This window comes from Anomaloglossus baeobatrachus, chromosome 5 (assembly GCF_048569485.1).
Source record: "Anomaloglossus baeobatrachus isolate aAnoBae1 chromosome 5, aAnoBae1.hap1, whole genome shotgun sequence".
In the NCBI taxonomy this organism is placed as follows: Eukaryota; Metazoa; Chordata; class Amphibia; order Anura; family Aromobatidae; genus Anomaloglossus; species Anomaloglossus baeobatrachus.
The window spans coordinates 396668281-396740369 of record NC_134357.1 but is presented as its reverse complement, the minus strand read 5'-3'; the positions used below and the strand labels follow the sequence as shown (position 1 = coordinate 396740369).

The window sequence follows — 72089 nt, the reverse complement described above, 5'->3', positions numbered from 1 at the left end:
ACTTCTCTGACTATTATCATGTAATTTTATAAATAAATTGCTTAATATATATTTTAGAGATAAAATTATTGTCTTTTTTTTCTAGCTAACCAAACCTATCCGAATTGTGCTAATTATTAATATATATGATAGATTGTATGCACCAAGATAGATGCAAACAGTGAATATATGAAATTTAAATTACATTATTATAAGAATAGACTGGAAAATTGAGGTATTTAGTGCTTACCAAACTCAACAAGGAGCTATACAGTATGTGTGCATGAATCTTGGTGCACACAGTGTCTTACATCTTTGCATAATGTGTAGTATATATACATATGACTCGCCCACCCCAGGGCTATGGGACACCCGGTGCCGGGCCGGACTAGTCCGGTGGTAGTCAGTGGTGGCTGGGCCCGGCTCCGTGGCCCTGGTGGGTGTCAGTTGAATATGTGGCTGATGAGTTAGAGTTAATGTTCGTGACGCCACCTGTGGTATGCGGCTATTAAGCCGCCGCTGTTATGGGAGAACTCCGGGGTGATGTTATGACAGCTATGATGGTACTGCTCCCCACAGGTGGAGCGATGCCCCGGGATACCGTTGGTGCCCGTGAAAGTCTATGGTGTTGTGTGGCTAACACGGTGCAGGGCCGACAGGCGAGGAAAGAACCAGGCACAAACAACAGTCTCTTTACCTTTTCCTCTTTTACTCTGGGAACAGTCCAGTCCTGGGAGACCGTTACAGGCGGTGATGGGGATCCGGTCGGCCTGGAAGTACTTGGGATGATCTTTCTGGCCAGCTGAGTATGAGGCCTACTCCTGTACTTTGCTTTGTGATGATAGGACCCTGCTTCTCTGAATCCAGCAATGGCCCTCTTTGCTGCTGGGACCGATGGCACGTCCCTTCTTTCTGTAGGTGGCTGCGCAGACCCTCTCTCTGGTGCTTCTCCGCTGGAGTCCACACCGGGCCCTGATGCTGCAGCTGTACCTTGGATCTTTCTGGGCCAGGGGCTTGCAGCTCTCCTGCCCTTCGGACTCGGCTACCAGGGACGGATTTTATACCCTGGCAACCACAGACTCCGATGTCTGAGTCTCTCTGCTGCCTCTCAGCTATTCCTGCTTCTCTGGGCCAAGCTGCTCCAGCTCTAGGCCCCAGATTCACAGGACAGCTCACTCTGCGTCTGTTCACTTTCACTACTCCCTTCAGACTGACTCCACTTCCTCCCTCTGGTCAGGTAGAGGAAGGCTCCCTGGAATTCCAGGTTCAGAGCTCCCCCTGCTGGCCGGAGGGAGAACTGTGTTGGGTGTTAAACCTGCTGGCCAATGGATCTCCCAATTACCTCCAGGCTCAGCATTAACCCTTTGGGAGGGCAATGCTGTTGTGGCGACCAGGTCCTAGGGCGCCACACTCCCCCTTAGTTAAATTCAGTACTCCCGGACTGTGGAAACAAAACATAACATGTCATACATTTCATCCCAATATGGGAGGCACATTCTCTTTAACGTTACAACTTCAGACAGTACTATAAGAGTCCAGTGTGGCTCCCTGCCGGGTGTCCATTACACTGCTCCATGGGGGACCCGCCGCGATCAAACCCCCAACGTAGGCTCTGGGCGTGCGTCAGAGCATTGATGACCCCACTCTATGCACGCCGGACGGGTTTTTCTTCAGGGGTGTTGAGCACACTGGTGCTAACTATAAACAATTTAGGTGTTGGCCACCCATAGTCCAGTGGCCCAATTGTCCAATTTCGCAATCACAAAAAAAAACATTTTGTACACGACATTACAGACTTTTCACATAACTATTTACATTCTAATAAATACTCTTTCTTTATATAGTTGATTCCCTATACCTTAGAGGGGGTTGTCCCCGAGTGCTGCGTTGAGACCTGCGTAGCTCTGGTGTTTGTCCCTGACTACTTAGTGTGTCTCCTATCTCAGCACTACCGGTAGGCCTAACCCCGATAGGTATGCATGATGATTGCCTATGTGGTCTAGGAGTCGCCAAGGGTATGACAGGTTCACCACTGACAGGGGGTTGATCCTCCTGTTCCACTGCTGGCGTGTCACCGCGTGTCGGGGCGGACGGTTCTTTGGGTGGATCCGGAACCTGTTCTGTTTCTGGCTCGACCAACTGTGGGAACGTCAGGACCGGTACCACTACGGCACCATTTATGCGGGTCCAAGTCTTGGGGAATTTGCCGAGGATCGTTTGTATCATCTCTTCCCCTTCTTCTCGAACTTCCTCCACTTCCCTTTGAACTTTGCACCGCTCAGGGCACGTCTTCAGGCGGTCTCTGGATATTGCTTGACAAGTCTTGCCTTCGTCCTTGCTTATGAGGCACACCTTACTGTTGTCAAAGTTGGAGGGGATAATGGTGTAGGGCTCGTTCTCCCACTGATCATCCAATTTATGCGTCCTCCGCTTCTTCTTGAGGACTTGTTCTCCAGGTGCTAAGGGAGTTGCTGGGGCCGTTTGATTGTACTGCTGCTCTTGTCTTGTTCTGGCTTGAGACAGGCTCCTCTCTACGCATTCCTGGACCTTACGGTACTGCTGCTGCCGTTCTGTATCCCAATCCTCTATTTCTTGAACCGCCTCAGGCGACACAGTCCCCATCTCAAAGTCTACAGGCAACCTGCCAGGTCTGGCTCGCATCAGGTAAGCGGGGCTGCAGTTGGTCGAATTTACTGGGATATGGTTGTACAGGTCGACCAGATCTGGCAGCTTCTCTGGCCATTGGTTCCTTTCTTCCAGAGGTAGAGTCTTCAGCATATCAATAACCACATGGTTCATTTTCTCGCACAGTCCATTGGTTTGGGGGTGGTACGGTGTTGTTCTGATTTTCTTACAACCGTACATGTTACAAAACTCTTGGAACACCTCCGCCTCGAACGCAGGGCCTTGATCGGTCAGTACCCTTTCCGGATAACCGTGAGGCCGGCAAAAGGATGCCTGGAACGCTTTAGCTGCTGTTCTGGCTGTCTGGTCCTTCACAGGCACTACTACCAGGAAACGAGAGTAATGGTCCACAATTGTGAGGGCGTACACATAGCCTGACCGGCTTGGTGTTAACTTCACGTGGTCCAGGGCCACCAACTCCAGGGGCTGCTTCGTAACAATTGGCTGTAGGGGAGACCTTTGGCTGGCATCATCCTTCCGCCTCAGGTTACACGGGCCACAGTCTCGGCACCACTTCTCGATCACCTTTCTCATGTGCACCCAATAGAACCGATCACGGAGTAGGGCCTCCAACTTCTTCCACCCAAAGTGGCCTGCGTTATCGTGATAAGCTGCTAGGACCATTGGAGCATCCCTCTGCGGAACCACGATCTGCCAGACAAGTTCATTTGTTCGCCAGTTGACGTGTCTCTTGCAGAGCTTGCCTTGGTAGGTGAACAGTCGTCCCCTCTCTTTCCACAACTGCTGGGCTTCTTCTGGAGCATCTGGACCAAGATGAGTCTCAGCTTGTGCTAGCTTTTCTTTGACCAGTCGCACCGCCGGGTCACCGTTCTGTGTCTCTTCCCAATTATGGTGGAGTAATGGGTTAACCGGGACCTCGTGTTGGCTCGAGCGCTTCACTCCCACAGCATGCTCACACTGGGAAACGCCCTGATGATGGAAAGCCGGTAACTCTATCTCTTCGAGTTCATCCAGGTCTTCTCCAGATTCGGGTAAGTGAGGCATTCTGGACAGCGCATCAGCATTGTTATTCTTCTTGCCAGCCCGGTACTTGATGGTAAAGTCAAAGTTAGACAGCCGGGCCATCCATCGCTGTTCCAACGCCCCTAACTTGGCTGTTGCCAGGTGTGTCAACGGATTGTTGTCCGTGAAGATGGTGAACTTGGCCGACGCCAGATAGTGTTTGAAGCGTTCAGTCACTGCCCAAACAATAGCGAGGAACTCCAGCTTGAAGGAACTGTAATTTTCTGGATTCCTTTCTGTGGGCCGAAGCTTCCTACTGGCGTACGCTATCACCTTCTCCCTGCCTCCCTGCACCTGGGACAAAACGGCTCCCAGGCCCACGTTGCTGGCGTCTGTATACAGTACAAACGGCTGGCTGTAGTCAGGGTAGGCCAGAATTTCTTCTCCCGTGAGAGCCCCTTTCAGCTGGACAAAGGAGGTTTCTAGTTGGCTGCTCCATTCAAATGGAGGGCTCTGCTTCTTAGCCTGCTTTGGTTGGCCCACCAGGAGATCTTGAAGGGGCGCTGCTATCTTGGTGAACCCATCAATGAACCTTCGGTAGTAGCCCACCAGCCCAAGGAACTGCCGCACCTCCTTTACCGTGGTGGGTCTTGGCCAGTCCTTGATTACGGTGACTTTCTCCGGATCAGGTGCCACACCTTCTGCGCTGACCACATGACCCAGGTACTGTACCTTTGGCTTCAAGAGGTGACATTTGGACGGCTTGATCTTCAGGCCATATTTTGACAAAGACTCGAACACTTCTGCTAAGTGCTTCAGGTGGTCTTCATAAGTCTTGGAGTAGACTATGACGTCATCCAGGTACAACAGCACGGTTTCGAAGTTGTGGTGGCCCAAGCAGCACTCCATCAACCGTTGGAATGTCCCTGGGGCGTTGCAGAGCCCGAATGGCATGCAGTTGAACTCGCAGAGGCCCATCGGCGTCGTGAATGCAGTCTTCTCCTTGTCCGCCTCTGCCACGGGAACCTGCCAATACCCACTGGTGAGATCCAAGGTGGAGAAATAGTTAGCTGACTTTAAGGCTGTTAGTGACTCCTCTATTCTGGGTAGGGGATAAGCATCTTTATGTGTAATGCGGTTAATTTGCCTGTAATCTACACACATTCTCATTGTACCATCCTTTTTCTTTACGAGCACTAGTGGAGCTGCCCAGGGGCTACAACTATCTCTGATAACCCCAGCCTCCTTCATTTCCCGTAACATTTCTTTGGCACGCTGATACTGTGCGGGGGGTACAGGGCGGTATCTCTCTTTAACGGGGGGATGATCACCCGTGGGGATTTGATGTTTAACCCCTTTCACCTGCCCAAAATCTAGGGGGTGTTTGCTGAAGACCCGCTCGTACTCCTGTACCACCCGGTAAACCCCATTCTTTTGGTGTGAGGGGGTGGAGTCGGTGCCCACATGTAAGTTTTGGCACCAGTCTTCCAGCTGCCCCTTGGAGCCCTTGTCTTCCGCCTGGTCGGACGGGATCAAGGGTTCCACTGCTTTGATGGTGTTGTTGCTGACAGTGTACAGTTTTGCTACAGTGGCGTACCGGGGCAATTTGGCTTCCTCCTCCCCACAATTCAGGACACGGATGGGCACTCTCCCCTTGCGGACGTCTGCTACCCCTCTGGCTATCAGGACTCCAGGCCTACTGTCTGAATACACCGGTTCTACCAAGGCATGGTAATCCTGACCCTTGAGGCCTATTGCTGCCCGACACCATATCAACATTTCACTTCTTGGGGGTATTGCAATGGGTAGGGGGTCACTTACCCTCACACTGCCAATTTCTCCTCCGGCCAGCTCCACCTGCTGCCTCCTCATCAGGGCTCTGATCTCCCTCTGTAGGGCACGCTGCTGCCCGGAGCTGGCAGTTTCAGACGCCTGCTGCAACAAAATTATCACTTCGGCAATACAATTTTCTATCACATTTGTACCAATGGTTACCAGCGGGTCAGATTCTTTGCGATCAATATCTACAATTATCATCCCCTGACATGGCAATTCCACCCGCCCCACTTTAATGGTTACTTCTTTATACCCAATTTGAGGTAAGGGCTGACCATTACTGGCCACAATTGTTAAATCATCATCTGGGCCATGGTCAATGTCTGAATCAGCCCAATATCTTTTGTACAGTTTATAGGGGATGGTCGTTACCTGGGACCCAGTATCCAGGAGGGCATTCAAAGGGATCCCATCCAGCACAATAGGAAGGACCGGTCGTCCTCCCACATACTTGCTGCGGCTGGGGGTTGAGCCGGGCTTCCTTACACCTGGGGGTCGGCTCCTGGCCCCAGGCTCGGCCCATTTAAAGGACAGTATCGTGCAATGTGGCCCGCCTGGCTGCAGCGGCGGCAGATCGGTTGTCCCGTTGAATCATACCGGTCTGTGTCTCTGCCTCGGGTCGGCGGAACCCTCCTCTGTCGCATCCATGGGACGTCATCTGGGCTGGAGGCCAACTCGATTTTTGCAGGCGATGGGGTCACTTGTAGGGACTGCACGATCTTGGCAAGGGCAGCTACAGTCTTGGTCAGCTCCTGGAACTGCTGTCTGAGCTCTGCAGTGGGATCCTTATCCAGGGACTGCGCCTCAGCCCCTGCAGTGGCTCGTGTTGCAGGCACCACCCCGGGGTACGTGATAGCAAGAGGCCGGAGGGGCACTGGGTCATTCGGTGTAGATTCTCTCAGTACCCGGATGGCCTGGTCCTTAAACTTTGCAAAGTCCAGAGCAGGGTTCTGCAGGACCATGATACGCAGCTGGGTCCTGTGGGCATCTGACAGGAGCCCCTCTATGAACTGCTCAGTTAGGAGTTTGTGTTCTTCACGTACACTCTCTGGGTCCACTTGTTTAACCGCTTTCAGGGCCTCCTGCAGGTTTAAGGCATAGTCCCTTATGCTGTCTGTGGGCCGCTGCTTGCACCCAAAGAATCTCATCTTTATCTCTGCTGCGGTGCGGGTGTCAAAAGTACTCTTTAGCTTGGCCAGTATCTGGGTTGCTGTCCCTTTATCTGTATCAGGCCAAGACTTCACTTCACGCTGGGCTGCGTCGGCTAGCTGTCCCATTAATATGCCCACCTTCTGGCTCTCAGTCAGCGGATACACCCGGAATAAGCTGTGCAGGCTTTCTCTGAAGTCGCTCAAGGTATGGGACTCCCCGGAATACTGCGGCAGCCATTCTGCGCCCGGTATGTACGGCATGGTGATCGGCATTACCGGCGCTACAGCGGGGGATGGGGCGACGGCGACAGGGATCGCTTCGGCGGGCGCTGCGGCGTCTCGGGCTATGGCAGCCACCTGCCCTCCCTCTGCGTCGGACATCTTCCTCCCCCTTAGTGAACCTTACCAGGCTCCGTTCACTTTTCAAATTTCCTTCCGGGTCGCGCGGGGTTAACAGCGCTCTGCTCCGATGGCGCGCTCCCTTCGCGCTCTTTGTCAGGCACGCCCCCCTTCTTCCTGCGCTCAGTGAGGATAATGGCGGCGGCAGTTTTCAAACAGTGAAACACGCAGTAATACAGTCTTTAAAGCGCAATTATTCAGGCGCACAGTACCCGGTGGAACCGGGCACGAAATCCTGTTCGTGACGCCAAAAGTTGACTCGCCCACCCCAGGGCTATGGGACACCCGGTGCCGGGCCGGACTAGTCCGGTGGTAGTCAGTGGTGGCTGGGCCCGGCTCCGTGGCCCTGGTGGGTGTCAGTTGAATATGTGGCTGATGAGTTAGAGTTAATGTTCGTGACGCCACCTGTGGTATGCGGCTATTAAGCCGCCGCTGTTATGGGAGAACTCCGGGGTGATGTTATGACAGCTATGATGGTACTGCTCCCCACAGGTGGAGCGATGCCCCGGGATACCGTTGGTGCCCGTGAAAGTCTATGGTGTTGTGTGGCTAACACGGTGCAGGGCCGACAGGCGAGGAAAGAACCAGGCACAAACAACAGTCTCTTTACCTTTTCCTCTTTTACTCTGGGAACAGTCCAGTCCTGGGAGACCGTTACAGGCGGTGATGGGGATCCGGTCGGCCTGGAAGTACTTGGGATGATCTTTCTGGCCAGCTGAGTATGAGGCCTACTCCTGTACTTTGCTTTGTGATGATAGGACCCTGCTTCTCTGAATCCAGCAATGGCCCTCTTTGCTGCTGGGACCGATGGCACGTCCCTTCTTTCTGTAGGTGGCTGCGCAGACCCTCTCTCTGGTGCTTCTCCGCTGGAGTCCACACCGGGCCCTGATGCTGCAGCTGTACCTTGGATCTTTCTGGGCCAGGGGCTTGCAGCTCTCCTGCCCTTCGGACTCGGCTACCAGGGACGGATTTTATACCCTGGCAACCACAGACTCCGATGTCTGAGTCTCTCTGCTGCCTCTCAGCTATTCCTGCTTCTCTGGGCCAAGCTGCTCCAGCTCTAGGCCCCAGATTCACAGGACAGCTCACTCTGCGTCTGTTCACTTTCACTACTCCCTTCAGACTGACTCCACTTCCTCCCTCTGGTCAGGTAGAGGAAGGCTCCCTGGAATTCCAGGTTCAGAGCTCCCCCTGCTGGCCGGAGGGAGAACTGTGTTGGGTGTTAAACCTGCTGGCCAATGGATCTCCCAATTACCTCCAGGCTCAGCATTAACCCTTTGGGAGGGCAATGCTGTTGTGGCGACCAGGTCCTAGGGCGCCACACATACAGTATATATATATATATATATATATATATATATATACATACAGTATATATATATATATGTATATAGACATATATGTGTGTGTGTATATATATATATATATATATATATATATATATATATATATATATATATATTGTACTAGTGCAAGTGCTCAGACAATAATGAGATTGTTACCTATACAATGTAGAAGAGGTAGAGTGTTTTATTTTTCAAAGCACTTTAAGACCCCCTTCACATGTCCGTGCAAAAAAACACATGGACAACATGAACTTGCATACTTGTCTCCGGTGATGTACTTGTATACCAGTCTCCACTGCTGCTGTCATACTTGCTTCTGGGTCCACAGTAAGAACAGTGAATATTCATGAGCATAATGAGCGGACCTGGAAACAACAGTAGCAGCGGAGACAGCAGTGCCGGAGACAGGTAAGTATAAGAATACATTTATTTCTCAGTGACGTGTTTTCTCCGGTACGTGTCACACTGATGTCACTCGGATCACATCAGTGTGCGGTCCGTGTAACATACAGTTAGGTCCAGAAATATTTGGACAGTGACACAATTTTCGCAAGTTGGGCTCTGCATGCCACCACATTGGATTTGAAATGAAACCTCTACAACAGAATTCAAGTGCAGATTGTAACGTTTAATTTGAAGGTTTGAACAAAAATATCTGATAGAAATTGTAGGAATTGTGCACATTTCTTTACAAACACTCCACATTTTAGGAGGTCAAAAGTAATTGGACAAATAAACCAAACCCAAACAAAATATTTTTATTTTCAATATTTTGTTGCGAATCCTTTGGAGGCAATCACTGCCTTAAGTCTGGAACCCATGGACATCACCAAACGCTGGGTTTCCTCCTTCTTAATGCTTTGCCAGGCCTTTACAGCCGCAGCCTTCAGGTCTTGCTTGTTTGTGGGTCTTTCCGTCTTAAGTCTGGATTTGAGCAAGTGAAATGCATGCTCAATTGGGTTAAGATCTGGTGATTGACTTGGCCATTGCAGAATGTTCCACTTTTTTGCACTCATGAACTCCTGGGTAGCTTTGGCTGTATGCTTGGGGTCATTGTCCATTTGTACTATGAAGCGCCGTCCGATCAACTTTGCGGCATTTGGCTGAATCTGGGCTGAAAGTATATCCCGGTACACTTCAGAATTCATCCGGCTACTCTTGTCTGCTGTTATGTCATCAATAAACACAAGTGACCCAGTGCCATTGAAAGCCATGCATGCCCATGCCATCACCATGTTTTACAGAGGATGTGGTGTGCCTTGGATCATGTGCCGTTCCCTTTCTTCTCCAAACTTTTTTTTTTTCCCATCATTCTGGTACAGGTTGATCTTTGTCTCATCTGTCCATAGAATACTTTTCCAGAACTGAGCTGGCTTCATGAGGTGTTTTTCAGCAAATTTAACTCTGGCCTGTCTATTTTTGGAATTGATGAATGGTTTGCATCTAGATGTGAACCCTTTGTATTTACTTTCATGGAGTCTTCTCTTTACTGTTGACGTAGAGACAGATACACCTACTTCACTGAGAGTGTTCTGGACTTCAGTTGATGTTGTGAACGGGTTCTTCTTCACCAAAGAAAGTATGCGGCGATCATCCACCACTGTTATCATCCGTGGACGCCCAGGCCTTTTTGAGTTCCCAAGCTCACCAGTCAATTCCTTTTTTCTCAGAATGTACCCGACTGTTGATTTTGCTACTCCAAGCATGTCTGCTATCTCTCTGATGGATTTTTTTTTTTTTTCAGCCTCAGGATGTTCTGCTTCACCTCAATTGAGAGTTCCTTAGACCGCATGTTGTCTGGTCACAGCAACAGCTTCCAAATGCAAAACCACACACCTGTAATCAACCCCAGACCTTTTAACTACTTCATTGATTACAGGTTAACGAGGGAGACGCCTTCAGAGTTAATTGCAGCCCTTAGAGTCCCTTGTCCAATTACTTTTGGTCCCTTAAAAAGAGGAGGCTATGCATTACAGAGCTATGATTCCTAAACCCTTTCTCCGATTTGGATGTGAAAACTCTCATATTGCAGCTGAGAGTGTGCACTTTCAGCCCATATTATATATATAATTGTATTTCTGAACATGTTTTTGTAAACAGCTAAAATAACAAAACTTGTGTCACTGTCCAAATATTTCTGGACCTAACTGTAAGTGCTGCTGCCAGAAAACAGACGTCGCCTTGTGGAACACACGGACACACGTGTACGCCACACGGACACATGGTTCGTATCAAAACACAGACATGTGCACAAGCCCATTGATTTTAATTGGTCTACATGTGTCCATGTCTCCGGTACGTGTCAAAACGGACGTCACATGTACCGGAGACACGGATGTGTGAAGGGGGCCTAAAGGGGTTTTCTGATCACACAATATTGATGCACTGTCCACAGGATAGGTCATCACTATGAGAATAGTGTGGGTCTGACCCCCCCATGATCAGCCGTTATCTGCTTCAGACATGGCCATTACACATTGACTTGAGCTGTCCTCTGATGGTGACACCAATCTTATATTAATGAATAGTGCATCAATATGGTTTGACCGAATAACCACTTTAACATCACGGAGAAACTGAATAAATATACAATAAATTACTCTTTACAATAAAGTGCATTAAATGGGACATATTTATTACACATGTAAATCCCGAGGATAGAGGACAGATGGACCGATGAGAAGCTGAACAGCACATATTCATTTAACGTCAGAGGGTTTATAGTTTCCTGAGGCTCATGGTAATAATTGACACTAAAGGAATGAGTCTCCGATATCTTACAAAGGATTACATGTCAAGAAAAGATAACCTAAGCATAGGCTGGTATCGTGGCAACTGAGCCCTGCATCACACAGAAAAAGCCATATATGTGCACTGTGCTATTCTAGAGAGCGGCAGCCATATTGACAAAATTTTAAAACAAGAAACAAAATGGATTTTTTGGTTGAGAACAGTTAAACCACAAGGCCTCAACGAATTCTTTCCTTTGCACCCTTTTTAGAGTAACAACATAGGAGTTTGAAGAGGGCTAGTCGCCGTCCGAGTGGGGACACCACTCACCGTTCTGTCCTTAGGGTGCCAACCTCCACAGCTAGGTAGTTTCCAGTTTATCAGTGTCAAGGGTCCTAGTTGCTAGGAAAGGGATTTTTTTTCTATTTCTTTTCCTCTTTCCCTTTACGTTTAATTCGGCCATGTGTAATTTTTCTCCTTCCTCATAATCTCCTATGGCCATGGGATGCCCCTGCGTCTCCTGGTCCATTGCTATCTGTACTATATTTCTATGGGTTATTATGCCCCCTGGTGGATTCCCTGGGGAATCTCTCCTTTTCGCCACTCTATAGTCTATTCAATTCAGTTTCTATACGGCGGTATATTTACATGTTTGTTCCTGTCTGTTTTTACTCTTGGTTACATTTTGTGACCTTTTTATCTATTTTGCATTTATTAAAAGGTAAATTTTAGGCGTTATTATTATTTAATTCACCTTGCTAGAATAGAATTAGAATAAGTATTATACGAACGATTCACTTTGTCTGTTGCAGGACCTGTGTGAGGTCATACCCATGTTACCCGAAGGGACGGGGCCTCAGCCAACAGGTCCTGCAACAAAGTGAATCGTTTGTATAATACTTATGCTAATTCTGACAGAGAGAGGCGATAACTATGAATATATGATCTGCTCCATTGCAACTGCCACTCAAGCAACTTTTTAAACTTTACTTTTACTTGGATTCGAAAGCCTAAACATCCGAGCTTATATACGAAAATCCTGGTGATTGTTTCCCTTTAAAAGACAAAAAGATTTAAAAAAAAATGAACTGCTAGCAATGCAATTTTGGGGGTCCCCACCTCCCTCCCATATGTACAAATTTGAGAATTATTTTTAAACAATATAATATAAAAAAAAGACAAAGTTTGGTATTGCCATAATCATACTGACCTGTAGAATCAAATTGACAGATAATTTTTGCCATACAATGAATGCCTTACAACACAATCCCCCAAAAATGTTTGAATTATGTTTTTTTTTCACCATTTATCCCATTTTTTTCAGTATAATATATTGTAAAATGAACAGTGTCATTCAAAACTAAAACGTGTCCCAATTCAAACAAACTTCACACGTCTAAGGTGTTCTTTGTCTTCACTCTGTGGTTCAACTCAACCTGAAGCATCTCAATTGTGCTGAACTCAGGTGATCGTGGAAGACATGTCATCAGACGCAACACTCCATCCCTCGCCATCTTGGTCACATAGCCCCTACATAGCCTCCGTTTTGAGTAATTGTCTTGTTGCAACAAATAATGGTCACATTAAGAGCAAACCAGATGGGATAGCAAATCATGCAGAATGCTGTGGTATACAGAGTATACATGCAGTGTAACTGTACCTTGAATTTAGAATAGATCACCAACAGTGTCACCAGCAAAGCACCGCCACACCATCACACCTCCCTCTCTATGCTTCACGGTGGGCACCACAAATGTAGAAACCATCCACTCGCTTTTTCTGTGTCTCTCAAAGACATAGAAGTTAGTATAAAAACATCTAAAATTTTGAATAATCAAACCACAGTACAGATTTTCACTGATGTATTGTACAGTTCTTGCGTTGCTTGGCCCAAAAAAGTCTAATCTTGTTTGTGGTCCTTAGGGGTACTTTGCACGTTGCGACATCGCAGGTGCGATGTCGGTGAGGGTCAAAACGAAAGTGACGCACATCCGGCGTCGCTGTCGACACCGCAGTATGTGAATCCTTTTACATACGATTAACAAGCGCAAAGCGTCGTTATCGTGTAATCAGTGTAGGGTCCGACATTTCCATAATTTCGCAGCAGCAACGGTACGATGTTGTTCCTCGTTCCAGCAGGCAGCACACATCGCTGTGTATGAAGCAGCAGGAGCGAGGAACATCACCTTACCTGCATCCCGGCTGCAATGAGGAAGGAAGGAGATGGGTGGGATATTTAGCTAATGTTCGCTACGGCAGCAATCACAAGATATCGCAGCTGCGACGGGGGCATGGACTATCGCGCTCGACATCGCAGCATCGGCTTGCAATGTTGCAGCGTGCAAAGTACCCCTTAGTAGTTGCTTCTTTGCAGCAATTGGACCATGAGGGCCTGCTTTTCATAGTCTTCTCTTAAACCTGATATGTGTACTACCTGATGATTGTGCATTGCTTATGAAGGCTGTTATCTGAGATGCTTTCAGTTTGCAATGTCTGAGGCTAGCAACTCTGAGAAACCTATCCTCTGCAGCAGAGGTATTTCTTGGTCTTCATTTCCAAGGGTGGTCCTCTTGAGACTCATGTCTCACTGTTTTATCATAGTAATTTGTGCCGCCCCCATGGCAGCAGCCGAGCTGCTCGGATCAGGCTTCTCAGTTGCTCAAGGGTCACTGGACCCGGCGGGGGGGTGTTCCTTCAGCCACTCAAATGAAGGGGGCATTTACAAGGGCTTATAGAGTTCGTGACGCCACCCGTGATGTGTGGTAATTAAGAGTACCACGGCTGCAGTTGGGAGCACCCGGCGATGATGGAACAGGGCAGCAAGGTGTTAGAACCCTCCACGGGTGGGGGGAATGCCCAGGGACTCGGTGTGGGGATAAGCCGTGGGATGCAGGGACAACTCTTGTACTCACTCAGTCCATTAAGCAAACACAGAAAACTGGGTAAACCAAGTCTCTGGACACCGCTGCCGCTGAGGGGAGCTAGTTCGGATTCCGTCCCCAATGGTGCTGCCTGGTGATCCGTGACCTGCCTCCTGGTACTAAGTTTACTTCTCTGGTGGTCCCGGTAGTGTGAAACTTGCCGGGTCCCGCTCCCCACTGTAGCAAAGTATGGGAGCTTGCTCTCAGGGCTCACGCTTGGGATTTTCTGGACCGTTTTGAATGGAAAGTCCTATCCCCCTCGATGCGCTAGTGCCCCGATTTTGGAGCAGTTTGGAACTAATCTTGAAGTCTCCGTTCTCCACGGGTAAATTATCGGGTTGCATGCAGCTACTCCCCGACCTAGGGTCCACATACCCCGTCGTGCCTTGGTCCCAGCCCGGTGATGGTGCAAGGCCGCCGGCTGTCCTGCTTGACAGATCCGAACCCCTTGCCACGATCCCCTGCGACCGGGGGTCCAACTCCTCTAGGCCCAGACCACCGTCTGCCACCTAGACAGTTTCTCTATGGTAGTCCCCGCTCCCGACCTCCTCAGAGCTCCTCACAGCTCGTGAGCTACTCTCTCACCACCACTCACTAACTCACTCTCCGACTTACTGACTACACTCCTCACCTCCCCGCCCTGACCCCCCAGGTGGGCGACTCTATTCCACTCAAGCCGTCCACTGGTGTGTCTGGTGGGTGTGGTGCAGAGTGTATCTAGGATTTGATTAGCTGATGTAGGCAACATCATTTGGTTAGGGACCCATAACCAAGAGGGAGGTGGATACTGCACGGAACGGTAGATTGTGACGCCCCTGGACTATGAGGTCATCACAGGGTATTGCACAAATTAATGGCTTTCATGACTGCCCTTGAGGATACGTTTAGGGTTCTGGCATTTTTTCTGATTAACTGACCTTCATGTCTTAATATAAGGATTGACAGTCATTCCTCTTTCTTTATTTCAGTAGTTGTAGCCATATCCTGTTTTAGAACAGTTGAAGGATAAGGAAGATAAGACATATGCGTTCATTGGAAGCCATTTCAGTTGACTACCTAATGAAGCTGCCTGACAGAATGCCAAGGAGGTGTAAAGATGTCCTTACAGTTAAAAGCGAATACTTTGGTTTTACCATGAACAAAGTTAATTTTAAACTTCATTTAAATCAATGTAATGCTCTTGGGTGCAAGCGAGAGTGGACCCACTGGGCCACAGTATCAGTTCACCTGACAGGGCATGACATAGGCACATAACTGGTTTTCACCAGAGCCTCTTATGGTGAGAATGGACTGGGTTGCCAATAGCAACCAAGCGCCACTCAGAGAGACATGGTATTGCGACAGCTGGCCCCAGGGCTTAGGGTAGGGTTACGGACAGTCTCTGATGGTCAGGTGCAGCCGGAACAGCAGATGCAGACTGGATGGCAGGAACCTGCAGGTATGGAAGATTCGGCTGATTCAGCAGGTGTAGCCGGGACAGCAGATAATGACAGGTGCAGCAGGTACAGCTGGTACAGCATGTGAGGAAACAGCAAGTGCAGCAGGTATGGCAGAATGACTGGTACACCAGACACGGCTAGTATGGATCAGTGCAGTGGCAGGTACTGGAATACTGACTGATGTTAGCAATACAGCAGTAGCACATTGGTAGGGAACCGGACAATACACGTGTCTCTAGGGTTAGACCATGTTGACCAGGCACCTTCCATAAGGGGAGGATGCCTTAAATGCCTAGACATTGCCTGAGAGGCACTTCCGGGTTAGAGCGCTAGTCCTTTAAGAATAGGTGTGCGAGAGCGCCCTAAAGGGGGCTTTACACGCTGCAACATCGCTAATGCGGAGTCGTTGGGGTCACGGAATTTGTGACGCACATCCGGCCGCATTAGCGATGTTGCTGCGTGTGACACCGATGAGCGATTTTGCATCGTTGCAAAAACATGCAAAATCGCTCATCGGTGACATGGGGGTCCATTCTCGATTATCGTTACTGCAGCAGTAACGATGTAGTTCGTCGCTCCTGCGGCAGCACACATCGCTATGTGTGACACCGCAGGAACGAGGAACCTCTCCTTACCTGCCCCCCAGCCGTTATGAGGAAGGAAGGAGGTGGGCGGAATGTTCAGGCAACTCATCTCCGCCCCTCCGCTTCTATTGGGCGGCCGCTCAGTGACGTCGCTGTGACGCCGCACGGACCGCCCCCTTAGAAAAGAGGCGGTTCGCCAGTCACAGCGACGTCGCCGGGCAGGTATGTGTGACGGCTCTGCGCGATGTTGTGCGGCACGGGCAGCGATTTGCCCGTGTCGCACAACAGATGGGACCGATATCACAGCGTGTAAAGTAGCCTTAAGTGTACTCGCAGGATACTTGTGCTGCATGCGCAGGCCCTGGAAGCTGGCAGCAGGAACCGAGGACATAGAAACTACCGCTGAGCGGCCAGGAGGGTGAGTGTGGCGGTATTCCTGCTGAGAGAGGGGGGCAGGACAGTGCGGGGACATCGGTAACAGGGTTACAAGCAATAGATCTTGGAATAATAAGTTCCACAATTGAATGTGTTTAAAAAATTGTTCCTGTGCTGAGATAATGTTATAAATGTGTCCCTAGTATATAATGGCCATATCTGTACAGGGACATAGTCTGATCATACCACAGCTCCTGGGCAAGGGAGGACGCAAAAAGGAGAAAGACATTACAACAGTGGATCATAGCTGATTATTTTTGTGAGGTAAAACATTTTCATGTCTGTTTTTAAAAATGTTTTACCTCAAAGAAGTAATTATTTGCAATCCCATGCTGTAAAGTCTTTATACTTTCTTACTTCCTTCCTGGCCCAGGAGATGTGGTATGATCAAACCATGCCCCTGTATGGTCAGAAACAGCCATTACACAGCACATAGCAGGGGCACATATATAAGATTATCTCAACACAGCAATATGTCTTTTAAACACATCCAATTGTGGTACTTATTATTAGTCCAAGATCTATTGGAATTAATATTGGTTTAACACATATTTTTGTTGATTAACATGTGCTTCTTTACTCCTTGTTTTCGTTTGTGTTTCTGTATGGCTTTGCTGCCTCAAGTCTGAATCAAAAAATGTGCACATTTCAAAAAGAGCGAGGAAAACCATTGCATGAACAGGTGCATACAAATTTTTGAAAGGTAATTTATACAGACAGATATAAATCCAGAAAAAGAGCAGAACTGCCTAAATAGGTTCATAACTCCCACAAGGAAACTGGAAAAGCTTCCTATCAAATACATAAAATCCAAAAAGGGGGAAGCACATTCAAAACAGTGAAAAGGTAAGTATCCTTTATTCATCAACACCAGTTAAGTTTCAGCTTTCACTTAGAGCCAAAAATGATGCACAGTGACTCCATCTGCATAATTATAATCAATAGCCCAGTAGGCATATAAACCTGAATCCCATTCTGCGAGGAGGAAGGGTGGGGAGTTCGGATGTACGCCCCGACGGGACCACTGAACAGAGGAAAACCGCTACGTGCAAGGGGTCTAAGATACACTGCTCATAACTATATGTGCAATTGTAACGCCCCTGTAAACGGGTCGTTACAGAGTATTAAATGTTACCCCATTTTTCCCGGGCAGGAGGAAGAAGAGTCCCCACAACACACACTCACATCACACTGGCAGGAAGGAGTTAATAGCTTTTGCAGCATGAAGTTTTGAGTCCATGACTCATCCTGTCTCGTTAATGAGCAGGTGGCTGGACACAGGCAGGTCCCCATGACAACCAAGGGGAGGGGGGCCTGAATAGGAGTGAGTTTAGTGCAGAACACACAGAAAGTTTGTCAGAACGTCAGAGGCTGCAGCAGAGTGCAGACTTACACAGGACAGCTCCCTGCTGAGGAGATGCCACGAGACCAAGGCTGATAACACCTAGAGGAAGGGAATGGAGCTGAGGACTGGGGATCCCTGGAGAAAGTTGTACCCGGTGGCGGTTGGTGTGTGTCCGCTACTGGAAGAGAGACAGACAGAATGGCGGCGGGTCCCCAAGATGCTCCATGCCACGGGGATAGCATTATCGCACCGAAAGAGAGAGGGACCCCCAGATCACTCCACCGGCCCCTTCCTCCTACCTGCCCGGGACCGACCAAAGGCTACAGGCGGCGAGGACCAGCACCCGGGTGCGATGTGGAATCGACTTTAAATAAAGAACAACTGGAACCGCACTCTGTGACTGCTGTGAGTTTTGCCGCCACCCTGTGCCCCCGGTGTCCCTGAGGACTGTTGCCCTGGGTCTCATAAACCTCCCGGGGCCACCCCGCTCCACCCGTGGGGAGCGATTCCATCCGGCAAGCCCGTAACACCTGCCTTGGAGAGAGACTGTGCAGCGGCGGCTGAACACCTGGCCGCAAACCACGGGTGGCGCTGCAAGCATCCCCGTCCCTGTCCCGTACCGTTTCCTGGGGGAGAGTGATGGCAAGCTCTCCAGGAACCCCGTTACCCTCCTTCCATCCCCCTTGCAACACCGGACTGACTGTCGGACTTTCCTTTTATTGAAACCCGCCGGGGGTCACGGAAGCCGGGTCGGGCCACTCACAGCCTGACCCCGAATACCACCGGCCCAGTGACCGTGCGAGCCCTGCAAGCCCCGGCGTGGGTGTTTCAACTTGGCGCTGCGAGCAGGGTCCGGACAAGACCCGGTAACGCGGGGTGACGCGTGCCTTGTGTTTACCATCTGCAAAATTGGATTGTCTAACATTTATTTTGGTGCCCGCGGCTGCGGGTATGCGACAAATGCACTTGGACTGTACAATGGCGTCCATTGAGAATGGGATGGGCGCCATGCATACCAACAAGGACTTGACTTGCCCGCCCTTTGTGGGTGGGGCTGCAGCGGGGCGCGAAAATCCGTGCCCGCCCCTTTGTTGAACACTTGCTAGGAACCAGGAACCCTGCCTCCCCAGGCCCAGGAGAAGATGAGGAGATGATATGGACTGCCCGGGTGCGAGCTTTGGCGAGTGGTGGCCGGTGGGGTGAGCCCAGCACCGCAGCCCATACCAGGATTTGGACTACCGAGTTTACTCCCTAAACCTGGGTACCTGGAGGGCCCTGGAGCGTCGTAAGGAGGCCTGTTCCCGAAAGTTTAAATGTTTTGACATATGCAAATGTTTCTTTTTCCATGCTTTTCTTATCTTTCTTCTTCTTTTTCCTCCTTCCTCTTCCTATCCTTTATTGGGTCCCGGTAAAAGGGACGTGTTAATTTGTTTATCTATGAAAAGTTTTTTTTGCGGTGTTGTTTGTTGTCGCAACCCCGGAGTGTTGCATTTTTGGTCTGGAGAAGTGTAACGCCCCTGTAAACAGGTCGTTACAGGGTATTAAATGTTACCCCATTTTTCCCGGGCAGGAGGAAGAAGAGTCCCCACAACACAAACTCACATCACACTGGCAGGAAGGAGTTAATAGCTTTGCAGCATGAAGTTTTGAGTCCATGACTCATCCTGTCTCATTAATGAGCAGGTGCCTGGACACAGGCAGGTCCCCATGACAACCAAGGGGAGGGGGGCCTGAATAGGAGTGAGTTTAGTGCAGAACACACAGAAAGTTTGTCAGAACGTCAGAGGCTGCAGCAGTATGCAGACTTACACAGGACAGCTCCCTGCTGAGGAGATGCCACGAGACCAGGGCTGATAACTCCTAGAGGAAGGGAATGGAGCTGAGGACTGGGGATCCCTGGAGAAAGTTGTACCCGGTGGCGGTTGGTGTGTGTCCGCTACTGGAAGAGAGACAGACAGAATGGCGGCGGATCCCCAAGATGCTCCATGCCACGGGGATAGCATTATCGCACCAAAAGACAGGGGGACCCCCAGATCACTCCACCGGCCCCTTCCTCCTACCTGCCCGGGACCGACCAAAGGCTACAGGCGGCGAGGACCAGCACCCGGGTGCGATGTGGAACGGACTTTAAATAAAGAACAACTGGAACCGCACTCCATGACTGCTGTGAGTAATGCCGCCACCCTGTGCCCCCGGTGTCCCTCAGGACTGTTGCCCTGGGTCTCATAAACCTCCCGGGGCCACCCCGCTCCACCCGTGGGGAGCGATTCCATCCAGCTGCCCATAACACCTGCCCCGGAGAGAGACTGTGCAGCGGCGGCTGAACACCTGGCCGCAAACCACGGGAGGCGCTGCAAGCATCCCCCGTCCCCGTCCCGTACCGTTTCCTGGGGGAGAGTGATGGCAAGCTCTCCAGGAACCCTGTTACCTTCCTTCCACCCCCCTTGTAACACCGGACTGACTGTCGGACTTTCCTTTTATTGAAACCCGCCGGGGGTCACGGAAGCCGGGTCGGGCCACTCACAGCCTGACCCCGAATACCACCGGCCCGGTGACCGTGCGAGCCCTGCAAGCCCCTGCGTGGGCGTTTCACAATTGTGAACTGGTAAGAATAATTTGGGTAGTGGGGTGAGTGGCAATTTACATTTTTTCTCAGCTCACTTTAAATGCAATTTAAACTGAAATGGTAATCTAATATATAAAGCTGAGTGTATAGGGTACTTTACATGCTGCGATATCGGTACCGATATCGCTAGCGAGCGTACCTGCCCCCGTCGGTTGTGCGTCACGGGCAAATCGCTGCCTGTGGCGCATAACATTGCTTACACCCGTCACACGGACTTACCTTCCCTGCGACGTCGCTGTGGCCGGCGATCCGCCTCCTTTCTAAGGGGGCGGTTCGTGCGGCGTCACAGTGACGTCACACGGCAGCCGTCCAATAGAAGCGGAGGGGCGGAGATGAGCGGGACGTAACATCCCGCCCACCTCCTTCCTTCCGCATTGCCGGAGGACGCAGGTAAGGAGATGTTCGTCGTTCCTGCAGTGTCACACATAGCGATGTGTGCTGCCGCAGGAACAACGAACAACATTGTACCTGCAGCAGCAACGATATTAAGGAAATGAACGACGTGTCAACGAGCAACGATTTTTCACGTTTTTGCGCTCGTTGATCATCGCTCATTGGTGTCACACACTGCGATGTTGCTAACGGCACCGGATGTGCATCACTAATGACGTGACCCCCGACGATATATCGTTAGCGATGTCGCAGCGTGTAAAGCACCCTTTAGTATGTGCGTATGTCCGCTGAAGAAATCCGCACCATCGCATTTACCAAAAGTTTGCAGAGACACTTCACTTGACTCAAGGAACGTCAGACTATGTTTAGAGGGGAAAATTTAACCCCGCGCTTTACAGTTATTCGTCAAAAATTCCTGCTTATATTAAAGTCAATGGAGCTGGGAGCTACAGGTAATTAATAGGAGCTCTGATTGGTTGCTATAGGCAACAAAGGAAGTTCTTAGTATAAGAACTAGTATAAGAATATGTGTAAGGTAATATGATTTTGGTGGAGAGAAGGATAGAGAGAGAGACAAACAGAGACAGAGAGACAGACAAATGGCTAGACAGACAGAGCGACAGAGAGAGAGGCAGACAGAGGTAGACAGGGAGATGGATAGAGAGAGAGAGAGAGAGACTAAGGCGGGCTTTACACGCAACGACATCGCTATCGAGATGTCGTTGGGGTCACGGAATTCGTGACGCACATCCGGCCTCGTTACCGACGTTGTTGCATGTGAAACGCAGGAATGACCGTTAACGATCAAAAATACTCACCATATCGTTGATCGTTGAAACGTCGTTCTAAACCCAATTATTGTTGCTGTTGCAGGACGCATGTTGTTTGTCGTTCCTGCGGCAGCACACATTGCTATGTACTAAACTGCAGGAACGAGGAACATCACCGTCCCTGCGGCCACCCGCAATGAGGAAGGAAGGAGGTGGGCAGGATGTTCGGCCCGCTCATCTCTGCCCCTCCGCTTCTATTGGGCGGCCTCTTAGTGACGTCGCTGTGACGCCGAACAAACCGCCCCCTTAGAAAGGAGGCGGTTCGCCGGCCATAGCGACGTCGCTAGGCAGGTAAGTCCGTGTGATGGGTGTTAGCGATGTTATGCTCCACGGGCAGCGATTTGCCCGCGACACACAACCGATGGGGGCGAGTGCTTTCACCAGCGACATCGCTAGTGCTGTGTGTAAAGTGCCCTAAAGAGAGAAACAGAGAGAGGCATACAGAGAGAAAAAGACTGGGTGACAGACAGAGAAAGAGAGACAGAGAAAGAAACAGCGAGAGAGAGATTTACACTGGGTGCAGACTTATTAGGCAAGTTGCATTTTAGCGGGGTTTTTTTATTATTGATCAACAACCATGTTCTCAATCAAGCCAAAAGACTCATAAATATCAAAGCTTAATATTTTTGGAAGTTGGAGTGGTTTTTTTTTAGATTTGGCTATCTTATGAGGATATCTGTTTATGCAGGTAACTTTTACTGTGCAGAATTATTATGCAACTTAATAAAAAACAAATATATTCCCATCTCACTTGTTTATTTTCACCAGGTAAACAAATATAACTGCACATAATCTAGAAATAAACATTTCTGACATGCAAAAACAAAACCCCAAAAATTTAGTGACCAATATAGCCACCTTTCTTTATGATGACACTCAACAGCCTACCATCCATAGATTCTGTCAGTTGCTTGCTCTGATTACGATCAACATTGCGTGCAGCAGCCACCACAGCCTCCCAGACATTGTTCCGAGAGGTGTACTGTTTTCCCTCCCTGTAGATCTCACATTTTATGAGGGACCACAGGTTCTCTATGGGGTTCAGATCAGGTGAACAATGGGGCCATGTCATTATTTTTTCATCTTTTAGACCTTTACTGGCCAGCCACGCTGTGGAGTAGTTGGATGCATGTGATGGAGCATTGTCCTGCATGAAAATCATGTTTTTTTGAACGATACTGACATTTTCCTGCACCACTGCTTGAAGAAGTTGTCTTCCAGAAACTGGCAGTAGGTCTGGGAGTTGAGCTTCATTCCATCCTCAACCCGAAAAGGTCCCACAAGTTCATCTTTGATGATACCAGCCCATACCAGTACCCCACCTCCACCTTCCTGGCGTCTGAGTTGGAGTGGAGCTTTCTGCCTTTTACTGATGAGCCTCTGGCCCATCCATCTGGCCCATCAAGAGTCACTCTCATTTCATCAGTCCATAAAACCTTTGAAAAATCATTCTTAAAATATTTCTTGGCCCAGTCTTGACATTTTATCTTATGTTTCTTGCTCAAAGGTGGTCGTTTTTCAGCCTTCCTTACCTTGGCCATGTGCCTGAGTATGGCACACCTTGTGCTTTTTGATATTCCAATAACGTTGCAGCTCTGAAATATGGCCAAACTGGTGGCAAATGGCATCTTGGCAGTTTCACGCTTGATTTTCCTCAATTCATGGGCATTTATTTTGCGCTTTTTTTGCCCAACACGCTTCTTGTGATCCTGTTGGCTATTTGCCATGAAACGCTTGATTGTTCGGTGATCACGCTTCAAACGTTTGGCAATTTCAAGACTGCTGCATCCCTCTACAAGACATCTCAATTTTGAACTTTTCAAAGCCCGTCAAATCTCTCTTCTGACCCATTTTGCCAAAGGAAAGGAAGTTGCCTAATAATTAAGCACACCTTATATAGGGTGTTGATGTCATTACACCACACCCCTCCTCATTACAGAGATGCACACCACCTGATTTACTTAATTGGTAGTTGGCTCTCAAGCCTATACAGTTTGGAGTAGGACAACATGTATAAAAATTATCATGTGATCAAAATACTCATTTGCCTAATAAGTCTGCACACAGTGTAGAGGCAGACAGAGAGAGACAGACAGAAAGACAGAAACAGGGACAGAGAGAGACGGACTGATAGAGAGACAGAGAGCGAAAGAGAGACAGACAGAAAGATGCAGACAGAGAGTGGGAGACAGACAGATAGGGACAAAGGGAGAGTGAGAGAGTGGGAGAGAGGGAGCGAGACAGAGAGACACTTACTTTCCCGGGCAACGCCGGGTACTCCAGCTAGTATACTATAAAGAAGCAAAGAAAATGAGTTTGTTTTTACTTTCTTTTGCATGATATCAGCAGCAGTTTAAGTGATGGTGCCATCTGCAGGATGATTTCTCTGTATTTACAGTTTAGAATAAAGTTGTATGTGTACGAACACAGATTATTCGAGACGTCACTTCCTTCGCCGTGCAGAACAGTCACTGTCATAACAGGTTGCAGTGAAATCTTCCAACACAGCACAGAATGACAGAAGCAGGAAATCCCTTCACTGTGCATGCAATGTGGGAAATACAGTACATTACATATACAGCTTGTTTAGTAGACATCATTCCCTTGCTAGTCTTGTCTGAATCTACTTAGCATATGGCTCAGTATTTACATAGACTGCTATGCTGTTTATCTCCCACTGTGCTGCATACTTGGCTCTGCTACTTATCTGTTACTGAACACTGACTTGTCTGACTATTCTACAGATCTGCTGGCTACTGTATGTATACTTGGCTCTGCAGAATGAGGCCGTCACTACAATAAGACAGCTTGGGATCCCTGTGCAATAAGTGTTTATGGGCCCCCCCTCCTTTTATAGCGACAAAGCTACAGATTATATGTCCTGCATGTCTCACTGGAAGCAACTTCCATTTCTAAAAATTAATTTAGATAAATGCTTGGTGCCTACAGTCAAACATGGTGGTGGCACTGTCCTTATGTGGGCAGCATGAGTCCTGCTCGTGTTGGAGAGAAACATTTAATTGATGGTATCATGAATTCACAGATGTGGTGCTCTATATTCAAAGAGAAGATGCTCCCATCAGTCCGTGACCTTGGTAGACGTGAACGTTTCCAACTTGACAATGATCCAAAACACATATCTGTTTTATTTCTGAAGAACAGGGTAAAAGTGGCTCAGTGGCCAAGTATATCTCCTGATCTGATCCCAACTGAACATGTTTGGGGAATTCTGAAGAGACAAACTGAGCATCAACTTCCATCCTACATCCAGGCTCCAAAATAGGTTGTCCTTAAAAATCACGGCGGGCATACAAAATACTAATATAATACTATGTAGTATACTGTATTAGTATACAAATACTATGTAGTAGTTTTTGATATGAGGTGTATTCATTTTTGCATGAACTAATTTGAGTAAAACTGAAAACTTTGTAATATTACTAACTTTACTTTCATGTTATGGTTTTAAGTAACATTCATGTATTGTACACTACCTGTCAGTCTCACGCACTGAACATACATTAGACATGTGCCACATACACGCCAGTCAAAAACTAGATAAAGGCAGAATAATCTCTACACATTAGAAACACGACACAAACAACAACTCATGACAGACATCACCCATTACAGGCATCGTGAACATCTAACACATATCCCTTGCATTCTTATTCTCAAGAGGTATCTCTAACGTCAAAGATCAACTTCTTGCCTAGAGCCCCAGATATCTGGCGACTGCCATGTTGATATGTGTCAGCGCCAACATGACACCAATACAGTACAGTCCTGTGATAGAGCAGGGAGCAACAAGCCACAATGAGATGACCCTATATAATTGTGACGCCCCTGAGCTCATCCAGAGGTGTGGTATCCCATCCCAGGATAAGGAAGGGGTCTTCTCACAGAAAATGATAAGTTGGAGAAACCAAACAGAAAATAAATCACAGAAAAAGAAATTTACTCCTAAAATACAAAATTTATTGAGGTACAAAGTTAAAAGGTAAGGAATAAAAATGAAAACCAAAAAACTCCCAATAACACTTATGCCGGCGTCATACGGTACGATATATCGGACGATATGTCATTGGGGTCACGTCGTTAGTGACGCACATCCGGCATCGTCAGACATATCGTACCGTGTGACACCTCGGCACGACTGTGAACGAGCAAAAATACTCACCTTATCGTTGCTCGTTGACACGTCGTTCATTTTCAAAAAGTCGGTCCTCCTTCTGTGCTCCGGTTGTTCATTGTTCCCGTGACAGCACACGTCGCTCCGTGTGACATCACGGGAACGACGAACACAGCTTACCTGCGTCCCCCGGCAATGCGGAAGGAAGGAGGTGGGCGGGATGTTACGTCCCGCTCATCTCCGCCCCTCCGCTTCTATTAGCCGGCCGCAGTGTGACGTCGCTGTGACACCGAACGTCTCTCCCCATTCAGGAAGAGGATGTTCGCCGCCCACAGCGAGGTCGTCTGGGAGGCAAGTACGTGTGACAGGGGGTTACCGACTTTGTGCACCACGGGCAACTATTTGCCCGTGACGCACAAACGATGGGGGCGGGTACGATCGCACGATAGATCGTCCCGTTTGATGCCGGCATAAGTGTGGAGAGAACGCCCACTATCCAAAAAAGGAAGGGGGTATGATGAAGAAAACCAGCTGGTTGAAACTGAACCACTGGGTGATCTATCCGAATAAGGATACCACAACACTGATTAACTTATGCTAATATCTTTATGACTTAATTAAACAAAAGTTACCACTATCAGACAATCACCCACAAAACATTAAACCCAGTTGATTGTCTGTGTCCGACTTGTGTCCGACTTATGCACAATCTTGTCACAAGTCAGTCAGTCAGTCAGATCAGTCTGTAAGGTGTAGTCATCAATTACATAGAGTCAGCTATCAAAATTTGAGCATCCCCAAAAGAACTGTGGGGCAAAATAACATCAAGAAAAAACCAACGCGTTTCACCTCTCAGAAGAGGTTCATCAGGGGTATATACATGTATAGAAATATTCATAGATAGATGTATTCGTTCTCTCAAAAATAGAGATTATATAATATGGGACCACCATAAAAAGATTGTCTGAGGACAGTGGGCTAGGTGCTCCTGATGTATCAGCACCCAAAGGGCTTCTTTATAACATAGCTGCTGGATTAGGAAGCCTCTTTTCCAGGAAAGTCCTTTATCAACTCATCTCCAGTAAGCCGAGTTCAAAAAAATCATCATAGATTCACTGTAGCAGCCAACCGGTGGTATTTTTATTTCCTACAAGGCTTGTAACATATAAATGTGTTCAAAGGAGGCTGACAGCACAGCTAACAATATGTGTACATCATAAGTCCTCACTATCTGCCGTGTATCAGATCAAGCACCAGAGGAACACACAGGTAACAGATGTCCTACATGTCCAGTTAGACTTTGCATAGACCGAGTTACTGTTGGGGATTTATTCAAAATGGAAGGCATACTGAACCAGCATGGCTACCACAGCATCTTGCAACGGCATGCTATACCATCCGGTTTGCGTTTAGTTGGACCATCATTTATTTTTCAACAGGACAATGACCCCAAACAAACCTCCAGGCTGTGTAAGGGCTATTTGAATAAGAAGGAGAGTGATGGGGTGCTACGCCAGATGACCTGGCCTCCACAGTCACCAGACCTGAACCCAATCGAGATGGTTTGTGGTGAGCTGGATGGCATAGTGAAGGCAAAAGAGCGAACAAGTGCTAAGCATCTCTGGGAACTCCTTCAAAACTGTTGGAAGGCCATTTCCAGTGACTGCCTCTTGAAGCTCATCAAGAGAATGCCAAGAGTGTGTAAAGCAGTAATCAAAGCAAAAGGTGGCTACTTTGAAGAACCTAGAATATAAGACATTTTCATATATATATATATATATATATGTTACGAGGGGGACCCGGGGAAGCGTGCCAAGATGGGAAATGGACAGCTTCTGCCGGTCAAGGTCCACTGTGCGGTGTAAGGGACCGCTGCTATGGTCAGGAAAGAGTAAACGGGTTGCTACTAGTGATCGTCTGGAATGTCACAGACGATCTATGTACACCGGTCCGCCCTAACCCGTGAGGGTTGTATGGCTCGGGGCTTCTCGATCGGTGTACCTGTTGCACGGGGACGCACAGAGGTGCCTACGCACGTGTGCCAGCGGGAGTCACAGGAATATGGCACGAGGGTAGCACAGAGGTGCCCACGCACGTGTGCTTTCAAGAACCAGGTGAGTCCGGTGGAAACTCGAGAAGCTCACCTGGAACAGGAACACGGCCTGTTGAATGAGATACTGCCGTAGCAGCAAGGCAGGGGCAAGACCTGCAAACCAGGTGCTGCCTGAGCAGCAAGGGCAAAGCCCACAAAAGACAATGACGTCTGTACAGTGGCATGGCAGCACGCTGCCAGACATCCAAACATAGAAGGACAGTCACGCACCACCATGAAGGCAGGGGGAGCTTTTAAGGAGGCGTAGCTCCACCCAAGGGCGGGCGCGAGATGGACGTGACGCAATCAGGATTCGTGACGTCCTGGCCCGGCCAGTCAGGATTCAGCACATCACCAGCCTCGTCATCGGGCTGTGTGATATCAGTCAGCGAATCAGAAGACGTCACGTGGGGCACATGCTCATCTTCCTGCCTCTGAGTCATAAAGGCGGGAACCTCGGTTTCACAATGTGCAGAGATAAGGGAAGTCCTGCTGCTACCCTGAGCATCCATCCTTTGCATACTGCGCAACCTCTCAGACCCTCTGTGATGCTGAGCAGGAGGGCACGTGGCAGGCAAATGATGGGAGACCGCTTCATTCCTTGCAAAGGGAGAACCACTAGGTGTCACCCTTCTGCTGTGTCTGTGAGCAGGCATCTCCTGCAAACCATGCAGTCTCCCAGACCTTCAGTGCTGCTGAACAGAAGGGCTTGTGGCAGACAAGGAATGGAAGACCCCCTCGTTCCCTGCAACCAGAGAGCCACGAGGTGTAACATATATATATCACTCTATCCATTAAGGTCTGATCTTTCAAACTACAATTGCTTATCCCTTATGGAAATGTCTAAAGGAAAAAAAAAATCAAAACACAGGAATTTCATTTCCTCAGTCATCCAAGATTTAAAGGGAATCTGTCAGTAGGATCAACCCTCCAACACATCTATTTAGGTAAGATGTGTCACATATAACAGTATCAGAATCACTGGGATCCATTGAAATGTTCCAGAGTTATGAACTCATAAAGTGATTCTGGTCAGGATTGTAAGATTTAGTTTGGTCAGGAAGGTGTAAACAGGCTGCGTGGTGAAGAGGCTAAACATTCATAGCATAGGATCTTTACTTCTATTAAAACATTAGGTTATATTATGTATTATATGAGGTACAGCCTTTTTAGTATTGTATCAGTGCAGTATTATCATCTGCTGTGACCTTACTCAGTGATGTCACTTCCGGGTTTCTCTCATTACTGACGATGTAACTACTGGTTGTAGTGAAAAGTTCCAACACGGCACAGAATGACAGAGCAAGCAGGAAATTCCTCAAGAGCGTTAATAATTGCTAGGTAACAAGGGTTTGGCCAGCAGTGTATATATAGGAGAGCTTTCAGGAGCCATGCACAGCTACCTACTCAAGACTCGAGATCCTTACAGAAAGCCACAGAGAGGAACATTTGCAGCAGATATGGGTGGTCTCCTGAGCAGCCTCTACCAAACCCTACTCAAGTTCTCTGGAACCAAAGCCCGGATTCTGCTATTGGGTCTTGATGCTGCTGGAAAGACAACTCTGCTATATAAACTGAAGCTGAATGAGACTGTCTGTACAATCCCCACCATCGGATTCAATGTCGAAACTGTGGAACCCATCCGTAACGTCACCTTCACCGTGTGGGACGTGGGAGGTCAGGACAGGATCAGAGCCCTGTGGAAGCACTACTTTATGAACACAGACGGGCTGGTTTTTGTGGTGGACAGTGCCGATCCTGAAAGGTTTATGGAAGCCAAGGCAGAGCTCATCGCCATCCTGGAGAATGATGAAATGAGAGGTGTCCCCTTCGTTGTGATGGCCAATAAGCAAGATCTACCTGGTGCCCAGAATCCCATGGAGCTAGCAGAGAAATTGGGACTGATAAAGATGAAAGGACACCAGTGGCACGTTCAGGGCTGTTGTGCTGCCAATGGAGAAGGACTTGTGGAGGGGCTGGAGGTCCTCACCAATTTGGTAAAACAGTTTCAAAAGAACAAACAGTTCTGATTGAGACATTCTCTCTAATAACAAGACCTGGCACCATGTTTGGACAAATGTTCTGAGGGACAACACTGATTCCTTTGTCCACTGTAAAGCCACGTATCAAGAACGGTTCATATTCTGTATCTACTACAGCATGATGAAAGTAGGCTTTTCTCTGGCCCCTAGTTCGGGGTGGCCCCATAACAAAGCTGGATTTGTAATCAATTAATAAGTGAATGCATGGATCACAATGTGAAGGTTTCTTATATCTTTGTATTTTGAGATATTAACTACCGAATTACATTGCCTCATTTTTATCAGAAAATCTCACTGAGTCCTTTACATTGTTTATACTAAGTATAAGTTTGTCATTATATTGTACACATTTATGTTTTGGACATTGTGTATTTATGATGCTTGGAATTTATTTTTGTTAATAAATGTTAATTCTGAGATGAATAAATCGTTTGATGCATTATTAAGGGTTAATTCTTATCATATACACATAAAGTGGGATGATTTAGCTCAAAGTGATGTTTGTGTGTGGAATGGGAAGTGCTTCAGATGATCGCAAGAGATCAACACATTGACAGTGTCCTTGCAAATAAGAAATATCTTTCCTTTCACATGTTTATTAATTTGTCTTACCTTTACACAGTTACTGATATAATCCTTGCTGCCTGTAACCACCACTAGTGGAGCTCACTGCATATGGATTTTAGCAGCTACTCATAAATTCAATGGTAGCTGATGAAACTCTGTGCAATGAGGTCCCTCTAGTGGTGGATCCAGGAAAGTACTGATTGTCAGAAAGGGAAATTGCGGCTCACCCGTCTGTCTGCCTGCGCCGGAATGAACGTCTATAACGGCGACAAGGGGAGAAAGGGCAGGCAGGCAGACAGGGCCGGGAATAGTCAGCAAGACCTGACCAACATATTCCCTTCCTGTTGCACCTGTCAATCAAATAGTAGTGCATTGCTGGAACTTTACTTGCACATATTTCTGAAATAAAACATCCAATCTCAGAACAAAAGGTATGCTTACATTTAGCATCCTAGCGCCAGTATAGCACTGGCTTTACTTTATATATGAAAATCCTGATGGCTGGTTCTCTTTAAGTAAATGAGTCTAGTGTCAGGTGCTCAATAGTTTGCTCACGCTCTCATGATAGTTCTCTCTGTTAGGCTATGTGCGCACTAGGCGTTTTTGCCGCGTTTTTAGCGGCGTTTTTACCGCGTTTTTGTGCTGAAAACGCAGTGACATTGCTTCCCCAGCAATGTCAATGGGTTTTCAGAAGTGCTGTCCTCACACAGCGTTTTTTTTTAGCTGCGTTTTTGTGGTGACCACAAAAACGCAGCATGTCAATTATTTCTGCGTTTTCCACTGCGTTTTTCACTCATTGAATTCAATGAGATGTTAAAAACGCAATGAATAACGCATATAGCTGCGTTTCTATGACTAAAAACGCAGCTATAAACGCAAGGGGTGGGCACTACAGTGACGTGTACAGGAAGAGGATTCCTTCTGTTGGTAAACACAGAAGCATGAATCCTCCCGGTACCGTCACCGCTGCGTCCACCTCCCGTCCGGTGCCATGTCAGCTCCGTGCGGCGCCATGTCTGGGCGGGAGGTGGAGGCAGCGGCGAAAACCAAAGTGAACAGTAGAAAAAAAAAAAAATGTCATATATACTCACCTGTCCGCAGGGTCCCGGTGCCATGCCCGCTCCCAGCTCCTCCCGGTCCCGCCGCTCTGGCTGTGTGCAGTCTCCCCGGGGCAGGACCTTGCTTGCAGGACCTGGAGGTGGATCACCTGATGCAGTCACCTGACGCATCAGCTGATCGCGGTGTCGCCGGCTTTTTCGCGCCCGGCCGGCTATCAGCTGATCCTGCCGTCAGGGGACTTCATCAGCTGATTACCGGCAGCTCCGGCAGCGATCGTATAGGATCAGACTCCTGTCCAATCGATCGCTCCAGGAGCTGCCGGTAATCACCACAGCACATAAGTGAGTATTATTTTTTTTTTTTTTCTACTGATGCATCAGCTGATTGTATAATCGGCTTTTATACAATCAGCTGATGTGTGATGTGATTCAGGCACTTGATCCTGACACATCATCTGATCGCTTTGCCTTCCAGCAAACCGATCAGATGATATTGGATCCTGATTGGATGGCGCGGGACCCTGACCCAGGATTACTGCGGAGGGGGGTTTATTTCAATAAAGATGGAGTCACTAATTGTGTTGTGTTTTATTTCTAATAAAAATATTTTTCTGTGTGTTGTGGTTTTTTTTTATCTGTACTAGAAATTCATGGTGGCCATGTCTAATATTGGCGTGACACCATGAATTTCGGGCTTAGGGCCAGCTGATAATATACAGCTAGCCCTAACTCCATTATTACCTGGCTAGCCACCCGGCTTCAGGGCAGCTGGAAGAGTTGGATACAGCGCCAGAAGATGGCGCTTCTATGAAAGTGCCATTTTCTGGGGTGGCTGCGGACTGCAATTCGCAGTGGGGGTGCCCAGAAAGCATGGGCACCCTGCACTGTGGATTCCAATCCCCAGCTGCCTAGTTGTACCCGGCTGGACTCAAAAATTAGGCGAAGCCCACGTCATTTTTTTTTTTTTAATTATTTCATGAAATAATTAAAAAAAAGGGCTTCTCTATATTTTTGGTTCCCAGCCGGGTACAAATAGGCAGCTGGGGGTTGGGGGCAGCCCGTACCTGCCTGCTGTACCCGGCTAGCATACAAAAATATGGCGAAGCCCATGTCATTTTTTTTTTCTTTTTGGGCAAAAAACTGCATACAGTCCTGGAAGGAGGATGCTGAGCCTTGTAGTTCTGCAGCTTCTGTCTGCTCTCCTGCATACACTAGTGAATGGAGGATGCTGAGACTTGTAGTTCTGCAGCTGCTGTCTGCTCTCCTGCATACACTAGTGAATGGAGGATGCTGAGACTTGTAGTTCTGCAGCTGTTGTCTGCTCTCCTGCATACACTAGTGAATGGAGGATGCTGAGACTTGTAGTTCTGCAGCTGCTGTCTGCTCTCCTGCATACACTAGTGAATGGAGGATGCTGAGACTTGTAGTTCTGCAGCTGCTGTCTGCTCTCCTGCATACACTAGTGAATGGAGGATGCTGAGACTTGTAGTTCTGCAGCTGCTGTCTGCTCTCCTGCATACACTAGTGAATGGAGGATGCTGAGACTTGTAGTGCTGCAGCTGCTGTCTGCTCTCCTGCATACACTAGTTCTGCAGCTGTCTGCTCTCCTGCATACAATGAACATTTTGAAGAAGGAAATGACATCAGACCTTTTTTTTTTTTTTTTTTCATCAACAATCTTTAATGGCATTGTGCACTGATTAAAAACGCAGTGAGTAAAAACGCAGCAAAAAACGCACCAAATCGCGGCAAAAACGCATGCGTTTTTGCCGCGTTTTTTTTAGCCGCGGGTGCGTTTTTTAGACAAAAACGCACATAAAAACGCAGCGTGAAAAAAACGCCTAGTGCGCACATAGCCTAACACTGACATGGACACGGCTATCATCACACTCGCAGAGACTAACCCACTTTGTAATTGCTCACTTGTGGTGACATCAGGACAATTCAGAGAAGCAGTTGGATAAGCAATGCATAAAAAATATCAGAACATTCCATTACATAACCATTTTAAGTGACTTTGGAGGCTAAAGTAAGCTGTTTTTTTTTCCACTAGTCAGCATACAGTATACACAAGCCTCTCTCCAGGCTGAAAACATTTAGAGCTATACACTATTATTACACATCAACAGCAGAGCATTGTGAAGATGTCATACTAATGCTAACATCGGCAAAGTGTGGCCCATGGGCTACATCCTGCTCTTTGACTGTTCCTGTACGGCCAACACCAGGAAAAACAAAGGGCTACAAATAGTTGCATACAGCACAATGCAGAAGCCCATTTCAAGTCATGACAGTATCTGCAGTCTCACGATACAGATACCAGCAAGTACAACAGTGGAACAAGAAGCCTTTGGCTCCCTCTTCTCCCATTCAATCTGTGCGTCTGAGTCTCAGTGCAGCAGGAGCAATGACATCACAACATCACGCCTGCTGTGTCAGTCCTCACACTGCACAGAACAAAGCAGCGCTGCAGGAGTACAAGAGGAGGGGAGTAGTTTTATTTATTTTTTTTGTCAATCAGTATTGACTTAAAATGTGGGGATATCCTACTGTGTGGGGGTCAGGATCATTGTACATTGTGTATGGAGATATGAGGGCCATCATACAGTGTGTGGAGTAGGCTCTAGGAGCATAATACTGTGTAAAAACTCATGGGGTCCATTATACTTTGTATGGGATCATACTTTGTGGTGCCATTATATTTGTGGTGGGGCGCTGTGGGGGCATCAATATTGTGTATAGAGGAGATTTTTACCTCTACTGAAATCCTCTACCCCTCTGCAAGTTGTAGTGGGGCGTCTGTGAGTGCGGCAGCACATCCATTGGATTGTTTCCATCTCCTACCAGACCTATGTGGCGCCCCTGACCTGGTCAGGCACCACTGAGTACTGCACCCATGCTGGGGGCAGTACAATACAGGTAATCCAGAAGGCTGACCGAGGTGTGATTACACAGGCGCATAGTAATCAGGTCTCCCACATCTACCTTTGATAGGGACCCCTGGGGAATCCAGGAGGGGTCGTGGCCTCCATGTCCACTCAAGGGCTGTGGTAGAGAGCCTGATTGCTAAGTTGTGTAGGCAGGCACAGTGGGGAGGGAGTAGTGAGACAGTTAGTGAGTGCAGCTCAGGGAGAGCAGACGCAGGAAGCAGACCCTGGAGCCTGGCACAATCTGACAACGCACGTGCAGTAGCTACCGACAGGGGAGATCGGTCACCTGGTAGTGCCACCCGAAATCCACCCAAGGCTAGACAGAGCAAAGGGGTGGCTGAGTACGGGGACTGCCAGGGAGGTACCAGGCCCGTAGGGGTTACAGGTCCCAGTGCAGAGATTCATTCAGTTTTCCCTGCCAAACCTGCCGGAGGGGGCATTTCAGACCCTCACCATAACACCAGAGTCCGCAGCCACTTAGCAAAGAGAGGGCCCACAGCTCACAGGAGGCAAGCAGCCGGAGTGACCTGGTTCAGGCTACAAGCAAACAGGCCGAAACGAGGGGAGAATAGGCAGCAGCAACTTACCTGGGCGACCCCAGCAGGACTACAAGTCGGGGTCACCCCAAATCGCCAGGGCTTGGAGGGCGAGTCGGTAGTCACCCTCAAAAGTCAGCCTGACTGAGTGCCTGGTTTCCTCTGGTTCATCCCAGTTACGCCCGGGTACTCACCCTGCCATCAATTGTGAGTAAAAACCCGGAAAGACTGTCTGGACTGTGCCTGAGTTGTTCTGCTACTTGTGGTTCCACACACACTTCAACCGGACCCTGGGGCCTGCCTTACTCTCGGGAGGCCACGACACCCAGCTGCACACAACACCAGCCCCAGGCGTCCCCTAACCTGCAGTGGCGGTCCCCTGACCGCAATACCGAGAATGGCGTCACGAAAATCCAAAGAAGATAACTTACCTGTGACCAGACCATCCCACGTGGAGTCCCGGAAGGCAATGCTACACAACACCTGTGGGGCTTCACACCTGAATCACATGCCGGTTGAGTGTTCATGCTGGTTGATCGTCACGAGTAAAGGGCCATTTAAACGCTGCGACATCGCTAACGATATATCGTCGGGGTCACGGTGTTTGTGACGCACATCCGGCGTCGTTAGCGACGTCGCAGCGTGTAACACGTATGAGCGACCTTAAACGATTGCAAAAGAGGCAAAGATCGTTGGTATGTGTGACGTCATTCACTTACCAAAAATCGTTGCCTATTCAGTAGCGAGGTTGTTTGTCGTACCTGCGGCACCACACATCGCTATGTGTGACACCACAGGAACAAGCAACAACCTCGTACCTGCGGCCAGCCGCAATGAGGCAGGAAGGAGGTGGGCGGGATGTTCGTCCCACTCATCTCCGCCCCTCCGCTTCTATTTGATGGCTGCCGTGTTAAGTCGCTGTGACGCCGCACGTCCCGCCCCCTCAGAAAGGAGGCGGTTCGCCGGCCACAGCGACGTCGCAGGGAAGGTAAGTCCATGTGACAGGTGTAAGCGATGTTGTGCGCCACGGGCAGCGATTTGCCCGTGACGCACAACCAACGGGGGTGGGTACGCTCGCTAGTGATATCGATAGCGATATCGCAGCGTGTAAAGTACCCTTTAGACTCTGCTGTCCTTTAGGCTGGTTTCAGACGTCTGTGTTTAATCAGGTACCAGTCACACGCATGGTTATGGTCACACGTATGCTATACGTGTGTTACACATGTGTCACGCATGTGTCACACGAGTGACATCCGTGTTTGCATACGTGTGACACATACCGGGTAAAACACGTGTATCTGCAATGAAAAGATGTTCTATATTTACCTGTATCCAGCGATGCTGTCTTCTGCTCTGCTGCCTCCCACTCGTGACCCCCGCTCATTATTTTCATTGATTAGGCTGCTTTCACACATCAGTTTTTTGCAATCAGGCACAATACGGCGCTTTGCAGAAAAAACGCATCCATTTCTTTTTGCCACCGGATGCGTTTTTTCCTCATAGACTTCCATTAGCGCCGTATTGTGCCGCATGGCCTTGCGTTGCGTCCGATTTTTGCCAGATGCGGCATATTTAGCAGATGCGGCGGCCGCATGGAACGTTGCTTACAGCGTTTTTTGTCTGCGGCGATAAACCGCATCGTGCCGGATCCTGCGCGATGTGGCGCGATTTACAATGCAAGCCTATGGACGCCGGATGCGGCGTCCTGCGGCAAAAACCGCATCCGACAGCCCGATGCAGTTTTTTGAGCTGCGCATGCTCAGTATCATAACGGATCCGTCAAAAAACGGACGGGCAACATGGACATACTTATACAACGGATCCATTTTTTTCGCTGCATCCATTGCATAGGTTTTTGAGCCGTATTGTGCCTGATGCAAAAAAACTGATGTGTTAAAGCATCCTTATTCACTGCCCGAGGATTTGGAAGCCGGAGCATCGCGGGGACAGGCTGGGTACAGCACCGCCGAGGACAGCACCGCTGGGGACATCGCCGGTGACAGGTGAGTATACAGCAGTTTGTGCAGTGACAGCCAGAGGGTCATCGGAGTTCCCAATGAACTCTCATGAACCCCTGGAAGTCACCATCGTGACACTCGCTGTAGCGCAGTTGTCGCAGAGGTGTTATCAGGAGGTCATCAGAGTTCATTGGGAAATCCGACGACCTCCTGGACATCCCTGCACACACCTGTCACGAGCAATGTCCCCAGCGATGCTGTCCTCAGCGCTGTCACAGCCATGCCCCTGCTCCCAGCTGTTCACTGCAGTGAATAATCAATGAAAATACTGAGTGGGGTCAGGAGCGGGAGGCAGCAGAGCCGGAGACAGCATCGCTGGATACAGGTAAATATAGAAAATCATTTTAATTAAAAACCCGTGTTTTCTCCAGTCCGTGTCACACTGATGTCACACGGATCACATCAGTGTGCGGTCCGTGTGACACCCGTGCTGGCAGAGAAAAACGGACATGTCTTCATGGGAAATAGCGGGGCCACACAGTCCGTGTGAAAACACGACCGTGTGAGTACACAATAGGGTATCATGGGTACGTGTGACATCCGTGTTAAAAACGGATGTCACACGTACCTAAAACACGGACGTCTGAAACCAGCCTTAGGCCTCTTTCACACGTCCGTGCCTCCGGTTCGTGTATGGTCAGTTTCCTCACGTACCGGAGACACGGGCACACGTAGACCCATTAAAATCAACGGGTCTGCGTTCACGTGCGTATTCTGCCATGGACCGTGTGTACATGTGGAGCATACGTGTGCCCGTGTGCTCCACACGTAGACATGTCCATGTTTTCTCCGGCATCACGGGTGTCACACGGAACTCAAATGGGTCACACGTAACACAAGCGGACCACACAGATGTGTGATAGCCATCTTGTCCTCAGCACCCAGATTTCCAATGCCCTGTTATACAACTTTCCCTCAGCACCCAGCTTTCCCTTGATATCAGAGTATGGAAAAGCTGGGTGCTGAAGGAAAGATGTATAGCAAAACATGGGAAAGTTGAGTGCTAAGAAAAAGATGTATAGCAGAGCATGGGTGGGTGACCCAGCACCCAGCATCAGCTGAGAGCTGAGGACAAGATGTATATCAGAACATATGAAATCTGGGTTCTGAGGGATATCAGAGCATGGGAAAGTGTCGCGGGCGGAGGAGGGGATGCTGCGCTCTCCCACTGCTCGGGTCTGGCCGCTGCTGCTGCGGCTGCTGCTGCTTGGTGGTGGCTCGAGCGGTGGTCCGGATCCCAGGGACTCGAGCGGCGCTCCTCGCCCGTGAATGAAAAAAGGGTGGGGATTGGATGGTGGGGATTTGGTTATTGTCCGTGACGCCACCCACGGTTGTGGTGATAATGGTGACACCACCGCTGCTCTGGACGGGGATCACGGGAGCGATGACAGGGAGCAGCCTGGATGTTAGTTCTCCCCTCCGTGGGTAGGGGGTTGGTTGTCCCGGGGCCTGGTGATGGGGTAGGGATGGATGGCAGGCGGGTTACGGGGCCTGGCGAGGTGCAGAGTCGCGGGGGCAGCGCTGTGCCGCACGGCACGGTGGTACTCACTCAGCCAATGATGAGGACACAGTTCTCGGTAAAACACATGGCTGGATGGACGGGTCCCACAGACGGCTGCGGTGTTTCTCCTCCCGGCAGGTTGATGGTGGCTGCCTTTCCCTGCACCTATGTAGTGTAACGGTTCCAATGGGTTCCCACCGGTAACCCGCTCCCCAGCTTGAAGGTTGCTGAAGGAGCCCCTTTTGCCCGCAGGCTCTGGCCCTGGGAACTTTAGCCTTGGCGGTGACTGTGTTTCCCTCTCTCGGTTGGACTGTTGCCTTCTGTCGGGACTTGGCTGCTGGGAAACCCAGGAGGTTCACTTCACTAACGGATTTGGCAAATTCACGGCGACTCCTAGCCTTGCCGGGGTCCGTAAGCCCCTGCCGGATGGTGCTGGCTTCTCTTTGCGTACCGGTCCGGTACCGCCGGGCCACCGCCCGTCCACGGTCCACAGTCCTTACGGTTAGCTCCAATAGGCCACTCCTGCAGACGGTCACCACCGTCTGCCAACCTTGCTGATCCGTCCGGGCCACACACCCGGACCAACTTCAGGCTACTTAACTGCCACTTCACTCCTCTCTCACCTCTACTCAAAACTCATCTGCCTGCTTTTCCCGCCTCCAGGACTGTGAACTCCTCGGTGGGCGGGACCAACCGCCGGGCCCACCCCCTGGTGTGGACATCAGCCCCTGGAGGAAGGCAACAAGGATTTTGTGTTTGGCTTCGGTGTGCCTGACCGGGAGTGTGGGGTGTGTAGGTGTTGTGCTTGTGACGTCCTGACTTGTCCAGGGCGCCACAAAAGCTTTTCTATTTAGCTTGTATATTTGTCCCCCATCCTGGTATATAGCCCTATCCATCTTTTTTTTTTTTCTTTTAGCTGTACACTAAATTTGTGCTACAAATAACAATATTATAAATTTATTCATGTTGCATGTAAAATTGGCAGTTGTTTTTTTTAATGGTACACGGGTTTTGGTATTTTTAAGAGGGTTTTTTGGCCCTTTTAGTATTAATTCTGCTTTTTAGTATCTGAATTTTAAAAATGTAACACCTGTACACATTCACATAAATGCAGACATATACACTAGATTTTTATATACTGTATATCTGAGCATTTTGCACACACTGTATATACAAAGAAATAAGAAAGTTGGATGTCTGACAGCAAACCATGAAGATGAGGAGCCCTGGCCACCATCACAGGACAGCAGTGAGGGATATCATCAGTTACAGGGCTGTGGGGGAGGGGGCAGGAAAGTGAAGCTGTGGGAGAGGGAGCAGGAGAGTGCAGTTGTGGGGGAGGGGGGGAGGAGAGTGCAGCTGTGGGGGAGGGTGGCAGGAGAATGCAGCTGTGAGACATTAATAGGAGGACAGAAAAGAGAAATGGGGAAGTGGGGGAGGGGGGCATGAGAGTGCAGCTGTGAGGGCAAATAGGAGGATATAAAACGGCAGGGGAGCTAGAGTCATCATTCAGGGAGCTCCAGTACTCACTTCAGGCTGCATTGTGTTTCTCTGGAGCCTCCCCTCCAACTACTGCTGACTACAGAACAATGGCAGGGCAGGGGAGAAGGATACCATCTCCTCAGAAGTCTCTCATTTCTGCAGTACTCCCTGCACAGGCCTGAGACTCCACAGCAGCTCCATGCCGATGGGCAGGGCTTAGTGTTGGTGGGCGGGGCTTACACCCGTGAAGTTCCAAAGCAGTAAGTGCAGGGGATGGCTGAGCTGCAGAGGAGGAAATGCTCAGCATTTCTCCTCTCTTCTGAAGGATGGAATATGCAGCATGAGCATATGTGGTGTATGTTGGAGGAGAGACTGTCAGTTAGGGGCCCCGTGGGGAATCCACCGATTTCTAGGTGGGCTCCACCATGGCTCAGCAGATGCAAAAAGCCAGCAGCCGGTCATCACTGTACCCATAAGCCCGCCCACCTCTCAGAAGCGGCTTCAGTGGAACGAGGTGGGTGAAATTATGGGCGTGGAGAGCAGTGAATATACAATTGCTTAAGTAGCCGGGACATGTGTTAGCTCCAGAGCCGGTTGCTGCCTCCTGTGATGCAGCAATGTGCAGGGACCAGGTCAGTGCTGCAATATATTTCAGCTAGATCTACGTACTTGGACGCACATCCAGCTGATGCAAGTTCTGAGTTAAGCGGGCTTTACACACTGCGATATCGGTCCCGATATCGCTAGTGTGGGTACCCGCCCCCATCTGTTGCGCGTCACGGGCAAATCGCTGCCCGTGCCGCACAACATCGCCCAGACCCGTCACACATACTTACCTGCCCGGCGACGTCGCTATGACCGGCGAACCGCCTCCTTTCTAAGGGGGCGGTCCGTGCAGCGTCACAGCGACGTCACTGAGCGGCCGCCCAATAGCAGCGGAGGGGCGGAGCTGAGCGGGACGTAACATCCCGCCCACCTCCTTCCTTCCGCATAGCGGCCGGGAGGCAGGTAAGGAGAGCTTCCTCGTTCCTGCGGTGTCACACGGAGCGATGTGTGCTGCCGCAGGAACGAGGAACAACCTCGTTACTGCTGCAGTAACGATTTTTGAGAATGGACCCCCATGTCACCGATGAGCGATTTTGCACGTTTTTGCAACGATGCAAAATCGCTCATCGGTGTCACACGCAACGGCATCGCTAATGCGGCCGGATGTGCGTCACCAATTCCGTGACCCCAACGAGTTCGCATTAGACATGTCGTAGCGTGTAAAGCCCCCTATACTCGGGCCCCCTGTACTCCTGGCCCGGTCTCAGTGGCGACCACGATTGTTTCACTCCTTGCTGCAGATATTTGTCCAAGTGCAACTCGGGAAGACTGATGTTGCATCGGCGGGCCACAGGGGTATGGGAGAGACAATTTCTGGTATTGGGTTGGGCCGCAGCAGGTGTAGAAATTCCATCTGAGATGAATGGATGGGCGGATGGCTGGATGGACGGTAGCAACTTGTGACGATACTTTAAGGTAGCAGCTATCATGATAGGCGGCCGGTCTGGAGGCTTGTAGCAGCAGCAGGTAGGGATACGGCAGCAGCACACTGTAATGCAAAGAGATATCAGCAACTGAACTAAGCGGCAGCAGTACTGTGCTAGAGACCCTGACTACAGTAATGAGTCTAAAGGGGGCTTTACACACTACGATATCGTTAATGTTTTATCGTCGGGGTCACGTTGTTAGTGACGCACATCCGGCATCATTAACGATATCGCAGCGTGTGATACTTACCAGCAACCTTAAGCGACCTCAAAAATGGTGAAAATCGTTCACCATGGAGAGGTCGTCCCAAAACCAAAAATCGGTAATGGTTGATAATCGATGTGGTTCGTCGCTCCTGCGGCAGCACATCGCTGTGTGTGACACCGCAGGAGCGAGGGACGTCTCCTTACCTGCCGCCGGCCGCAATGCGGAAGGAAGGAGGTGGGCGGGATGTTACGTCCCGCTCATCTCCGCCCCTCTGCTTTGATTGGCCGGCCGCTTAGTGACGTCGCGGTGACGTCACTGTGATGCCGAATGTCCCTCCCCCTTGCGGTAGGGATTGTTCGGCAGTCACAGCGACGACACCGACCAGGTAAGTGCATGTGATGCTGCCGTAGCGATAATGTTTGCTGCGGCAGCGATCACACGATATCGCATCCACGACGGGGGCGGGTGCTAATGTGGCGCCCCTGACCCGGTCAGGCACCACTGAGTACTGCACCCATGCTGGGGACAGTACAATACAGGTAATCCAGAAGGCTGACAGGGGTGTGGAACACAGGCGCATAGTGATCAGGTCTCACACATGTACCTTTGAGAGGACCCCTGGGGATCCCAGGAGGGGGCAAAGCCTAGACCTTCACTGGAATAGTGGAGGGGGCCAAAAGCCTCCATCTCCTCTCAAGGGGTGTGGTGGAGAGTCTGGTTGCTAGGTGGCGTAGGCAAGAACAGGAGAGGAGGAGCAGTGAGTCAGTTAGAGGAGAACTCCAGAGGGCTCAGTGAGGAGCAGACCTGTGGGGTTGATGCTGTCTAACAGCGCCCGCGCAGTGGCTACTGACGGGGGAGAACGGTCAACTAGGAGTGCTACCTGAAAGCCAGCTTCAGCTAGAGAGAAAGCACGGAGTGGGAAGTAAGGAGACTGCTAGAGAGCACCAGGCCCAACCGGGCGGCAGATCCCGAAGCGAAGATAGATCCAGCTTTCTTCTGCTAAACCTGCCGGTGTGGGGCTCTCAAAGCCCACACCACAACACCACAAAAGCCGCAGCCACGTAACCGCAGTGAGGGCCCATAGGTCACAGGAGGCAAGCAGCTGGAGTGGCCTGGTCCGGGGAACAAGCAAACGGCAACCAAAAGGGGGAGAGAGGCTGCAGCATCTTCCCTGGGTGACCCCCATAGGGACTCAAAGTCGGGGTCACCCCAAACCACCAAGGGCTAAGGAAGGCGAGTCAGTAGTCACCCTCATAAAGTCAGCCTGAAGGATACCTGGTTCCCATCTGGTTCATCCCAGCTACGCCCGGGCTACTCACCCTGCCATCAAATGTGAGTAAAGCCCTTGAAAGACAGTTCTGCCTGTGTGAGTCATTCTGCGACTTGTGGTACTACAAACTTACACAGGGCCCTGGGGCTTGCCTCACTCTCAGGAGGCTACTACATCCGACTGCACCCACCATCAGCCCCAGGCGTCCCCTAACCTGCAGTGGCGGTCCCTACTGGCCGCAATACTGAGAGTGGCGTCACGACAAGAAGAAGATCTCCTACCTGTGACCAGATCCAGCTACGTGGAGTCCCTGAAGGTAATGCACCGACACTACACCTGTGGGGCTTCACATCTGGCGTCACGAACAGGATAAGGACTAGACCTGTTCAGACAGGTGACCATGTGCCTGGGCGGTCCGCTTGAAAAATTGGAAGCGCCGCCATATTGCCACCATGAAAAGCGCGCTGAAAAACAACAGCAGCCCGCGCTGGAAGAAGTTACCGCCCACGAAGAGGTGTGGCTACCCAGAGATCCCCTGCAGAGTTCTGACCTTGCCAGCTATGAGAGTGGAAGCGTCCAGAGACGGCGGGAAGGAAAGAGAGCCACAAGCCTGCTGCTGGGAGAGGAGCTGCTGAAAGAGGCAGAGCAGAAACTGAACAGCTTGCTATCTGAGGCAATGGCGAGTCCACAGCTGGAGAGTCGTGCAGAAGAGGGCGCAGAAGAAATGGCGTCTGACCGCAGAAATCCAGAACCGGGCTCCGCTGCCTGGTGGTATCGGGAGCTGGCCCAGTTCTGCGACCGACTGGAGAACCGGGTCGTGGAGCAGATTAGAGAAGAACGAATGGAACTGCTGGAGATGGCTGCCGCGGTTCGGGCCTATGAAAGGAGAGCCGCGCGCCGAGTGCCAGACAGGACGGCGATGACGCAGACCCCGATGCTGCCACCGGTGGGTGAGTCGAGTGATGCCCCGGCCAGCGCAAGTGCCCCGACCCCTGCTGCCACGCCCGCGGTCCCCGAAGAGGCGTCCGGTGCGGCGACACTGAAGCAGGCCGCAGCCACGCCAGGTGCGGCCTTCCAAGCCCCAGCGGCCGCAGCGATGCCCTGCTCGGCCCACCAAGACCCGGTCCCTGCAGCAACGCCCAGTCCGGCCCGCAAAGAACTGGCTGCCACCGCGACCCTCATCCGCGTCGCAGGCGTAACGCTGACCCAGGCCGCCGCCCTGCTAGGCCCGGCCCGCCGAGACCCCACCGCCGCAGCAACGCTCGTCCGCGCCGCAAGTGAGGTGCTGAACCAGGCCGCAGCCACGCCAGGCGCGGCCCGCCAAGCCCAGACTGCTGCAGCGACGTCCAGCCCAGCCTGCACAGAGCCCCCTGCAACAGCGACACTGATCCAGGCCGCCGCCATGCCAGGCCCGGCCCGCCAAGACCAGGCCGCCGCCATCCAGGGCGCGGCCCGCCAAGACCAGGCCGCCGCCATCCAGGGCGCGGCCCGCCAAGACCAGGCCGCCGCCATCCAGGGCGCGGCCCGCCAAGACCAGGCCGCCGCCATCCAGGGTGCGGCCCGCCAAGACCAGGCCGCCGCCATGCCAGGCGCGGTCCGCCAAGAAGAGATTACCTCATCATTTACCCCGGCCTGCAAGGCCAGAGCAGACACCGCTCCCCAGTCCAAAGAGGTCCCTGCTAGGAAGACCCTGATAGGAGAGGACCCCGAATACTGGAAGCTGAAGGCTGACCTAGAGGCCCAGTTCCCACAAGAGATGGTGGATCGGTATCTGCTCCCTCCGCATACCCCCAAGGAGATTCAGGCAACCCCTGCAGCCGCGTCAAAGAGTCCCCCGCCTGGGCCTGCTGAAGAAAGCCCATCCCCAGCACTGCCACAACCAGAGTGCAGCGAAGAACTAAGGGGGAGAGGAGGCCAGGAAGCTGAGGAGCTGACTCCGGAGCCACCAGCAGTGGATCTATACCCAGAGCCGGAGATGTTACCCTATTCCCGTTGGGATGAGGAAGACCTGACACCGTCCGCTGACGAAGATCTGCCTAAAAGTCTCACCTGGGAGTTTGCAAGCTGTACCACGCAGAGTTCAGGCCGCAAGACAAGGCGTCGCAATAGAACAACGCTGTCCCCTGCACCACAATCTCCAGAGCAGAGGGAAGTTGCAGCCAGAGACCTACAGGAGAAAAGGTTACTGAGAAGGTCCAGAGCCCAGGCCAGAGGACCCCTTTGCAGAGGAGTAGTGGAAGATTTCAACTTGAAAAGCGGATACGGCTTTATTGTAGCCCCTGGTATCAAAGAAGGGATATTTGTCAACAGAAGAGATGTGAGCGCTCATCTGCCTAGAGGACACCCTGGCAGAAACCTAAAGATGGGGGATTCAGTACAATTCACTATGCATGAAGGCGAAAGAGGACTGTACGCGCTTGACGTAGCACTATGCACCAGCAAACCTTACAGCCACCCCATGCTACAAGAAAGAAAAGACAGAGATAAAGACACAGATGAAGATCAAGAGAGAAAAGACAAGGAACCTACAGATGAAACGACCACAGACGACGACAAAGAGCAAGAAAGCAACAGGTGCCGCAGCCCTATAGGCCAAAGCCCTGGTAAAGAGGAGTAAAGTAAAGGAAAGTAAGAAGTTACTGTTTCGACCAGTTTTGAAAAGTTTTGTTTTGCAACGTTCTCAAGTTCAAGCATGTGCCCACAAAAACTATTGTGAGAAATAAACCTTAAGGCTATGAACTGGCTATAGCCACAAACTCTCGCAGTGTAAATAGTTACACCAGAGGGCACCACCACCACCAGAGTCAGCCTGTTTAGGGGCTTGGCTCGTCTGCAACCAGGAGGAGCCCGTCCGTGTATAGGGCCTTGGCTCACCTGCAACCAGAGAGCACGCCTGTTTATGGGGCCTTGGCTCACCACCACAAAGAGGGTACCTGGTCAGCACCAACTGTGGAGGCCGCCTCTGCATCCTGCCAGAAGAGGCTGAAGGCGCGGATCCACCAGGCCAGGTATACCCTGAAGACCACCAGCCCATGTAAGCCGCCTCTACATCCTGCCAGAAGTGGCTGAAGTCGCGGCCAACGTGAAAGGGTTTTGGGTGGGTTAACGGACTTGTGGGTGGAGGGTGGTGATGTATGGTACCTGGTGCTTTTAAAAATGTTTTACATGTTTTAATGTTTTATGCATTTTAAAATGTTGTCTCGCAGCCCGAGGACGTGCTGGTGATAACTAAGGGGGAATGTGGCGCCCCTGACCCGGTCAGGCACCACTGAGTACTGCACCCATGCTGGGGACAGTACAATACAGGTAATCCAGAAGGCTGACAGGGGTGTGGAACACAGGCGCATAGTGATCAGGTCTCACACATGTACCTTTGAGAGGACCCCTGGGGATCCCAGGAGGGGGCAAAGCCTAGACCTTCACTGGAATAGTGGAGGGGGCCAAAAGCCTCCATCTCCTCTCAAGGGGTGTGGTGGAGAGTCTGGTTGCTAGGTGGCGTAGGCAAGAACAGGAGAGGAGGAGCAGTGAGTCAGTTAGAGGAGAACTCCAGAGGGCTCAGTGAGGAGCAGACCTGTGGGGTTGATGCTGTCTAACAGCGCCCGCGCAGTGGCTACTGACGGGGGAGAACGGTCAACTAGGAGTGCTACCTGAAAGCCAGCTTCAGCTAGAGAGAAAGCACGGAGTGGGAAGTAAGGAGACTGCTAGAGAGCACCAGGCCCAACCGGGCGGCAGATCCCGAAGCGAAGATAGATCCAGCTTTCTTCTGCTAAACCTGCCGGTGTGGGGCTCTCAAAGCCCACACCACAACACCACAAAAGCCGCAGCCACGTAACCGCAGTGAGGGCCCATAGGTCACAGGAGGCAAGCAGCTGGAGTGGCCTGGTCCGGGGAACAAGCAAACGGCAACCAAAAGGGGGAGAGAGGCTGCAGCATCTTCCCTGGGTGACCCCCATAGGGACTCAAAGTCGGGGTCACCCCAAACCACCAAGGGCTAAGGAAGGCGAGTCAGTAGTCACCCTCATAAAGTCAGCCTGAAGGATACCTGGTTCCCATCTGGTTCATCCCAGCTACGCCCGGGCTACTCACCCTGCCATCAAATGTGAGTAAAGCCCTTGAAAGACAGTTCTGCCTGTGTGAGTCATTCTGCGACTTGTGGTACTACAAACTTACACAGGGCCCTGGGGCTTGCCTCACTCTCAGGAGGCTACTACATCCGACTGCACCCACCATCAGCCCCAGGCGTCCCCTAACCTGCAGTGGCGGTCCCTACTGGCCGCAATACTGAGAGTGGCGTCACGACAAGAAGAAGATCTCCTACCTGTGACCAGATCCAGCTACGTGGAGTCCCTGAAGGTAATGCACCGACACTACACCTGTGGGGCTTCACACTTACACACTCGATATCGCTAGCAATTGCTAGCGATGTCGTAGCGTGTAAAGCCCGCTTTAGTCTAAGGGGTACTTTACACGTTGCGACATCGTAGCATCAGTTAGCGATGCCGAGCGCGATAGTGTGACGCCCTGGACTAGCCAGGTAGTCACTGACATAACAACAAAGAGGAGAAAATCCAGCTCACCTGCCATCAAATTCCATGCTTTCCTCCAGAGTGCACGAGTCCTGCCGGTCAGTCCATACCGGTATGTGTGGCAAAGAGTGAATAGAAAAAAGTGGGCTCAGAACTGATATAAAAATATATATATATATATATATATATATAAAAAAAAAACCTTTTTATTGGAATCCGATTAAAACATAGTCTTGGAACACATTGTACACAATGAAGAGCAGGAAAAACTTTACGCGTTTCGGACAGGCTAATAATTTAAAGCCAAAAAGTGTCCTTAGTCATAAGCTACCTGCAGAGCGGCCAGAAAGAGAATATATCCATGCTGCAGGAGAGGGGTGTTCCCTATCCAGCTGTAACGGAATGCAATCAAGGTTCAAATCCAAAAGCAGGGATAATAGACATAAAGGTAACAATTCTAATATAGGTTCCTAAAAAAAACGCATGGAAAAAAAAAAAAAAAATTCTATTCACTCTGAGTCACAGACATAACACTTCACACACCCCTTCCCTGGACAGTAACACCAGTCAAACAAAAACCCTTGTTGCCTCCCTCCAGGGTCTGATGTCCACACCAGGTGGGGCGGAGCCAGGTGGTTGGCCCCACCCACCGAGGAGTTCACAGGTCTGGAGGCGGGAAAAGAGACAGAGATTTGTGTAGACAGTGAAAGTGAGAGGTCAGAAACTGTCGGTGTCTGGGTAGGGGCCCACACACAAACAGCAAGGTTGGCAGACGGTGGTGGCCGTCTGCAGGAGTTAGTGGATCTTTGCAGAACCGTAGGACCGGGGTCGGGCAGTGGAGTGAAGCTAAGCACACAGGCAGGACCATCGACTAGGCTTGGAGCCGCCGACAACGGTCAAATCCGAGTGTGACAGGAACCCCAGGGGTTTCCCAACAACCAAGACCCGACAGAAGGCAACAGTCCACATCGTGAGGATATACAGCCACCGCCATAGGCTAGAGATCAAAAGGCCAGCGCCTGCGGGCAAAACGGGCTCCTTCGGTACCTATACGCCGGGGAGCGGACAACCGGTGGGCAACCACAGGAGTCAGAACATTCTAACCAGGTGCAGGGAAAGACAGTCACCATCAGCCGTCCGGGGAGAGCACAAACACTGCAGCCAGCTGCGGGACCCGTCCATCCAGCCGTTTGGTTTACCAGAGACTCTGTTATTGACTGCCTGAGTGAGTACACCAGTGCCATCCGGCACCGCGCCGCGCGACCCCTGCAACCCTGCATCCCAGCCATCCAGCCTCCCCGTTACACCACCGGGCCCCGGGATCACCAACCCCTACCCACGGAGGGGACAACATCCTAGCTGCTCCCTACCATCGCTCCCGGGATCCCCGTCACCAGCAGCGGTGGTGCCCTTTATCACCACGACCCGTGGGTGGCGTCACGAACTATCTCCCAAAACAAACCACCCCCTTTTCACTTGTGGACGAGGAGCGCTGCTCGAGTACCCAGGTCTGGCCCACCGCTCGAGCCACCGAGCAGCAGCAGAAGCCCCGGACCCGAGCGTGGCGAGCGCGTCCCCTCCGCCCGCGACAATAGTACCCGCCCCGTCGTACATGCGATATGTGGTCATTGCTACCGTAGCAAACATTATCGCTACGGCAGCTTCACACGCAACGTCACTAATCGGCTGGCCAATAGAAGCGGAGGGGCGGAGATGAGCGGGACATAACATCCCGCCCACCTTCTCCCTTCCGCATTGCTGTCGGGACGCAGGTAAGGTGATGTTTGTCGCTCCTGCGGGTTTACACACAGCGATGTGTGGAGCTGCAGGAACGACAAACAACATCGTACCTGCGGTCGACACGACATTATGAAAATGAACGACGCTACACAGATCATCGATTTTCGACACTTTTTCGATTGTTTATCATCGCACCTAGGATTTACACGTTGCGATGTCGCTACCGGTGTCGGATGTGCGTCACTAATGACGTGACCCCGACATTATTTCGGAAGCGATATCGCAACGTGTAAAGCCCCCCTAACTCATTGCCCAGGCAGCTCTCAAAGGGCAGAGTTGCCTTAAATGCCTGCAGCCTCCCAGCTGACCTGGGAGGCACATTCGGGTAGGAAAACAAAGGCACCTTAAGAGAGGGGGCGTGGCCATGGGCGCGCCCTACAGGCAGAGGCCTGGAGCCTGTCAGGAGTACAAATGTTCCGTGAGGCTGCAGCTTGTGACAGAGAGGGGACCACCACTGCAGGATGCCTTGACAGGTGAGGGAAACAACATCCTCACTGGGGTAAAGAAGCAGGAGCGTGCGAGGACGCCAGTATGAGCGTTACACCAGCGCACAATACATAAAATGCAAAATATAGAATTATGTAACCTGAGGTAGAAATAGACTGTATAGCTAGTTAGATCCTAAAATAAGGTGCAACAAATGCAGAAAATGGAAACAGATAGAGATAAGAATGTCATAAGATCAATTGGATCCAGAAGGAGATAACCCTAGATGGAAAATATCAAACAGTCTGACAGTAATGGGAATATATCGCCAATATATAAAAGTATAAATACAGTAGAGAAGACACCTTGATAAAAATAACATCATTTTCTAAAAAACTCGCAGTAGCTGTAAGTACAAGTGCAATCTGACAATAAGAAATATACAGAGGATGCCTCATAAAAGGTTACCAGGCCTGAAGTGCGTAAACAAATGAAATGGGCAAAAGTCACTGCAAGAATAGAAGGGAAGCACCTTCTCAGAGTCTTCTTAGCCTGATAATACCAGCCACCAGCTGTCTGCTTTACCATGGTTGGTTATCAAAAATAGGGGAAACCCACACCATTTTTTTTTTTAATTATTTCTATATTTATGAATAAAAAAAAAATTTTAGAAAACAGAGTGGGATCCCCTCTATTTTTGATAACCAGCCAAGGTAAAGCAGACAGCTGAGGGCTGCAGCCTGCAGCTGTCTGCTTTACCAGGAATGGGTATCAAAAATATAGAAACTCAACTTCATTTTTTTCTTTATTCTGTTCCCAGCAGTGTCCAGGCATCTTCCCCTTGCCAAAAGTGTGTTGATTTGCTGTGCTCCGGCCTTTTCAACAAGCTTTATTCAGCATCCAAACAGCATCTGAACTCCAAAATTAACCATGAACTTCTGTGAGACTTCAAGCCACGGACACTAGGTGTCTGGTACAAACCCTGAAATTTACCGTTCAGGTTCGCTAATCCCTATAGATAATTTAATTTATGGACATCTATTTTGTTGGTTTCTTTGCCTGTGTGGATTGGATGGGTTGTTACAGATATCTGGTGAGAAATACATGGCAATAGCACCTTTAGATTTATATTTACTGATAAAATTGGTGGCATGTTCCATACTTATTTCACTTACTGTATGTGATCAGACACCAGGTATTAGTGAGTGAACACGGTAGAGCGGGGCCTGCTGAAAATCCCTGTTGTAGGAGATTGTAAACTGTGAATGCACTCCAATGCTAAACGTTTGCTGTGCATTGTACAAAAAATAACAGGTTGCCCCTCTAGTGGACTAGAAAATGTGTGAAAAAATGTATTCAAAGTTCAAATCAAACTTTTTTTTCCATTCCAAAACTAAAGAAATTAAAAAAAACTATAAAAAACAACTTATGTGACATATCACCGTGTCTATCAAAGTCTGATCTTACAAAAAATAAAATTGTTTAAAGGGAACCTGTCACCAGTTTTTTGAGTTATTATAAACGAAAACTAGCACCTTAAGCATAAATACTTTTATGAAATCTCCCTCCATGTATGCTAATCCTTTGGTCTGGTGATGGGTGTCCTATTTTGCAGCTGCTGTCCCTCCTTTCAGCACTGATCGCCGTGCTCCTTTGATTATTGATGTGGATGACGCCTCCTGCGCCATCCACATAGCCAGGCAAAATCTTGCCCCTGTGCAGTGACATTGCCGGCTCGCGTATGCACACTTCGCTCTACCGCATTGCGAGCAGACACGAAAACAGAAAACTCTGAGTTCTCTGTGCAGGTGCGAGAGTTTGCCCAGCGTTGTGGATGATGTCACCTGCGTTAACTACATAACCGGGCAAAAAGTCGCTCCTGCGCAGAGACATTGCTAGCTGGCCCAGACACACTTCACTCTGTGCTACTGTGGGCAGAGCCAAAACACAAATGTGAACGTGCTGGCCATGGGTTTCCTGCTTCCCACTACCAGAAGTGATATTTTGCCCTGCTACGTGGATGACGCAGTTGACGTCATCCACATCGATGGCCAAAATCTCGCACCTGTGCAGAGAACTCGCCGGCTCGCGCAGGTACATTAATGTTTTAATTTCTGCCTGCAATAAAGCAGAGCTAAGTGCGCCTGCGTGAGCTGGCAATGTCTCTGCGCATGCATGAGATTTTGCCAGGCTAAGTGAATGGCGCCAGAGGTATCATCCACATCAATCATCAAAGGAGGATGGCACTGACAGGAGACGCAAAATAGGACTCCCATTGGATCGAACCCAAGGATTAGCATATGTGGCGGGAGATTTTATAAAGGTATTTGTGGGGTGTACAGGGCGAGTCATGGGGTAACATGCACCTTTATAGAATGCAGCCCAGGCGCTGCTAGTTCTTGTTTAGATTGTAAAAATCTGGTGACAGGATCCCTTTAACCCACACGGGAAAGTCATTAAGACAAAACAAAAGACAAGATTTGCACTTTTTCCATCATCTAATCATTTAAAAAATACCCCAAAATGGTATCAATAAAATCTACAGCTCACCACATACAAAAACAAGCACCCTTGTAGCTCCATTGACAGAAAAAAACAAATGGATAATGTGGCGATACAAACCAATTTTTTTTTTTTTTTTTTAACAAATGTGTACACTTTTCAAAAGCAGTAAAATATAAGTTAGTAACAACTTTGGTATTGTTGTAATCAATCATACTGACTGGGGAATGCTGTAAATGAACACTATAAACACAAAATTCAAAAACAATGGCAGAATTGCAATTTTTTTATCCATTTCACCTACTTCGAACATTTTTCTCATTGCTAAATAAATGAAAGTGAATGGGGTCAATGAAAATTACAACTTATCCCGCAAAAAACAACAAAAAAGCAAAACACAAGTCCCATACGGCAATTCTGAAAAAAGAAAAAAATAAGTTATTATAGCTCATGGAAGAAGAGCAAATACAAAAAAGAAAAATTGACCCCGTCACAAAATAATCAGACCATCAGCAGTTAGGCACTTGTTAACCTCCTAGTTGTGATTATTGACAATCCCCTTTAAATCTCTAATGATCTGTTTCAGGTTAGTAATTCACGGCATCAATCATTTGCAGCACATTTTCCGTGTGCACATGCCCTCAAAGGGTTAAGATATTTGCATTCAAAACATTCATAGCATAAGATCTTTACTTCTACTAGATCACCAGGGTATGTATTATATGAGGTACAGCCTTTTTCAGGGGCATGTCAGTGTTTTACTGAATGCACCCTGACTGCTGTGCCCGGGTAGTAAGGGGTTAAGTTCCCCTCTCATGTCCGATTTTCCCTCCTCCCCTTCCAAAGGTTTTGTCCAATGGGAATGTTCCCATAATCCCTTTCTTTCCCCTATAAATATTCCCTCTTTTCCGGGATCCGGTCTCTCCTCACCTTGTGAGATCCGGACGGTGCTGTCCCACCCTCCCTCCCTAGTTTTTGATTATTCTTTTAAAGTCACAGCGGTTTCAAGGAACACAGTTCAATTACGAAGGCTAAAGTGCGCCGAAAGTCCGGCCTGGCACAAAGTTTCGTTTTGAAAGTGGTTATTTATAATGGTTAATTGTGCTGTTACCGACCTCCATCCACAACAAAAGATGAGAGATGTTTACCAATTTTATAAAGCTCTCCTAATAAAGTTTGTATTTTGGTTAATTTGTCTCAGAGTGGTTGATCGGACATGGGAGGGTTTTTGGTTGAGGGTAATCTGGTCTCAGCAGTCTTAGTATTGTATGAGTGCAGTATTATTAACTGCTTACTCAGATGTCACTTCCGGGTTTCTCTCATTACTGACGATGTAACTACTGGTTGTAGTGAAAAGTTCCAACACGGCACAGAATGACAGATCAAGTAGGAAATTCCTCAAGAGCGTTAATAATTGCTAGGTAACAAGGGTTTGGCCAGCAGTGTATATATAGGAGAGCTTTCAGGAGCCATGCACAGCTACCTACTCAAGACTCAAGAGATCCTTACAGAGAGCCACAGAGAGGAATATTTGCAGCAGATATGGGTGGTCTCCTGAGCAGCCTCTACCAAACTCTTCTCAACTTCTCTGGAACCAAAGCCCGGATTCTGCTATTGGGTCTTGATGCTGCTGGAAAGACAACTCTGCTATTTAAACTGAAGCTAAATGAGACTGTCTGTACAATCCCCACCATCGGATTCAATGTTGAAACTGTGGAACCCATCCGTAATGTCACCTTCACCGTGTGGGACGTGGGTGGTCAGGGCAGGATCAGAGCCCTGTGGAAACATTACTTCAAGAACACAGACGGACTGATTTTTGTGGTGGACAGTGCCGATCCTGAGAGATTTGTGGAAGCCAAGGCAGAGCTCATCGCCATCCTGGAAAATGATGAAATGAGAGGTGTCCCCTTCGTTGTGATGGCCAATAAGCAAGATCTACCTGGTGCCCAGAATCCCATGGAGCTAGCAGAGAATTTGGGACTGATAAAGATGAAAGGACACCAGTGGCACATTCAGGGGTGTTCTGCTACCTATGGGACAGGACTTGTGGAGGGGCTGGAGGTCCTCACCAATTTGGTAAAACAGTTTCAAAAGAACAAACAGATCTGATTGGGACATTCTCTCTAGTAACAAGACCTGGCACCACGTGTGTTTGGACAAATGTTCTGAGCATGATGAAAGCATGCTCTCTGGCCCCTAGCTCAGTGTGGTTCCATAACACGTTGGATTTGCAGTCACCAGTGGACATTATAAACTAAATATATGGATCACAATGGAAAGGTTTCTAAATCTTTATACGTACACATAATAACTCCTAATTGCATTGTCTCACCCTTATCAGAAAGTCTTACTTTGTCCTATACATTATTTATACTAAGTATAAGATTGTCATTATATTGTACACATTTATGTTTCGAACATTGTGTATTTATGATACTTGGATTTTCTTTTTGTTAATAAATATTAATTCTAAGATTAATAATTCCTTTGATGTGTTGTTAAGGGTTAAGTCTTATCATATACACACAAAGTGGGATCATTTGTCTCATTGTCGCATTCCCCCCGGTTAGCATGGGTTCCGGCGGCAAACCCATGGTAATTTCCGCGCATCTCTGCTGATCTAATCAGCAGAGATGTGATCACGGGGCGTCAATGTGTTGCCTTGGTAGCGCGGGGTGAGCTGATGTCAAAGGCGCACATAGAAATCATGGGGCCCCATAGCAGGATTTCCAATTGGACCCCCCCCCAAAAAAAAAAAGATTCGGCTGGGTCATAGAATCGCATATTTCACAACTCTACAGCCCTTACAAAGTAAGTTTCCTCCTATTGAAGCCCCTAGATTCCCCTTTCATTGCAGCCATAAAGTATGATGGCAACAAAAGTGTCTCACAAGCACTGTTTGATACCCCAAAGTACATTCCTCCACAGTACTCGCTAAACACACAGTACCATAACCCTACTGTACCCCCCTTTAACTACTCCAGCAATGAATGGTGACCTCCAACACAGTAAGACCCCCAGCTGTGATCCCCACACAGCCCTCACTGCAGTATAATGGGCTTACCTACAGTATAATGGCCCTTACTATCCCTCCAAATAAAATAATGGCCCCCACACAGCCCTCCACAGAGTATGATAGATCCCATGCAAACCTTAACACTGTATATATGCTTGCATACAGTATAATGGCCCTTATATAACTCTAGATAAAGTATAAAGGCTCCCTCATAGCCCTCCAAATATTACAATGGCCCCACAAAGCCTTCCATATAGTATAGTGGGCCTCACATAGTCCTCCATATAGTAAAGGGCCCCACATAGTTTTCCATATACTATAATACACTCCCCATATTCTCCCATATGGTATTATGCTGCCCCACGTAGTATTATGCTGCACCACATAACATTACGCTGCCCCACAGAGTAGTATGTACCCCACATAGCATTATATACCCCTACATAGCATTATACACCCCCACATAGAATTATACACCCCCACATAGTATTTTGCACTCCTATATAGTATTATGCAGCCCCACATATCAGTATACACCCCCACCCAGCATTGTGCACCCCCACTGTGTACTGAATAAATATGTAGTTACCTCTCCTCGGTTCCCCACCGCTGCTCCTCGTTCCCCATGTACACAGTATGATGGGCCACAGCTTCACTAAAACAATGGTCCACACACAGTATAATGGCCACTACAGTAGCCAACACACTTATTAATTGTCCCCACAGTAGCCCCCACATTATATAATGGCTTCAATAGTAGCTCCCCACACTGTAAGAGGGCCCCCAAAGTAGTCCCCAGTATGACAGCCCCCACATTAACTCCCACACTGTATAGAGGCTCTCCCATTAGTTCCTGCCCTGTATAATGATCCCCTACATTAGCTCACACATTATATAAGGGCTCCCCACACTGTATAAGTGCCTCCCACACCAGTGGCATAACTAGAGTCTGATGGACCCCGATGCAAGATTTGGATATGCTCCCCCCATTCTCACTCCCCTGCATGTTTATGTCAAATGTACGGGCCCTTGTAGTTTTCTAAACACTATAAAGACATGTGCTGCTCCCCCTTCATTACATAGTAATGACCCCCATCCTGGTATATATGTCCCTAGCCTGATGTATATGTCCCCCAGCCTAGTGTATATGGGCCCCCTGCCTGGGCTCCATCCTGGTGTATATAAGCCCCATGCTAGTATATATGGACCCTCTGTTAGTATATATGTGTAAACTGGAGTGAAAGGGGGCGCTGTACTCATGGTCGGTGTGTCGTGCAACTCCCTGGCCCTGCTACAGGCAGATTATCGGGACCATGAACGTTTGGGCTTCATTCACTTACTTGCCACTTGTGGATATTTCGTCTCTTCTATCTTCTTGTTCAAGGACAATCACGGAGACGACACAAAGGGATTCTCATTTTTTTAACACAACTTTACTGTACTTTTGTGGTAGGGTTCTCATACAAAATGCAGTCACTTTAAACTCCTTCCTCTTTATCTGTTCCTATATCCATTCCTTTAACAGTTATTTCATGTTGTTCCTTTCTTCCTGTGCACAATAGCACTATACTGCAATTCTTCTGTCTGGCTCTGATGCTGTCACTCCTCTTCCCTACGTTCTGTTCCCAGCCAACTAGTCTAACCCCATCCAACACCTGGGGTCCTACCTCGGCTCTTTTCCTTGTGCCTGGTGGAACCTGTGAATCCCCTATGTTGCCCAGCAGGTGTAGCGTCTAGAGAAGGGGGTACTCGGTCCCGGGCGATAACAAATGGGAATGTCACTCTGGTGGCCGTTGCCCGGTCCCGTGCTCTGGGACCCCGACTGTCCCTTGTGGGGTACAGACTCCTTCTCCATAGGGCGGGCAGTGCGGACCCTGCGGGGATGTAAGTGTCCGAACCCCAATCCTAGTTTAATGCTGATGCCCCTAGATTATTTGGTTCAGTGAAGTCCGTGAAGGTGTCCTCATCGGACAGGTATTTGCCAAACAGTCTAAAACTTGCACTTGACCTAGGGCCCTGTGCCCCGTGTGTGCTCCAGTCCCAGCGGTATCTCGGTACCCATCCTGGCAACCTCTCTCCTGTGCCCCCGGGGTCACCGCTACACGGACCCAGCTCAGGCACGTCCGCACACCTCTTCTGTGTGCTTCACTCTCCTCTTGCTACCACTGACTGACTCTGCTCACCAGGCTGGCTATACCCAGGGACTCGCTCCCATGGCGATCATCCCCTTACGTGGTTAACCCTCTATGCCCAATGTGGAGAGGAGAACTAGGATTTAGATTGTGTTTTGGTGGAAAAGGCACTGGTACTCCAGGTCCTAGGGGTTAGGTCCTGCAGAGGAAGCAGTTCCCTTTAGTGTCCTTAGGTTCTCAGGGGCGCTACATTCCCCCTTGGTTAAACACAACACGTCCTCAGGCTGTAAGCAAGCAGAGTATTTATTGAACCGGAATAGTTGTAAAAAGCTTAAATGCATAACAATCCTCCCTCGCAGGGGAGGCACATTTCTTGAACATTACATTGAGTAACCGACCCCATCAACTCACCACCCAAAAAGGTCTTGGTTCCACAAAACCCTTTGAGGAGGCAGGTCACCGGTCCCTCTGGTGACCAGGTCTGGGCGTTCTCTATCCTAGACCTTTCCTCCAACCTTCCTCTCCGTGGTGGCGAGATTAATGTCGACTACTCTGGTAGGCACACTAGGTGTAACTATTTACAAAAGCACAAGTTCGTGCTGGCTGCTGCCAGTCCTGCAGCCATGGTTCATTTTTAACTTAACTTGTGAAAAATCAGGTGACTGTCCCAAATGATTCAATTTTTCAACTTTTGGTACACATTTTTAAATGATTAGCAGAAAGAATAACAAATAGTTCAACATTATTTGCATTATTGACTGTATATTTCACTTAGGGTTTTACTCTCTGTACCTAAGTGGGGGTTGGCCAAAATTGCTACGGGCTGACCTGCGTAAGTCTAGTCCTTCCTCTAACCCCTGTTGTGCTCTAATGTCTAGTGGGTGTCTTCCTACTGTCTGCAGGTGGACTAGGCAATTGTCTACGTGTTCTCCATAAGCCTACCAGTGTATGGTCTGAGGGTTCTTCTGGAACTGGTTCCTCTGCCTCTTGAGGAAGTGTAAGGACTGGCACAATGACAGCTCCATTATACTGGGGCCAGTTTTCTGGAAAGTCTCCCAAAATAGTATGGATCACTCTTTCTTTCTTTCTTTCTTTCTTTCTTTTCTTCGACTTGAGGTGGATCTGGTACTTCCTCTCTTGGTTTCAGTATTTCTGGACATTTTTTCAAGTGATCACGTGAGACAGTAGATGTGGTTCTGCCCTAATCCTTGCTGATTAGGCAGGTCTTCTGATTATCAAAATGTGAAGGTAGTATGGCATAAGGTTCCTTCTCCCATTGATCGTCGAGTTTGTGAATTCTTCTCTTCCTTTTGAGAACTGCTTCTCCAGACATTAAAGGATTAGCTTGTGCTTTCTTGTTGAAGTCTTTTTCTTGTTTTTCTCAACTGCGGTTCAAGTTCTGCTCAACATAGTCTTGAATTTTTCTATACTGAGCTTGATGGTGAGAGTCCCAGTCTTCGCTTGATGGGTTGATTTCTGGTACTTCGATCTCCATCTCCACATTCATTGGTAGTCTGCCAGGTATCGCTGTCATGAGATATGCGGGGGTGCACTTTGTGGAACTCAGCGGGATGTTATTATACATATCCACCAAATCAGGTAACTTCTCAGGCCACAATTTTCTCTCTTCTAGTGGCAGCGTTTTCAGCAGATTGATTACAAGGTGGTTCATCTTCTCACACATCCCATTTGTTTGTGCATGGTAGGGAGTAGTACGTATCTTCTTACAGTCGTACAGGTTACAGAATTCTCTGAAGATGTCAGCTTCAAAAGCAGGGTCTCTGTCTGTCAACACCTGTTCTGGGTAACTTTGAGGTGTGCAGAAATGGGCCTGGAAAGCTTTGGCTGCGGTGCTTACTGTTATATCTTTGACAGGTACCACCACCAGGAATCTGGGGTAGTGATCCACCATTGTTAGCACATAGGTAAAAATATTCCAGTCAGATTGTCCGACCTGATGAAGGCCTAAGGCCTAAACGTCCTGGCGGACTCTCTATTCTTGTACAGCACCGTTTCACCTTTTTCAATAAAGAAAAACAGATTAAGAAATACATGAACCAGTGTACCCCTTTTTTTCCTTGGGAAAGCAATTACTGTGCCGGAGTTCTCCTTTCTAAGCACTGTCTTTATTACTCCAGAGCACCTACCCTAGGTGACGCTAGGTCTTATCTCATTTTGTGAAGGGTGTTTTACACGCTGCGACATCGCTAACAATATATCGTCAGGGTCACGTCGTTAGTGACGCACATCCGGCGCCGTTAGCGACATCGCAGCGTGTGACACCAATGAGCGACGATCAACGAGCGCAAAAACGTGAAAAATCGTTGCTCGTTGACACGTCATTAATTTCCTTAATATCATTGCTGCTGCAGGTACGATGTTCTTTGTCGTTCCTGCGGCAGCACACATCGCTGTGTGTGACACTGCAGGAACGACAAACATCTCCTTACCTGCGTCCACCAGCAATGAGGAAGGAAGGAGGTGGGCGACATGTTCCGGACGCTCATCTCCGCCCCTCCTCTGCCATTGGACGGCTGCCGTGTGACGTCGCTGTGACGCCGCACGAACCGCCCCCTTAGAAAGGAGGCGGTTCGCCGGCCAGAGTGACGTTGAGGTCCGTGTGATGGGTGTTAGCAATGTTGTGCGCCACGGACAGCGATTTGCCCGTGTCGCACAACCGACAGGGGCGGGTACGCTCGCTAGCGATATCGGTACTGATATCGCAGCGTATAAAGTACCCTTTAGGCACTTGTTAACCTCCTAGTTGTGATTATTGACAATCCCCATTAAACCTTTAATGATCTCTTTCAGGTCAGTAATTCACGGCATCAATAATTTGCAGCACATTTTCCGTGTGCACATACCCTCAATGGGTTAAGATATTTGTATTCAAAACATTCATAGCATAAGGTCTTTACTTCTATTAGATCACCAGGGTATGTATTATATGAGGTACAGCCTTTTTAGTATTGTATCAGTGCAGTATTATCATCTGCTGTGACCTTACTCAGTGATGTCACTTCCGGGTTTCTCTCATTACTGACGATGTAACTACTGGTTGTAGTGAAAAGTTCCAACACGGCACAGAATGACAGATCAAGCAGGAAATTCCTCAAGAGCGTTAATAATTGCTAGGTGACAAGTGTTTGGCCAGCAGTGTATATATAGGAGAGCTTTCAGGAGCCATGCACAGCTACCTACTCAAGACCCAAGAGATCCTTACAGAGAGCCACAGAGAGGAACATTTGCAGCAGATATGGGTGGTCTCCTGAGCAGCCTCTACCAAACCCTTCTCAACTTCTCTGAATTGAAAGCCCGAATTCTGCTTTTGGGTCTTGATGCTGCTGGAAAGACAACTCTGCTATATAAACTGAAGCTGAATAAGACTGTCTGTACAATCCCCACCATCGGATTCAATGTTGAAACTGTGGAACCCATCCGTAACGTCACCTTCACTATGTGGGACATGGGAAGTCACGGCAGGATGAGAGCTCTGTGGCAACACTACTTCAGGAACACAGACGGACTGGTTTTTGTGGTGGACAGTGCCGATCCTGAAAGGTTTATGGAAGCCAAGGTAGAGCTCATCAGCATCCTGGAAAGTAATGAAATGAGAGGTGTCCCCTTTGTTGTGATGGCCAATAAGCAAGATCTACCTGGTGCCCAGAAGCCCATGGAGCTAGTAGAGAAATTGGGACTGAAAAATATGAAAGGACACCAGTGGCACATTCAGGGCTGTTCTGCTACCTATGGGGCAGGACTTGTGGAGGGGCTGGAGGCTCTCACCAATTTAGTAAAACAGTTTCAAAACAACAAACAGTTCTGATTGAGAAACTCTAATAACAAGACTTGGCACCACATGCATTTGGACAAATGTTCTGTAGGCAACACTACCTTATTTGCCTATTTTCAAGCCACATATCAATAACTGTTCATATACTATATCTTTACTACAGCATAATGGAAGCCTGCTTCTCTCTGGCCCCTAGCTTGGGGTGGCCCCATAACAAAGCTAGATTTGCAGTCATCAGTGGACATTAAAAACTACATATATGGATCACAATCAGGGTTGGACTGGGACTAAAATTCAGCCCTGGCATTTGGAGGCACACAGGCCCACTTGTCGCGTGGTGCATGTGTAATATCTTTATGCACTTGTAGGTTACAAGAAGTGAGGTGAGTGTAACACGACCATATAACATGTAGTCACAGCTGCGTCCAGTATTACTGCTCAGTCCTATTTATTGCTCTTAAGGCCACTTTACACGCAGCGACATCGCTAGCGATGTCGCTGCCGATCGCACCCGCCCCCGTTGTTTGTGCGTCACGGGCAAATCGCTGCCCATGGCGCACAATATCGCTAGTACCCGTCGCACGGACTTACCTTCCCAGCGACGTCGCTGTGGCCGGCGAACAGCCTCTTTTCTAAGGGGTGCGGTTCGTGCGGTGTCAAAGTGACGTCACACGGCAGGTGTCCAATAGAAGAGGAGGGGCGGAGAGCAGCCGCATTAAAGACACGCCCACCTCGTTGCCGGAGGACGCAGGTACGGTGCTGTTCGTCGTTCCTGGGGTGTCACACGTAGCGATGTGTGCTGCCTCAGGAACGACGAACAACCTGCGTCCAAAAGCAGCAACGATATTTGAGATTAGAACGACGTGTCAACGATCAACGATTAGGTGAGTATTTTTGATTGTTAGCGGTCGCTCGTACGTGTCACACACAACGACATCGCTAACGAGGCTGGATGTGTGTCACGAATTCCGTGACCCCAACAACATCTCGTTAGCGATGTCGTTGCATGTAAAGCCCCCTTTAGTTGTAGGGCCTGGTAAAGCCACTATTTTCCCTAAAGAGCTGGGTCCCATAGATAATGAAGAGGATGTTGTGCTCCATATAATGCTGCGGCCTTGTCATATAGCTGATGGGCAGGGATACAAAATCAGATCCCTCCGAACTAATATTGATGAGCTATTCTACAGATAGGTGATCAAGGAAGCTGTAGTTTTCAATGGTGCTAATTTTGGGTGCATACCACTTAGGGAATGTGCAATGACATTTTTGGGGGCAGATCCTACCATGGAAACTATTATGAAAATACTCAAAATGAATTAACATATGCATCTACTTGCTGTGCACAGGCTCAGGCTTTTGAGTATCTTTTAACCACTTCAAGTTTCTAAAACAACCAAGCGGTTAAAAGAAGTGACCCCACCATTCTGGTGTTGGTGTTTTCTACTCGGAAAACGCTGTGTACTTTACAATGCAGATCAATGGGAAGGCTCGAAAGATGCCCGGACGTCTTTTGTTGCGTCTTACCATCATCAGCGCAGTAAAAAATGTGTGACAAACACAATGGGAAACACTAAAAAAACAAAGATGATCAAAACCACAAAAAAAATATCCAGGAAACTACTGTAAAACTACACAGAAGATGGGTCAGGATAAAAAAAAGCCACGGTTTTCAACATCTTCTGCTTGAAAAACATGGCAGTTTTGCTTGAGTTTAAAATACCTAGTGTGCACACACCCTTAGGTTTTCCAGTTATGGAAATGTGCCGCCCCTGAAGCGGTCGAACCGCTCGGATCCGGGGTTGCTGTGGCTCAAGGGTCTCCGGACCTGGGGGCTTGCGGCCACTCAAATGTAAAGGGGACTATTTACAGGGGATAAATGTTCGTGACGCCACCCGTGGTTCGCGGTAAGGGGAGTACCGCCGCTGCCGATGGGAGTACCCAGGGGAGATGGAGTGGGGCAGCCAGATGACGTTCCCTCCACGGGTAGGGGAAGGCCCCAGGACTCTGGATGGTGCTGGATGAGGGTGAACAGGGCTGATTGAAGTATCCCTTGGGGTGCTGGATGAGGATGAACAATGCAATAGAAAGGGGCGACACACGCAGCTGGTAAACCAAAGCTCTGTACTCACTATCGCAGCTCTGTGGGGACGGCTGGTTTCTGTCCCTTGTACTGCAGGTGTCAAGCTGGTGATCTGGTGCAAGATCCAGGTGGCTACCAGTGTCCGTCCAAACGTGTCCTTTGTGTCCTCGCTATCCAGCGATCAGCAAAAGGAACCTGGACCGAGCTCCAGCTCCCAAGCCCCAGGCTCTGCAACAGAAAGTTGAGCTGCCTCAGTCCCCCCCCCAGCGCTGGTGCCTTCCTGCACCCAGGCTGGTGTCATAGGACGCTCCCTCAGACAGCCTCCAGCTTTACTCTCTCTATGTGTCATGGCTACCTCCTCTTATACCCCATGTGGCACCCGCCCCAGTGGTTGTTATGTAAACCGGAAAGTCCCATGCTCTCTGGATGGCTGACTCTCCCTACCAAGGACCAGGCTACTCCCACTTCAAGGGAAAGACACCTAACTGCATGGAAAGTGTGTGTGATGTCAACACTGGCAAGCCACCTGTCACTTACTCCAGAGGGACACTGCTCCTTAACCCAGTTGCGATACCCTGTAGTGACCAGGTCTCAGGGGCGCTACATTCCCCCTTGGTTAAATGTAGCTCATCCCCGAGCTACAGCGTGAGCAGAGTTTTATTAAACATAAGAAAAAGCTAATTTTTACAAAACATTCTTCCCTCGCACGGGAGGCAGTTTTCTTAAACGTTTCAAATGAGCAGGCCAACACTAGGGCACCCGGAGATCGCTACCGGTTGTAGCGGTAGTCGGTGTCTCAGCCTACTCTGCTGCAGCCCCTTCCTGCCACAGTCCATTCCCATCGGCCCTCTCCCTTCAACCCGCCACCCAAACAACCTGGATCCCTGATGCCACCTCTAGTGCTGGTGGACGCCCCTTTTTGCAGGAACCTTAGCAGTCCCTGGTGACAGTGTTGAAGTCCTGGAGGTGTAAAAGACGACTCTGGTAACAGTCCTGAGTAACTTGGTAGCCATTACTCTTTGTGCCAACCTCCATCAAGGGCCCCTGGTGCCGTCTACCAGCGCTGCACCGTCCAAGACCCTGATGGACTTTTTACCTTAAACGGAACATGGAAAAAGGGTCAACAAGGATGACACAGTCTATCTGGAGCATGAACTCTCCTGTCACCTTCCACTAGGGACCCCTGAACCGATCCCTGACGGCCTTCTCCACTCAAACTTAACACTGGAGAACGTTCAACAAAGGTGACAGGTCCAAACAGTCATTTTTTAACTTTATAACAACTTGTGGGTAGCTATCCAGATTCAGCTACCGCTGCTGCAAGAAGAGGCGTCGGCTGTTCCGCAGCGAGGATAGCAGAGTTCGGGTGCTCTGTACCAAGGTACCGGCCCGGTGATGCAGCCGGGTCTGATCTGGCCGATAGCAGGACCAAAGGCGTTGTGGCCTGGTCTGGTCTGGCCGGTGGTGGAACCGGAGGCTTTGTGGCTTGCTTGCTTTCTTTGGGGCTAGAGGTTCCGCTGCCGGTGTTGGGGTTAGCTGCTCGGCGTCCGGCGAGGGTGGCGGTGGCTGGGTGATTGCGGTGGCCGGGGGCAGACAGGATTCCGCGTCCGGGTAGGCCAGATCAACCGGAACTGGGTAGCTGCTTACATGCTCCACACGCAGGGCTTCCATCTCGCGGTCCTATACTGCGGCAGCCACGCTCCTCATCTCGACTCTCCAGGTAGCGGTCCCAGGAGCAGCACGCTGCGGTGACCAGTCCCTTGCTGCCGACATCTTGTCTCTGCGGGTTCCAGGAACTTTATGGTCAGAGTCCTGGCGTCCCTGTGCCACTTCCGCTGTTACATCCCATTACACCACCCCCTTGGTTTTCAGCAGCCAGCTCTCCAGCTTCCAGCTGTGCTCTCTGGACGAGGGGTGGAGCTTCAGCTTCGCGCTTTTTTGGTCGGGAAGATGGCATTTTGGCGCCAAAAATGGCGAAAAATGTCTGGAACTCAACTTTGATACCGCAGCTCGAACCCTCCAAGGCGATCGTCACCTAGGTTAGTGGGCCCAGTCCGTATCCTGTTCGTGACGCCAAGAATTTGAGGTGTGCCGCCCCTGCAGCAGTCGAACCGCTTGGATACGGGGTTGCTGTGGCTCAAGGGTCTCTGGACCCAGGGGCTTGAAGCCACTCAAATGTAAAGGGGACTATTTACAGGGGATAAGTGTTCGTGACGCCACCCATGGTTCGCGGTAAGGGGAGTACCGCCGCTGCCAATGGGAGTACCCGGGGGAGCTGAAGTGGGGCAGCCAGATGACGTTCCCTCCACGGGTAAGGGGAAGGCCCCAAGACTCTGGATGGTGCTGGATGAGGGTGAACAGGGCTGATTGAAGTATCCCTCGGGGTGCTGGATGTGGGTGAACAGTGCTATAGAAAGGGAGACACACGCACCTAGTAAACCAAAGCTCTGTACTCACTATCGCAGCTCTGTGGAGGCAGCTGATTTCTGTCCCTTGTACTGCAGGTGTCGACCTGGTGATCTGGTGCAAGATCCAGGTGGGTACCAGTGGCCGTCCAAACGTATCCTGTGTGTCTTCGCCATCCAGCGATCAGCAAAGGGATCCTGGGCCGAGCTCAGCTCCCAAGCGACCAGGTCTCAGGGTTGCTAAAGAAACCCATTCCCTGCATTGTTTGTTTATTCACTCTCCCCAGGTCTGCTCTTGTCTGCAGCGCTGATGTCATGTTACAATGATAGCGCTGCAACCAATCAAGGAGCTCAGCAGCTAACTGATTGGCTACAGCGCTGCTGATGTGATGTCAGAGATGCAAGCAATTATAGACACCAGATGCAACAGCAGTTTGTAATTTTTATAACAAAAAGGACGCATCAGACATCAAGAGGATATGAGCAGTCAGTGTTAAGGCCCTGTCACACATAGAGATAAATCTGCGGCAGATCTGTGGTTGCAGTCAAATTGTGGACAATCAGTGCCTGGTTTGTGGCTGTGTACAAATGGAACAATATGTCCATGATTTCAGGTAGCAAGGTATGGAATAAAGAAAAGCTTCTTCCCCCAGATAAAAACACTAATGTTAACATAATGAGTTACACTCGAAGGTCAGTGTGTCAGCCTAAGGCTATGTGCCCACGCTACAGGATTTATCGCGGATTTGACGCGGATTTTGACGCGGATTTAGCGCGGATTTGCCGAAAATCTGCAGCACAGCTACTCCCCAGCCATTTCAATGGCATTTTGGAAATGCTGTGCCCATGCTGCGGATTTTTCCGCTGCGGATTTTGCCGCGGATTTTGATGCGGAACAAACTGCAGCATGTCAATTGTTTGGTGCGGATTTGGTGCGGATTTTCTGTTTTGAATGGGGAAAAAAAAAAAAATAAAATCCGCATCAAAATCCGCGGCAAATCCGCGGTAAATCCGCGGTAAATCCGCGGCAAATCCGCACCCGCGGATTTTCAGGCAAAAAAATCCGCAGGGACCTTTTACTGTGGACACATAGCCTTAGAGTTCCCCAGGGTGTGTTTCACAGCCAAAAACAAGAACACATTTACGTAGTCTAAGAAAGGGTGATTAACTACCTAAGAAACAGAGGAAGGTATAAATCACATGGGAGCATTTCAGTGGGGATCTCTGAAGCTTCACACCAATTTACAACCTATCAGTTCTATATGCAAGACTCAGAAAAAGGTATATGTACATATACACTGAGAAATTTGTATACCCAGGTATCTAATCTAAAGGTACCGTAAACTCTGAAAGAATCTGTCATAGTTCTGTAAAGAGTCCCGATTGTGGCCAATTCTGAGGTCTTCAGCGCCAAAATGTAAGAAAACCAACGTGCACAAAAAGAGTCCGTAATACTTTATGCTGCAGATCTCCAATAGCCCTCGGCTATGGTCACTCACAGTTCAGTGGAGCACAGGGATTGGGATCCTAAGTCCAAATGACTTTTTCTCAGGGGGTCTGTAGAAAGTCTCTTTTCCAACCTGGCAAGGGTCCACCCGCTCTCTCCTCCAGGACTAATCTTCCTCTTTTTCTATAGGTCCCGGCTGCCATGCCTGTTCAGCATCCTGCTTCCACTTCAGAAAGTTCCATCTTCCACAACCGTCTCAGTTCTTTCCAGCAAGATAGCACCAAGTTCTCACTTGTTTCCTGGGCTTGTCCAGATATGCCCTAGCTGATATCCTGGCGCCCACCATCTGCAGGGAGGAGACCTCTGGGTCCTAGAGCATTCCCAGCTCTCTCCACACACCATGAGCCAAAACACCGGAGAGCAAACCTGTCAAAATTCACAGCACTTTGTACCTCTAAACACTGTTACAAGCACATGAATGTAGTGGCAAGACCACCATCAGCACATGAATTCAGCACCAGAACCACCATCAGCACATGAATGCAGCACCAGAACCACCATCAGCACATGAATGCAGCACCAGAACCACCATCAGCATATGAATGCAACAGCACAACCACCATCAGCACATGAATGCAATGCTAGGACAACCATCAGCACATGAATGCAGTACCAGAGCCACCATCAGCACATGACTGCAGTGCCAGGACCACAATCAGCAAATGACTGCAGTACCAGAGCCACCAACAGCAGATGAATGCAGTGCCAGTACCACCATCAGCACATGAATGCAGTACCAGAGCCACCATCAGCGCATGAATTCAGTGTGAAAACCACCAGCAGCACATGAATGAAGCTCCAGAATCACCACCAGCACATGAATGTCACGTCAAAACCACCATCAGCACATGAATGCCACACCATAACCACAGTCAGTACATGAATGCAGCTTCAAAACCACCGTCAGTACATGAATAAATCACCATGCTTAGCCCCATGTACAATTTTATCGCTTGAACCTACAACTCCCAGTTTGTCCTTAACAATGGTAAGGAGATGCTGGGAGTTGATGTTGTCAATTGTGTACCATACAAGAACCACAATACTGATAAGACACAGACAGTATCAGAAATAAACATTTACATCCAGGTACCTTATAGGTGACATATCTGATCCGAGTCATTCCTGTCCCTTTTGTCTCCACGTAGTACAAATGCCATGATGAGATTTCATGCCCACAGTTCATCTCTGAAGACCTCCCTCTTTGTTCTTCAGCAGCACTTACAGACACAGTTCCATTAAAAATAAAAGTATTATTATACTGCCTCATAAATATAAATATCTCCCATGCTGCGCCCCTGAGTAAATAATTGATGTACTTCCTTCACAAAATATCTCTACCCACATACACACTGCCCTTATCCAAAATATCTCCCCACACTGCCCCTCTTCATAATAAACTGCTAACACTGCCCCTCTTTAAAATATTCCCTCACATTGCCCCTCTCCATAATATTCCCCTGCACTGCCTCTCTGCAAAATACTCCCTTACTCTGCTTCTCTCCAAAATATACCCTCCATGCTGCCTCTCTCCAAAATATACCCTCCATGCTGCCCGTCTCCATATTTCCCCATGCTGCCTCTCTCCATAATATCCCCTCACACTGCCACCTTCCATAATATACCCTCACGTTGCCACTCTCCATAATATCTCCCCACGCTGCCCCTCTCTTTAATGTACCCTGCATGTAACCCCCATACTGCCTCTCTCCATAATATCCCCCCATGCTGCCACTCTCCATAATATACTGCCTCACTGCCCCTCTCCATAATATCACTACTACGCTACCTCTCTCCATAATAAACCCCCCATAATGCCTCTCTCCATAGTATCCCCCTGCACTGTTCCTCTCCATAATATACCCCCATTCTACCCCTCTCCATAATATAAGCTCCACGCTGCCTCTCTCCATAATGTTCCCCCATGCTGCCACTCTCCTTAATATTTCCTCACACTGCCCCTCTGCAAAATATCTGCCCTATATTACCTCTCTCCAAAAATATCCCCCCCCCCACACACTGCCATTTTGTAAAATGCCTCTGCAGCGACACCAGCAGTGTGAAGACGTCACCAAGGTGCTGATCTCATCACACTGCTGCACTTCGGGGCCCCTGTCCCAGTCCAAGCGCTACACTGTTCAAATGTATTTACGACTTAGAGACGCAAATACATTTGATCAGGGAGGAGGGAGCTGCGGTCACCACCACTCTCCTCAGCAGTATGCAGTGCCGGGCACATGATTGCACAGTAGGGTCTGCATAGCGCGCCACCTCCTGGGCCTGCTGTTTTAGCTGTGCAGTATGATTGTGTGCGCAAGGCAACCTAATGCTGCCCAGTGTACATACTGCAGAAGAGAGCATCGATAACTGGAGATTTAGCGGCCCACTACAGGGACCGGCATTTGCCAGAATTGCTCTATTGCCAGTCCGGGCCTGCTCTATTAGCATATTACAAGTTAATAGATGGTACAAGAGTTCTAGGACCTTCACACCCTTGTATTACATAGAGAGCTCACTGATTTCACAATGTAGATGGTCATTGTAAAGGGAAAGGGAGCTGTGTTATCACCCATTATGATTGGTGGATCCTGTGTTATCAGCTGTACATAGATGTGTTACCTGTCATTGTAATCCTAACTCTGATGATAATGAGCCTGCTGAAAATGCTCCCTGAAATGACAGGCGGAAGGACTCCCCAGTGGTGAATGTAATAATTGCAAGAATTACTATTTTATTTTTTTTCAATAAAGATCATTATATGAAAAAGAAATATTGCTAATAAACCTGATTTAATCAATACCTCATTTCTAGATTAATTTCCCCTGTGGGGGTGCTGCCTTGGAAGTGAACATTTGATGCCAGGTTTCACTGAAGATGATAGGCAGTCAGTAGGGGTATACCCTATCATTATTTTTTTTTCAGTGGCCCCTTCTAGCAAAAAAAGAAATGATTCAAAGTGGACAGCCCCTCTAACATATCAGTAGCCCTTTAAAATATGCAAATAAAGGAGCTAAACTGAACCACACCAGCCCTTTTATATGAATGGAGCTGAATTGTGATACCCCATGCAGTGAAACATTTGGTGCTAAACCAACATTGTTGTAAAACAATGAAAATTATCAATATGACAACCTAATGTTATCAAATACTGTGAAGTACCTGTGGGTTCAAAATGAACACTATACCCCTGGAAAAAATCCTTAGAGATCTAGTTTCCAGAATGGGGTCACTTGTTGGGGGTTTCTGCTGTTTAGGTACCTTAGGGGCCCTACAAAGGCCACATGATGCCTATTATCTATTTCAGCCAAATTTGTGTACCAAAATTCAAATATTGTTCCTTTTCATCTGAGCCCAACCGATTGTCCAAACAGAGGTTTATGACTAGAGTTGAGCGCGGTTCGCGGTTCGTGGTTCTCCAGTTCGCGGCTCGAGTGATTTTGGGGGCTGTTCTAGATCGAACTAGAACTAGAGCTTTTTTGCAAAAGCTCGAAAGTTCTAGATACATTCGAGAACAGTTCTAGCAGCAAAAAACCCAGCTAATTCCTAGCTGGCTTTCCGCTGTAATAGTGCGGGAACAGCGCTTTCATATCACTGCTGTTTGGATAATGGCGATCGCCATTTTTTTTTTTTTTCCTTGTCTTCCTTCCCTAAGGCGGGCTTTGCACACTACGACATCGCAGCCCGATGCTGCGATGCCGAGTGCGATAGTGCCCGCCCCCGTCGCAGCAGCGATATGTGGTGATAGCTGGCGTAGCGAAAGTTATCGCTACGCCAGCTTCACACACACACTCACCTGCCGTGCGACGTCCCTGTGGCCGGCGACCCGCCTCCTTGTTAAGGGGGCGGGTCGTGCGGCGTCACTGCGACGTCACACGGCAGGCAGCCAATCAGAGCGGAGGGGCGGAGATGAGCAGGATGTAAACATCCTGCCCACCTCCTTCCTTCCGCATATCCTACGGAAGCCGCAGTGAGGCCGGTAGGAGACGTTCCTCGCTCCTGCGACTTCACACACAGCGATGTGTGATGCCGCAGGAGCGAGGAACAACATCGGACCGTCGCGTCAGCGTAATCATGGATTACGCCGACGCTGCACCGATGATACGATTACGACGCTTTTGCGCTCGTTAATCGTATCATCCAGCCTTTACACACTGCGATGTCGCATGCGATGCCGGAAGTGCGTCATTTTCAATTTGACCCCACCGACATCGCACCTGCGATGTCGCAGTGTGCAAAGTGCCCCTTAGCGCGCGCGTGTAGTAGGGAGGGCCAGCATGTCAGCCAATCCCAGACACACACACAGCTAAGTGGACTTTTAGCCAGAGAAGCAACGGCATGTGTGATAGGATGTCCATGTCACATGTCCCTGCATTATAAAACCGGACATTTTCCTCCAGCACGCCATTATCTGCCTTCTGTGTCCTTGGTGTCAGACATCACTGGCGCAGCTCCTATCGCCGATACTGCTGCGTACGCTCCATACACAGCGCTGTACAGCATAGGGATAGCACTTTCTATCAGTCCTTTTAAGGGCTCATACCGGCAGGGTCAGAGCCATAGGTGACAGGTCCTGAAAACAGAGTTTAACAGCTACACAAGATGACAGCGTCTGTGTAGCTAAGGTCAGGGATTTCCTCGCTGCATTTCACCATTAGGAGGGATAAAAAGGCAGGCTTCCTTTCCTCTACCCAGAGACCCACAACCCTGCCACTGTACCCTCCTGCCCTTTGCACACTCAAACTCATTGTTACTAAGCCATTATACTAGCAAACACTGAATGAACTTAGTGGCATCCTAAACGTGGCTATTGGACTTCTGTATAGTCCCACTAGTGCAAAGATATTTGCAGCACGTCTGCCTGCATTGCAC

At 49.3% G+C, this 72089-nt stretch overlaps 4 protein-coding genes across 4 annotated transcripts in view; all 4 read left to right on the top strand.

Annotated features, from left to right (window-relative positions):
* LOC142310198 (uncharacterized) overlaps nucleotides 1-15 on the top strand; it is an 8311-nt gene extending 8296 nt beyond the window's left edge. The window contains exon 2 of the mRNA XM_075347683.1: nucleotides 1-15. This exon is cut by the window's left edge and continues 904 nt beyond it. The gene's annotated coding sequence lies outside the window, so the exon portion shown is untranslated.
* Nucleotides 16-29190: 29175 nt separating this feature from the next.
* On the top strand, nucleotides 29191-30306 carry LOC142310197 (uncharacterized). Its single transcript, XM_075347682.1, has one exon. The coding sequence runs from the start codon at nucleotides 29278-29280 to the stop codon at nucleotides 29914-29916; it is 639 nt and encodes a 212-aa protein (XP_075203797.1). The 5' UTR covers nucleotides 29191-29277; the 3' UTR covers nucleotides 29917-30306.
* Nucleotides 30307-53780: 23474 nt separating this feature from the next.
* On the top strand, nucleotides 53781-54610 carry LOC142310196 (uncharacterized). Its single transcript, XM_075347681.1, has one exon. The coding sequence runs from the start codon at nucleotides 53827-53829 to the stop codon at nucleotides 54394-54396; it is 570 nt and encodes a 189-aa protein (XP_075203796.1). The 5' UTR covers nucleotides 53781-53826; the 3' UTR covers nucleotides 54397-54610.
* A 6081-nt stretch (nucleotides 54611-60691) lies between these two features.
* LOC142310195 (uncharacterized) lies at nucleotides 60692-61261 on the top strand. Its single transcript, XM_075347680.1, has one exon. The coding sequence runs from the start codon at nucleotides 60692-60694 to the stop codon at nucleotides 61259-61261; it is 570 nt and encodes a 189-aa protein (XP_075203795.1).
* The last annotated feature ends 10828 nt before the right edge of the window (nucleotides 61262-72089 follow it).

Bases quoted from the DNA above. Each gene is read 5' to 3' on its own strand.
- LOC142310197 (XM_075347682.1), top strand. From the start codon at position 29,278: ATGCACAGCTACCTACTCAAGACTCGAGATCCTTACAGAAAGCCACAG.
- LOC142310196 (XM_075347681.1), top strand. From the start codon at position 53,827: ATGGGTGGTCTCCTGAGCAGCCTCTACCAAACTCTTCTCAACTTCTCT.
- LOC142310195 (XM_075347680.1), top strand. From the start codon at position 60,692: ATGGGTGGTCTCCTGAGCAGCCTCTACCAAACCCTTCTCAACTTCTCT.